General features: G+C 40.0%; 1 protein-coding gene across 1 annotated transcript in view; it reads right to left on the bottom strand.

The window, feature by feature from the left end:
* The window catches only part of FIBIN (fin bud initiation factor homolog), a 2806-nt gene extending 2767 nt beyond the window's left edge, over positions 1–39 (bottom strand). Inside the window, exon 1 of the mRNA XM_081327584.1 lies at positions 1–39. This exon is cut by the window's left edge and continues 2767 nt beyond it. The gene's annotated coding sequence lies outside the window, so the exon portion shown is untranslated.
* Positions 40–72089: the final 72050 nt, after the last annotated feature.

Genomic DNA, 72089 nt, shown 5'->3' with positions numbered 1-72089 from the left:
CTGGTCAGCCTAGTTTTGAAGACCACAGTAGGAGGCTGGTTTTTGAAAATGCAAGTTTAACATGTAATAAATGTAATAAATAAATAGTTCAATAAGCTGAGTAAACTGAGAGTATTATTTTCCTGGAATATCCTTGGGCTTGTGAAAGGGGTGCAGAAAAACCAACTAGAAAGTAACTTTTCTGGAATATTCAGTGAAATCATGAAATGGTCATGAAAACCAGAGTTGTGTGTTGTTTACAAAGTATGGCTTTTTTATTCTCAAAATAGAAATGATAGGAATCTAAATGACATAATAAAATAGTGCATCGTAGAATGGAGATGAATCATCCATACTGTACTAACAAATGTCCTCTACATCTTGTTCTGGCCTGTGTTCCCACTGGTATTCTGTGCTTTTAATCCAGGGGCCCCCAACCCTTGGGCCATGGACCAGTACCAGTCTGTGGCCTGTTAGGTACTGGGACGCCCGGCTGGAGGTGAGCTGCAGGCAAGCGAGCAAAGCTTCATCTGCATTTGCATCCACTCTCCAGCAACTAGCATCAATGCCTCTGCTCCACCTCAGATCATCAAGCATTAGATTCTCGTAGAAGTGTGAACCCTACTGTAAACTGTGCATGGGAGAAATCTAGCTTGCATGCTTGTCCTCCCCCTAGTCTGTGGAAAAATTGTCTTCCACAAAACCAGTCCTTGGGGCCAAAAGGTTGGGGACCTCTGCTGTAACCAACAGAGTGATGTTCAACTGTGTTTGAATTCAGCTGTCATTTCCTTCTCAGTCATCTCAGATCAAAAGACTCTGTCCTTCCACTATATCCCAGCAACAATATTTGTATGTTCCATTTATATCTCACATTTAATTCAAGAGTGCAAGTTGACGTACAGAGATACCCTCTTCACATTTTCCCCCCCACTGCAGTGGCTCCGTGTAGGAGGTTGGGCTGAGAGATTGCTTCCAAGAGACCCACTAGTTTCTGTGACTCAGAGTGCACTTGTCCTGGATTTCCCAAGGGTCTATTCATCACTTAACCCATCACACTGATTTGTGTAGCAAGGTCCTGGATTGCTCATACTAACCATTTATATGTGGTGAGCAGAAAGGTTCACTTACATCTTCCTTCCTTCCTTCCTTCCTTCCTTCCTTCCTTCCTTCCTTCCTTCCTTCCTTCCTTCCTTCCTTCCTTCCTTCCTTCCTTCCTTCCTTCCTTCCTTCCTTCCTTCCTTCCTTCTATCTAAGCACACCTTAGCCAAATGAAGTAAGATTTCATGCTGTAAGTATTGGCACTATCAATAATTTGTTACCTATTTAGAAAATTTGTATGGCTGCCCACTCACTCTCAGTGACTCTGGGTGGCTTACAGACATTATAATTATCCTGGCATTTTCCCTTATATGCATCTTCTCCAAGTACCTAACTCCAAAATGTTAAAGCTGGCAACAGTTAAGTTTTTCAAAATGGGTCCAGGGTAGGAAGATCCAGGAAATGGCAGGCATTATACATTGAACTTAATACATGTATTAGAAGGAGTATAAAATAATAATGTACCATTCAACTAATGGAATCTTTGTTTAAATGGAATTGTATTGTATTGTATTTTATGACCATGGTGATTAAGCGAATCATTGCAGGTAAGCAAATTACGCCGTCATTAAGGGAATCTGCCTTCTCTCATTGACTTTGTCGGAAGCCAGCTGCGAAGGTTGCAAATGATCACATGAGCCCAAGATGCTGCAACCATTGTAAATACATACCGGTTGCTAAGCATCCAAATTTTGATCACAAGACTGGGGATACTACAACAGGTCGTGTACAGGTTGTAAATAACTTTTTCCAGTGCTGTTGTAACTTTGAACAGTCCATTGAATGGTTGTAAGGCAAGGACTACATATCTGGATATATCTGGAAGCTACTAAGATATTGTTACTTCAAATATGAGAGGTGAATGTACTTGGGAAGAATAGTTAAGAATTAGCTGGTATGGTAAGATTATACAGTAAGGGCTCAGGTGTTTATTTGTGCTCCTCATCCATCAGATACTCATTTATGATCCTTTTCAAAGCTCAGAGTGCTAGGCATTTTTCTACCAAAACAGCAAGGTTTTTCTTAAACTTTCTAATCCTTAACAATTATAAAATGAGTAACTACTGCTGTTTCAAAGGTCTATGAAGCCCTTTTGGTCCAAAATAACCCAAAGAGCCAGTTCTTCACTCTATTACAAACATTCATAGAGCTTCCCAGCAGAACTTTAATAAGCAACGAGTGGTTAAAAGCAGTTCTGCTGACTTAATTGGTGTCCCCCCCCACACACACTTGTCTTTCTAGGATTCTTAATTTTCTTGATGGAATTTCTGGAAGGCAAAAAGCAAACCTCACTACTTCAGTCATAAAATTAATGGATTTTCATACAAAGATGCCTTTGCATATTGCCTTGTGGTTGTAGTATACATTACATTTCTATGGGATTAAATTAAAAGAAGATGGTTTAAATAGCTTGTGGAGTGCTAGCTAGTATGGCAACAAAGAAAATCTGTCTCTGATGCTTTCTCAAGCAAGATCAAACTAGGCTGCATTAAAAACAAAGGAAAGAGGAGAAGGAAAAAGCCAGGATCTATCATCTATATATTATTGATTAATTTGATTAATTCAGTGTGTAAGAGCCTTAATTCAGTGTGTAAGATAGAAAAATGTGGGTTAGATAGCATTACCACCAGATGGATTCGTAGCTGGCTGACAGGCCGTACTCAGCGTGTGGTCCTCAATGGAACCGCATCTACATGGAAGGAAGTGTGTAGTGGGGTGCCCCAGGGCTCTGTTCTGGGCCCAGTGCTCTTCAATATCTTCATTAATGATTTGGATGAGGGGATAGATGGGGAACTCATCAAATTTGCAGACGACACCAAGCTGGCAGGAATAGCCAATACTCCAGAAGATAGGCTTAAGATACAGAAGGATCTGGACAGACTCGAACATTGGGCACTATCTAACAAAATGAAATTCAATGGTGAAAAAAGTAAGGTTCTACACTTAGGCAGGAAAAATCAAATGCATAGGTATAGTATAGGTGGTACCATGCTCAATAGTAGTAACTGTGAGAGGGATCTCAGAGTCTTAGTAGACAATCACTTCAATATGAGCCAGCAGTGTGCTGCAGCTGCCAAAAAAGCCAACACAGTGCTAGGCTGCATTAACAGAGGGATAGAATCAAGATCAAGTGAAGTACTAATACCACTCTACAATGCTTTGGTAAGGCCACACCTGGAATACTGCATCCAGTTTTGGTCACCACGATGTAAAAAAGATGTCGAGACTCTAGAAAGGGTACAGAGAAGAGCAACAAAGATGATTAGGGGGCTGGAGGCTAAAACATACAGGGAACGGTTGCTGGAATTGGGTATGTGTAGTTTAATGAAGAGAAGGGTGAGGGGTGACATGATAGCAGTGTTCCAATATCTCAGGGGCTACGACAAAGAAGAGGGAGTCAAGCTATTCTCCAAAGCACCTGAAAGCAGGACAAGAAGCAACGGATGGAAACTAGTCAAGGAGAGAAGCAACCTAGAACTAAGGAGAAACTTCCTGACAGTTAGAACAATTAACCAGTGGAACAACCTGCCTCCAGAGGTGGTGAATGCTCCAACACTGGAGGTTTTTAAGAAGAGACTGGACAGCCATTTGCCTGAAATGGTATAAGGTTTCCTGCCTGAGCAGGGGGTTGGACTAGATGACCTCCAAGGTCCCTTCCAACTTTATTATTATTATTATTATTAGCCCCATCACAAAGCAACCTAGGCAGCATATAAAGGGGGTTAAAATGATAACCAGAGTAAAATAAATAAATAAAAGAATGGCTCTATTGTCTAATGTTGAAGATTTTTTTTTAAAAAAATGTGACACATACACATAGACATCCTACACACATATACATAAACCTACCTACAGAGAATATTTTATTTAACTGACATATGGCAGCTAGCCACTATACAGCTGTTTAAATACGCAATATTACATTATGTATTTAAATTTTTTTTTGGCTTAAATTCCGTAGGACAACGAGAAGTTTGCTCTTGGGGCTGGTTTGTCCTCCAAGTGACACCACAGAAGTCAGTGCCCAGTTTTTTTCATAGCAGAGACTAATATTGCTACTGAAGTTGATGGAAACTGTGCACGCTTTTTCGCCAAGAAAAGTGACCTCATGCTTTTTTTCCCCCTATTTAAAACAGTTCATCTCCAGGACTTGGCCAGAAAAATAATAATAAAAAAAGCTATGTTGTTTTTCTACCCTGCTTCATTTGGTTAGGATTGTGATGGGCAGATAAAGACTTGTTTCGGAACAAGGAGTTTTATTCCAGTGATTGAATTTTACACTTTGTTTTCTTTCCACCTGAATGCCCCCTGAATATAATAGACCGCCACTCCCGTATTGCATCAAACAGCACAATTGCCTTGGTGGAGCAGTGGGCTAATGCCTCCTTAAGTAACACCAGCTGCCTGCAATTAGTGCAGGTTCGCATCCCACCAGGCTCAAGGTTGACTCAGCCTTCCATCCTTCCGAGGTAGGTAAAATGAGGACCCAGATTGTTGGGGGCAATTAAGCTGACTTTGTAAAAATGCCGCTTGGGGTGTGTGTGTGAAAGCCCTAATAAGCAGGCATATACATAGAATGAAGGCTACTGCTAAGCTTGTAAGCCGCCCTGAGTCTTCAGAGAAGGGCGGGATATAAATGGAATTAAAATAAAAAAAATTGCCACCAGTACTAAAATGGAGTATGGTAGAGTTATACAGTATTTGGAAGGGATTCTTTTGTCATTGTTGCCTGATAGATTCCTAAAGGACTCAAAAGGATTTTAAAACAACTCACCCAATATTTTCTCATAAGCCATTGGAACAATATGATTACATACAGAACGTTATATACAGAATATTATATACAGAATGTTAGTGCTGGCCCTCACAAGTCGGGAAGAACAGGTTGTGTAAACTCATAACGATAGATGCTTTGTTCACTTACCTTAATTATGTAGCCATTCTTTATGGTTAGAGCTACATTATATAAAACTGGAGGCATAAATATATGCATACGTATTTCCCCAATAGGCTTTGAGAGCACAGTTTCATAAATAAAAATTCTGCTGGTGGTTTCTTATAGCCAAGAATTTTGTTAAAGGGAGAGGGGATTTTTTTTTGTACTTGTGTATCTGAAATCCAAATAAAGCTTTATTAAATGACTCTGATGAGGCCATAAAATGCTTTCAGCATGGTCTCATAGCCATTTTGTGTTGGTTTCCTGTGACTTTTTTGTTTGCATTCTCATATTTAAAATACAGTATTATTGTCTACTCAATTTGGGTCAGCCACTGGGACCAGAGGTTTCACCTTCCAAGCTTTCAGACTGGTGCTGGAGCCCATCTTCAGGGAATTTCTCTCTAGCAGAGTGTGTCTGGTATTTATAGTGCATGGTGTAAGTGGCTTTTTAGATGTTGATTGGGGTGTATTGATGGCTGGCTTTTAAGTCATTAGCTGTCCTTTGCTTGTGCTGCCCAGCCCTCTTAAGTACTTGATAGGCTGGTGGTAAAACAGCAATCCTGTTGACTGACAAGGAGTCTGTTTCCCAGGCTTCAATCACTTCCCTGGCTGTTTTTGTGCTGCCAAAAGTTACAAATTATGCATTGTAAAGATTGCTTGGAGGTGGGAGATACTTCCAATGTAATCTACAGAATCCCCTGCATGGATTTGCCCCTGTGACTATGTAGGACAGACTGGGAGGAAGCTAACCACCAAACTGCAAGAACACAAGTGAGGGGTCAGACTAGGAGACCCAAACTCATTGGTAGCCTCACACTGCAATGAACAAGGACACACATTCAATTTTGCAGCTAGTAAGATTGTTGGATGAGCAGGCACGAAAACAGCCAGGGAGGTGATTGAAGCCTGGGAAACAGGCCCCCTGTCAGTCAACAGGATTTCTGATTTACCACACGCCTATCAAGTACTTAGAAGGCGAGGGCTGGGCAGCACAAGCAAATGACAGCTAATGACTTAAAAGTCAGCCATCAACAGGCCCCAGTCAACATCTGAAAAGACACTTGCAATATAAATACCACACATAGGACAGCACATACTCTGCTAGAGAGAAATTCCAGCAAGAGTCCAAAAGCTTGGAAGACTAAACCTCTGATCCTGATGACCGACTCAAATTGGATCCTGCAAATTATCCTGGGATACGTATATTCACCTTCATTTGTGATTATTGTCTATGTTTTGGGGGGATTTTAGGGTTTCATCACTAAAACAGAATGCCTAACACAAAACTCAACCCATAGTTGTACTCCAGAGTTCTCAGCACAACAATAAACTTGTACTTTGATCTGCACATTCTCATTATTAAAAACCTCATACACTGGATTCCATATAGCATACCTGGAAGCTTAAAGTTCAAAAACCTTTAAAAGAAACAGGACTATAATGCCCCAGATCTATATGGAAGCCAAAAACTAACTGCTTCTTTGTAGAGTAAAATATTTGCTATAGAGAATATAGCCTCTAATTTGAAGGTCTGTCAGACAGGGTTGTTCAGTCAACATCTGGTTTAAAGGACCATAATAATAGAGAGAATGACATTTCAATAGCTAACTGGGAATGCATACAGAGTATGTGGCCATGGGCTGCCCCATTTTAGTAAGATGTATAATAATCCTTTTTAAATTATAGTACTTCTACATGTGCATCTATATAATTTGGAGATCTCCTTCAAATCTCGAATAAACACAACTAATTTCTGTGAGGAGTCCTATTGTTTTGGCTTCCATGCTCCATCTCATTTTTTTTAAATGCAGCTGTTTTCAGAATAGCATTTGAAAGCACTGTCTTCTCTTTTTACACTTTTTTATACTTGCATAAAAGTCATAAAGAATTAGCTGTGCTAATGAATAACAGTGTGGTATTGCACGCCCAAGATCCAGACCCCTTTTTTCTGAAATAATTTTGAAGTATGAAAGACCCTACAAATTAGTATAAAGATATTTTATGCAAATCTGTTTGCTTTTGGAGGTGCTTGATGACTTCCCTTTCTTTAAAATTGAAACTACAGGTGGATATATCTCTTCCAGAAGATATACAACGAATGCCAGAATCTTTGTAACAATGTATTGTTTGCACTTCTATGATTTTACTAAACCCAGCAAAAACAAAAATAAGTCAGCAAGGAAGTCATTGCAAGAAGTATAAAATCATTAAAGTAGGGCAAGGTGGAGATTGACTTGTTGGCAAATTCAGTGTGAAAAAACTATATGTTATTTAATTAACTGCCCTCACTTATTTCCCTACAACCTCTGAATGCCCACAAATAAATATTATTCTGTATTACTTTGATTCCAGATTGGTTAGTGGGATGCAAAATTGTTTTTAACTACCTTCCACCAAGAACGTCAAATCCAGACTGGTTGTAGAATACTCTATTCGATTTCTATGGAATCTCAGTAGGAATTTAATACTCTGAAGTTAAGTGTTTTGTTTATGAATCAATTCATTTGAGGTTGAATTTCAAGGATGTACAGGCTTAGGAGTGCTTGATTTGTTCCATATGCTTATCAACTTTGGAGTAAGGCATATTTCATGACTCAGTAACAAGGAACAATTGTGTAAATCACCAGGAATTGAAACTCCTGCACTGTAAATATACAACAAAGCACTTTACCAATCAGAAATCTGTTAAACAACTGCTTTTGCCTCTAGAAAGAATGTTTCAAAAACTTCAAAAATGAGATAGTCTTGACATCCCATGGATGCTTTGCTAGCTCTGTATTTACCCAAGTACACCCATTCTGTCATTTTATCTTTGCTTTTTTTGTTTCCATAACAATTTGTTTTAAAATAGCACATACGCCTTTTTTGCAGTCATACAATGCAATATACTGTTTGAAAAAGAGAGGGAGGGAAAGGGAGGGAAGGGGAAAGAGAGAGAGAGAGAGATGGATGCTCTCATTTCTGCAGAAAACCCCCTCCTCTTAATAAATGTGTCACTATACTATGTGCGACAGGTGTAAAAAGCAGGTATGTGAAGGTTTGTTTGCTTGTTTATCAAATTTCTACACCATCCATCTTGCTTCTGTGACTTGGCAGGTTCCAAATAAAACACACAATCATATAAAACAACATTTTATGATCACCAGCAATATTTCTTTTAACACCATTGGCCATTTCATAGTTTTTAATGACTAAACCCAATACTGCTTTCACCAGCAACATCAGCACGGCATTATTCTCTTGTACCCTGAGACTTTAGCAGCAATTATTGTACTTCCTATTAGATGTACTAGTAATATCTGCATAGTTAATTATATGTTTATTGCTTCAATGTTTGTGTTTATGTCATTGTGTATTATATACAAAGCTATTGGAACTGAAGAACTCAATTCAAGCAGTTACAAGATGCCAACAAAACTTTTACAAATTTATGCAGCTTTTTTCCCCCCACCGTAGACTTACAGTAACTGGGCTGATTTTCTGAAAAATTGGAGTAATTTATCTTTTGTAGAAAATTATAATGGGCCTATTCAATTCTGAGCAGGCAAAATGTAAATAATTTATCAGAATGCTCCAGAAAGCAATATTTATCATGTTCAATATTAATTCACATATGAATTAAAGCAGGACAAATTCTTGGTAACAACATAAAGCTATTTGAATTTGAGTAAAATAATAAAGAAAAAAATCCTTTCAGTTCCTTCAAATTGTTAATGTTCAAATAGCTCTGAAGAAACTTTTGTAAATGCCTGGAAAGTTTTAATCCTCCTTTATCAGAGTATAGTTGATATGAAAATTCCATCCAGCAATTGAGCCTTAAGAGTTTTAATATTACTTCTTTGGCATTCTTGTCTACTAGCCTTATTCTGATGCAATTTATAATTAACATTCTTTCTGAAACATTTTCCTGTGTGTTTAACTGGATTATTTTACTTTTTAATGATACATTCCTCATTTATTGTCCCTGTAGTTTCTAGGAAGTTGCCAAACTTTGAAAAGAGGCTTCAATAACATTTCAACTAAATCAGCAATCAAAACAGATTCACCAAGTCATTAATCAACTACATTTACTTTAATTAATGAAATTCAATAAATGTTATGAACCCCGTATACTTAAGAAATTAATTTCACTCTTCTGGCATATTAGAAATTAGTTTTATGGTGTGTGGCCATGCCCTTTGGAGCCAAGGTTTCTCACAATATTAAACAATGGTACCAATTGTGTAGTAGCCATTTTTCATGAGGAAAATTGAGGCATTCATTACCACATCTCCTGATGTGTGAAGTTTAACAATAGACACATGGTTATAATCCAAGGTTTAATTTTTAAGAGAAAGAAAACAAAGGATAAAGAAGATAAATTACTTGGACAACTAGAACAAATGTATCTGCTACATGATATTGAGCATGGTGTGTTTCACTTAAATTATCAAAGATTCTTTCCAATCTGCCCAACTTGGAATTATCACAAACAGGCTCATTTCCCCCTATTTTACATAGGTGGTGCCATTTTAGCTACATATATGTTCAGTTGTTTTATCTATATTTCATATACATTAACTGTGGGTTTTCATCACACTTATAGGCAGTTGGTCTAGCAATTAATGCAGCAGGCTACAAAGCAAGAGACTGTGAGTTTAAGTCCTTCCTTCTCCATGAAAGACAGCTGAATGACCTTGGCCAACCCACCTCACAGGGTTGTTGTAGGGAAAATAGGAGGAGGAAATATGTTAGGTAATATTTTTATGGACATTTATGGATGAATCTGTGAGGTCCTTGGCACTTTCTGAGCATGATGGTTTTCTTGCAGGCATTTGATTATCAAACTAGGTAACATTATCAGTTCTAGAAAGGACCGTGATCTGCTTTTATTTTTATATACTGTGGCTGGTAGTGACTTGCCCTACCAGTATTGATGGGAATGTTCTTGGTTGTTTCTTGATTAAGCTGTTGTTTACAGTTAGTGTGTTTGTCCAGATAGCTAGTTCGTCATTTGGTAATTGTTTACTTGATTGTTGACCTAGTGTTAATCTTGTGGTTAATCTCTGCTCATATGAGTGTTGATTGCTGCTGAGGAGATATTTTGATCTATTTGAATGAATGCCTCTGAAGACAGCACATTTGGAAAGAGTAAAAATGACAATCCTTTTTTGCACCTTCATTTTTTTTTATTTCATGTTTTGTACTAAATTTTATTATAGGAACTGTCCAGTGGTGAGATTCAAATATGTGAATAACCAGTTCTCTGTGTGAATGCTGCTTCCGGAAATTCATTCTGGGCCTGGGCAACAAAAAATTAGCTACCGGTTCTGCTGAAGTGGTGTGAACTGGCTGAGTCCCACCACTGGAATTGTCCTATTTGGCTACTGAAGGGCACTGAAGGTGGAATATGGCATATAACCAGTGGTGGGATTCAGCCAGTTCGCACAACTTTGGCAGAACTGGTGCTAATTTTTTGTTGCCCAGGCCCAGAATTGACTTCCAGAAGTGGCATCCACACAGAGAACCAGTTATTCACATATTTGAATCCCACCACTGCATATACTGGTTGATGGAATCTAATGCAGTGATTGCCAGAAAAAAACATTAGGGAAAGTAATTGGCACCAACATTTGCTCTAGGACTTGATTTCTCGATTCTTTTCCCTCGATAGATAATTATTCCAGTGGACAACTTTCCAAAATTCAGGATATTCATTTTTTAAATGACTAACTAGGTTAGTGAGGTTTTTGTAAAGTTATTATCATATATAATCTACATGAAGCAATGATACACATCAGAAATTAATTTAAAAAGTGGTTTTGGTAAAGGAAGTTTTCCATCTGGTGATTCCAACATTTTTAGAATTCAGAAATGTCTTGCCACATTACAACAAACAATAATTCAGCAATAATGCTAACAATCTGATGGATGTGGAGTTTTTTCTTCCAATGGGTGAATCATATAAGAAGCATATCTTTTGAATAATCTTAAGATCAGACCTAGCTTTTGCAGTAGGATATTATTGTGCTGTGACTGATTTACCAGCTGTTTTATTTTGTCTCGTGTGTTTCATTCATGTACTGTTTCAGACAGTATACCTTATTGTAAGATAAAGGAGTATTTTATATTTTATACTTGTGTTCAGTAAAAAGAGTGCATATCTTTTTACCTAGCAAGAATAGCTATGTGAATCTACCAAGGAATTTTGCTATTTGAATAACAACTAAATGGATTACCCCTTATATTTGAATCACTGAATTACTGAAGCAGATCAAATCAGATTAAAATTTGACTTGTTGGTCTCTCGAGTGTTTTCTAGTTTTGCAAAGTCTGATTGTTACAGCTTTCCTTTCTTCCATGGAGAAAAGTAATGTGAAGCTAAAGATTGTGTATTGTAATGAACTCCTTTACATTGACATGAGAGTCTGGTCATTGAGCCAGGCAAAAAAGCTTGCAAGACCAAAAATAGTCAAGAGGGATGGGCTTTTCTATTTTTAGCAAAAATTTATTTTTGAAAAAAGGTGATGCATATAACATGACATCATTATGCAAATACTATAACTACCGTATATGTTATGAAGTGATGATGCATATGTTGTCATTCTCTTCACTTCTGGAGCTCCCATGGATTTCCCAGTGTAGGTCATTTTCTATATTGGTTCAGTCTAATTCAGTGTTTTTAAAACTTGGCAACTTTAAGATGAATTAACTTTAACTCCAGCTACTGGTTAGGCAATTCTGGGAGTTGAAGTCCACTCATCTTAAAATTGCCAAGTGTGAGAGAGAAAAAAAATGATCTAACTTTTCTGTAGTCAATTTGAAGGCTGCTGTGTTGCAGTTTTGTTTTACCACTGTCTTGTAACAGAGGCCAACATTTTCAGATTTTTATTATAGTAAAATTACTCAAACTTCCCAGAACTGATGTCCTGTAGAGGTTCAACAGTCTCACTATTTTCACTTCATTCCTCTAAAAACTGAAGCAACTGTAAACTTTTGATTTTTCCCAGTTATATGGTTGAAATTGGAAATGAATTTCAAAATGGTTCAGTCTTGTTGCTTTCTAATCTCTAAGTTAAAATTCAACTTGAATCTTGCCACCTTTGATTTGTAAACATTATTACATTTTGGCTGATGAGCATACCCCAAATATTGAAGAAAGCATGGCCAATTTTGTCCTGACATCTCCCCCTGCAAGTCTTAATATCTAATGTAGAGGTACAGGGATTTACATGTATGATATTCGGGATACTCTGAAAACACCAATGTAACTTAGATCAGTGTATGCAGCTAGCTCACCAAGTTCTTTGCATATAGCCCTTACCTGGCTGCAGGTTATGTTTTATAAACTGGGATAAAAAGAAACAGGATTGAATAGTTTCCCCAGTATGCCCTCAAAATGTGTTTGCCAATAACTTTCAGTATTCTTTCTGTAACAACATAAAAAAACTTCTGAAAATGTTTACCAAAGTCAAATATATATGTATATGTATATGTATATGTATATGTATATGTATATGTATATGTATATGTATATATCTTTAATATTCATGGGGGGAAAAAACCCCAAAGATATATCACAAACTACTACTGCCTATCTCTCGCAGTGCACTCTGTACAAACTTTCCCTTTTAATAATATGCTTCTGAAATCCACTTGAAAGTAGAAAATAAACTATAATACGTTAATCTGCTTGAAATCCAGTAGAAAGTAAACTATAATACATTATCCTGCAGATGAATAACCCATTCTGTCAAAATGCATGAAATATAACATAAAATAATAATCCACTGTCAAAAAATGCATGATTTTGGAGAGGATGTCTATTCACAAATACCAAAATAGTCTCCTTAAAAATGCTAAAATTACGACAATGTGTTTATTTATGAAAATGTTTTGAAATAGTTTTGTATTAGTTTTGTAACAGAATAGTAGTGTTGTTTGATCAGAACAGTATATGATCAAATCTAATTTGGGGACCAAACTATAAATCATTTTTTAGATTCTAATAGCTATTCATTTTGTTTTCTTTTTAATGCAAAACATCTGAATCATAACAGATTGCAGGTGAAGGCTACAGAAGGCTAACATATATCAAATCGACGAAATGACGCAACTCAGACATTATAATTGTATTTTAATTTGTTTCATTGCTTAATCATCTGGCAATTACTTTTTTTTACTCCTATGTTGGGCAATGGGTTATAGCAGGAAATAGATATGAAACATTGATCACATTATGACCTAAGTATTGTTCTTGGTTTTTTAAAACTTAATTTAAACCTACAATTTAAGATTTAGAACCTGTTCAATAATTGATACATGATATAATCATTCATGGTCATCATCATCATCATCATCATCATCATCATCATCATCATCATCATCATCATCATCATCATCACATTATTATTACTCCACTGACCTTAAACAAATTTTATGGTGTTTAACATAATGTACCACATTAATATGCTTATTTTCCAAACTGTCTTGCAACTTTGCCCAATTTTTTTATTATTTTAATTCCATTTATATCCCGCCCTTCTCCGAAGACTCAGGGCGGCTTACAAGCTTAGCAGTAGCCTTCATTCTATGTATATGCCTGCTTATTAGGGCTTTCACACAAACCCCAAGCGGCATTATTACAAAGTCAGCTTATTGCCCCCAACAATCTGGGTCCTCATTTTACCTACCTCGGAAGGATGGAAGGCTGAGTCAACCTTGAGCCTGGTGGGACGCGAACCTGCACTAATTGCAGGCAGCTGGTGTTACTTAAGGAGGCATTAGCCCACTGCTCCACCAAGGCTCTTGGAAGGATTTTCTATGGAGAAAATGCCTTTACTCAAGAACTTAAGTGTGCAGTGTTCATTTTTCCTATTGTTCTTCATAACAATAATCCTGAGGGATGACAGAGTGTGACTGACCCAAAGAAACCACATGGGTTTCTATGCTGGAGGATGGATTAGAGGTTTCCCCGTGATTTCAACCATTGCACCTGTTTTACAGTTGAACTGAAGTAACAGAATAACAGAGTTGGAAGGTCTTCTTGTCCAACTGCCTGCTCAAGCAGGAAAACCTATACCATTTCAGACAAATGGTTGTCCAATTTCTTCTTAAAAGCCTTCAGTGTTGGAGCACCGACAACTTCTGGAGGCAAGTCTGATTAATTGTTGTCAGGAAATTTCTCCTTAGTTCTAGGGTTGGTTCTTTCCTTGATTAGTTTCCATCCATTGCTTCTTGTCCTGCCTTCAGGTGCTTTGGAGAATAGCTTGACTCCCTCTTTGTGGCAGCCCCTGAGATATTGGAACACTGCTATCATATCACCCCTAGTCCTTTTTTCCATTAAACTGGACATACCTAATTCCTTCAACTTTCTTCGTATGTTTTAGCCTCCAGCCCCTTAATCATCTTTGTTGCTCTTCTCTGCACTCTGTACTCTTTCTAGAGTCTCAACATGTTTTTTATCTTGTGGTGACTAAAGGTCAAGTGTGATCTTACCAAGGTATTATAAAATGGTATTAACATTTCATTGATTCTCTTCCTCTGTTAATGCAGCCTAGGACTGGGTTGGCTGTTTTGGCAGCTGCAGCACACTGCTGGCTTAGATTTAAACGATTGTCACTAAGATTGCAGTGAAAACTGCAGTCTTGTGAATATTTGTCTGGTGTTAGTTTCCCTGAGATGTAGTTCTTTATTTCTGTGTAAAAACGTGTAAGACTGTGGTAAATTGTATCGAAAAGCAGTCTTTAGTGTTGATGGCTTTAAGCTCATGCAATCAGTTTACAAAACTAGGTGCACATTTGTGTAGACAACAGTAATAATAATTTATTAAATTTACATGCCATCCAACTACCAGTGCCTCTGAAAGATTTACGCATTGTCAAAAACATTTAAAACACATAACTATACAAGGAACAGAAAACAATATAACACAAAATAAAGGAACAAAGATTGCAAAGAAAACAAACCCACAGTGGAACAAGGAAAAAAAAGAAAAGGGGTTCACTCATTCTCACCAAAGGCTTGGGGAAGAGTCACGCCTTCAGGGCCTTTTGAAATATCAGTAGAGTGGAGGCTGTTTGAATCCTGAGAGGAACCTCATTTCAGAGGACAGGTGTTGTTATAGAGAAGGTGTGCTGAAAGATGGAATTGTTTATTTGATGGAATTGGCCGGGCAGACATTATGGGACTAACAGGCCTTTCTTTTTGAGGGGGGGGGGAGGGGGGTCAATTAGGCAGATTGAGTTGTCCCAAAGTTGTCTCTTTTTTCAAAAGACAACAGGGCTTTCTTGTTTTCTCCCCCTTTAAAAGTGTTTTGCTTCTCATCCAAGAAGCCTCTTCAGTTCTAACTGATTGATGGGCCCTATGATTTTAATTTTAGTACCCTATTATTTTAAATCTCCTTTTAATGACTACCATCCAATTTGGTTTTCCATGCTGTGAATCCCTGACATTTTCATGAAAGCTCTATTGGAACCCAAGGCACATCTGGATGCTTTATAACTAGAACTGGAGCTATTCAGCCTTTACCTAACTAATTCATTAATTTCTTTGGTTCATTATTCGGGCCAGTATATAGTTTACTTGGACACATTGCCAGAGGCTATGGAATGCATACTACATTTAAATACAGATGCTCATTTGACTGCTACTGTCATGGGTTGGCTGATACACTTATTTTGGTAGTACTGTAGTGTAAACAGACTCTATTCAGCACAAATTACTATGGAAAAATTAATGAGAAAATTGGGCAAGATGTTTTGGCAAGTTTCAAAGCTAAGTATATATAATCCTGTGTGGAATTATTTATTTTGTGCTAGCCCAGGACAAGTTGAGCTGTGTATGGTTGAGAGCATGAAAAAGCAGGGAGAGGACATCTGGGGTCAAGGTTCAGAGTAGTAAAGAAGGCAGTATAAACAGGGTACTAAAGGGAAGCAGACATGTATGAAAGCTGGAAATGTGGATCTTCTACCACTCTTGTACTGAGTGAAATTAAATAACTACATGTTCATACTAAATTCTTTTTGATAAATAAAACATTATTAAAGCAAATTTCCTTCAGATTGAAATCAGTATTGTTGTTAGTGAGGTAGTAATTATTTTTATTCTAAGAAAATTGTCTTGAGGGCTTGTAACAGGCACAATACTTTCTATATCTCAAATTCAACCATGTGTAGCAGAATAACTTTACTTCCAGATTGTTTTTTCTATTTGTCACATAATTTCCCTAGATACATGTGAGATGTATTTGTTTTTTTCTTCTATTTTATTTAATACAATAAAATAATTTGAGAAAATGCAGTGCAATAATGAAGACAGCTATCATTCAGTGTGTATTAGAATCAATCTCAGGAAAAAAAAATACATGTGTCCATCAGCAGAGACAGCTCAGGCAGTTGAGCAGAACTTTGTTAGGAAATTTTACCCCCTAGAACTGGTTGACAAGCTCACATTCAACACAGTTGCCATGTTTCTCTTAGAATATATAAATGCTGTTTAAATGCTATCAGTTATGAGTGCTTGTTCAGAGAAATAAACAACATCTTTGACAGAACTGTCTTTGAAAATATTTTCTAGATCTGTTTAAACTAGAATGAAATTTACAGAAGAGATTTTGTTGTTGTTGTTAATTGCGAAGTCTTCTCCGACCCATCGCGACCCCATGGACAACGTTCCTCCAGGCCTTCCTGTCCTCTACCAACTTCTGGAGTCCATTTAAGCTCACGCCTACTGCTTCAGTGACTCCATCCAGCCACGTCATTCTCTGTCGTCCCCTTCTTCTATTGCCCTCAACCTTTCCCAGCATTAGGCTCTTCTCCAGTGAGTCCTTCCTTCTCATTAGTTGGCCAAAGTATTTGAGTTTCAACTTCAGGATCTGGCCTTCTAAAGAGCAGTCAGGGTTGATCTCCTCTAGGACTGACTGGTTTGATCGCCTTGCAGTCCAAAGGACTCGCAGGAGTCTTCTCCAGCACCATAGTTCAAAGGCCTCAATTCTTTCATGCTCAGCCTTTCTTATGGTCCAACTTTCACAGCCATACATTGCAACGAGGAAGACCATAGCTTTGACTATACACACTTTTGTTGACAGGGTGATGTCTCTGCTTTTTAGTGTGCTGTCTAGATTTGCCATAGCTTTCCTCCCGAGGAGCAAGCGTCTTTTAATTTCTTGGCTGCAGTCCCCACCTGCAGTGATCTTGGAGCCCAGGAAAATAAAATCTGTCACTACCTCCATTTCTTCCCCATCTATTTGCCAGGAATTGAGAGGGCCGGATGCCATGATCTTGGTTTTCTTAATGTTAAGTTTCAAGCCAACTTTTGCACTCTCCTTCTTCACCCGCAACAAGAGACTCTTTAGTTATTATTAATTTTATTTGTATACCGCCCTTCTCCCGAAGGACATGTTAAAAAGACAGAATACAAAAATTAAAAAAAAGATTAAACAAGTGCCCAGAACTCTTAGATAGATTAAAACGCATTTAAAAGTAATAAAAACCCAACCCCCTCCCATCAGGCCAGGCCAGCTTGTTCAAAAAGATACGTCTTTAGATCGGGCCGGAAGGAGCGAAGGTCGGGCACCATCCAGAGCTCAACCGGAAGATGGTTCCATAAATCCGGCGCGCCCACAGAGAACGCCCTTCCCCTGGGGGCCACCAGTCGGCATTCTTCGACCAGTGGCACCCTGAGGAGACCCTCTCTGTGGGAGCGTATTGGGCGGAGGGAAGTTGATGCCGGCCGCAGGTGCTCCCCAAGGTATTCCGGACCCATGCCATGTAGGGCTTTGTAGGTCAATACCAGCACCTTGAACCTCACCAGCACCTTGAACCTCACCCAGAAGACAACTGGGAGCCAATGCAGCTCGCGGAGCAGAGGTGTAACATGGGAGTATCGGGAGACTCCCAACACAACTCTTGCGGCTGCATTCTGTACCAGTTGGAGCCTCCGAGTGGTCTTCAAGGGCAGCCCCATGTAGAGTTCCTCTTCACTTTCTGCCATTAGAGTGGTATCATCTGCATATCTTAGGTTGTTGATATTTCTCCTGGCAATCTTAATTCCAACTTTTGATTCATCTAGCCCTGCCTTTCTCATGATGTGCTCTGCATATAAGTTAAACAGGCAGGGTGACAGTGTACAGCCTTGCTGGACTCCTTTCCCAATTTTGAACCAATCAGTGGTTCCGTGTCCAGTTCTCACTGTTGCTTCTTGACCCGCATATAGGTTTCTCAAGAGACAAATAAGGTGGTCTGGTACTCCCATCTCTTTAAGAACTTGCCACAGTTTGTTGTTATCCACACAATAAAATGCTTTAGCATAGTCAATGAAGCAGAAGTAGATCTTTTTTCTGGAACTCCCTAGCTTTCTCCATGATCCAGCGTATGTTGGCAATTTGATCTCTAGTTCCTCTGTCTCTTTGAAATCCTGCCTGTACTTCGGGTAGTTCTCGATTCACATACTGCTGGAGTCTAGCTTGTAGGATTTTAAGCATAACTGTACTAGCATGTGAAATGAGTGCAATGGTGCGATAGTTTGAACATTCTTTGGTACTGCATTTTTTTGGAATTGGAATGTAAACTGATCTTTTCCAATCCTGTGGTCACTATTGAGTTTTCCAAATTTGCTGAGTGTAGCACTTTTACTGCATCATCTTTTAAGATTTTGAATAGCTCAGCTGGAATACTGTCACCTCCACTAGCTTTGTTGTTGCTCAGCTTTCCTAAGGCCCACTTCACTTCACATTCCAGGATGTCTGGCTCAAGGTCAGTGACCACCTCATCGTGGTTATCAGGGACGTTAAGCTCATTCTTGTATATTTCTTCTGTGTAATTTTGCCACCTCTTCTTAACCTCTTCTGCCTCTCTTAGGTCCCTGCCATTTTGGTCCTTTATCATGCCCATTTTTGCATGAAACATTCCCTTCATCTCTCCAATTTTCTTGAAGATATCTCTGGTCCTCCCTATTCTATTGTTTTCTTCTATTTCTTTGCACTGTTCATTTAAAAGGCATTCTTATCTCTTCTAGCTATTCTCTGGAATTCTGCATTCAATTGGGTGTTTCTTTCTTTTTCTCCCTTGCCTTTCGCTTCCCTCCTTCCCTCAGCTATTTACAATGCTTCCTCAGACAGCCATTTTGCTTTCTTGCATTTTTTTTCCTTTGGGATGGCTTTAGTTGCTACGTCTTGTACAATGTTACGAACCTCTGTCCATAGTTCTTCAGACACTCTGTCTGTCAGATCTAATTCCTTAAATCTATTTGTCACCTCTACTGTATATTCAACAGGGATATGAGTTAGTTCATACCTGAGTGGCCTAGTGCTTTCCCCTACTTTCTTAAGTTTAAGCCTAAATTTTGCAACAAGAAGCTCATGGTCTGAGCCACAGTCAGCTCCTGGTCTTGTTTTTACTGACTGTATAGAGCTTCTCCATCTTTGGCTGCAGAGCACAAAGTCAATCTGATTTCTGTGTTGACTGTCTGGTGATGTCCATGTGTAGAGCTGTCTCTTGGGTTGTTGGAAAAGAGTGTTTGCTATGATCATCGTATTCTCTTGACAAAATTCTATCACCCTGTGCCCTGCTTCATTTTGTACTCCGAGGCCAAACTTTCCTGTTATTCCGGTTATCTTTTGGCTTCCTACTTTAGCATTCGAATCCCCCATGATGATAAGGACATCATTTTTTGGTGTTAGTTCCATAAGGTGCTGTAGGGCTTCATAGAACCAGTCAATTTCATCCTCTTCAGCACTGATGGTTGGGGCATAGACTTGGACTACTGTGATATTGAATGGTTTGCATTGGATTCAAACTGAGATCATTCTGTCATTTGGGGGATTGTATCCCAGTATTGCCTTTCTTACTCTTTTATTGACTATGAAGGCTACTCCATTTCTTCTGAGGGATTCTTGCCCGCAGTAGTATACCTGATGGTCATCTGAATTAAATTCACCCATTCCTGTCCATTGTAGTTCGCTGATTCCTAAGATGTTGATGTTCAGTCTTGTCATCTCTTGTTTGACCACGTCCAGCTTTCCTTGATTCATGGATCTTACATTCCAGGTTCCTATGGAGAAAAAATCTTTACAGCATTGGACTTTCCTTTCACCACCAGACACGTCCACAGCTGAGCATCCTTTCAGCTTTGGCCCAGTCGCTTCATTTTTTCTGGTGCTACTAGTACTGGCCCTCTGCTCTTCCCCAGTAGCATATTGGACGCCTTCCGACCTGAGGGGCTCATCTTCCAGTGTCATATCTTTTTTCCTTTTGGTACTGTCCATGGGGTTTTCATTGCAAAGATACTGGAGTGGGTTGCTATTTAATAATAATAATAATAGTAAGTTGGAAGGGACCTTGGAGGTCATCTAGTCCAACCCCCTGCTCAGGCAGGAAAACTTATACCATTTCAGACAAATGGCTGGCCACTCTCTTCTTAAAAACTTCCAGTGTTGGAGCATTCACCACTTCTGGAGTCAGGTTGTTCCACTGGTTAATTGTTCTAACTGTCAGGAAGTTTCTCCTTAGTTCTAGGTTGCTTCTCTCCTTGACTAGTTTCCATCCGTTGCTTCTTGTCCTGCTTTCAGGTGCTTTGGAGAATAGCTTGACTCCCTCTTCTTTGTGGCAGCCCCTGAGATATTGGAACACTGCTATCATGTTACCCCTCACCCTTCTCTTCATTAAACTACACATACCTTTCTCCAGTGGATCACGTTTTGTCAGAACTCAGCTATAGTTTCATTGAGTTATGCAAGCCCCTTTGCCATGACAAGGCAGTAATCCATGAAGGGGACAGAAGAGATAGCCTTTCATTAATGGCATCATCATTAAATACACAACAAATGCATATTCTGTTGGCTTCATGCCATGCTACTTCCTTATGCTCTAAAAATGCAATACTTTCTTCTTTTCTAAAACATCTATGGTTAAGAAAATGGTCAGGCTGCCTTTGATACAAAGTTCTAGGCAAATGGGAAATCTTAAGCATTGGGCAAAGAAAGCTAAGTTTTTGTGGCATTACTTTGAACACTGAATGCTGAGGCTTCAGGCTCAGTTTTATCACAGCAATTGTTGTTCTAACATTGTCTCCTTCCTTTATGCCAGGGGTCTTTAAATTTGGCCCTTTTATGACTTGTGGACTTCAACTCCCAGAATTCTTCAGCCAGGCACGCTGGCTGAGGAATTCTGGGAGTTGAAGTCCACAAATCATAAAAGGGCCAAGTTTGAAGACCGCTGCTTTCTGCCATAAAAAGTTGTGCTATCCCAATATAAAAGTGTAGCTGTTTAATTACTAATTAATTACACAATGATTATTTTGAAGAGAAAATGTAATACTTCCAATGACTGGAAGAGAAATCCCTGGTTTGCTCAAAATCCAGTGCAGTAACATTGGACATCTAAGGGAATTTATTATTTTTCAATTTAAAAAATTACTTGTTTTTTCCCCTCTTTGTACCTACAAAGAATAGTGCAGACAATGTATCCCTTTATGGAAGCAGAAGTTAAAATTTTGATAAGCCAGATAGAAAGTGTATTGGAGTTTTTTAACGCATGTACTGTATTAGAGAAGATTCCTGAGAATACTATGGACAATCAAGAAAACAAACAAATAGTTCAACAAAGAAGTAAAAAAAGTTTTCACTTGAGGCATATATGACCAGACACAATTTATCCTATTTCAGATATTAAGTGAAAAACTACCTAGGACAAGTAGAAGGAAAGAGAAGAGAATGACCAGCAGCAAGATGGTTGGACTTAGTGGTGGTAAGTTCACTGTTGGAGGACCTGCAGGACCAGGTTGGGGACAAATTGACATGGAGAAAATCTAAGTGGCTCCTGACTTGATTGCACATAATCAACCAACCAACCAGCCAGCCAATTAATTTTCCTCTCTGACCTTTTTACAAACTTGACAAACAATGGGGTAATTTATTTGATGTTATCTGAAAAAAAATTCAATGTATTTCATAATATTTACATTAAAGTATGCATGCATAATTTTTTCCACTAGAATATGATTTTTGATGTATTAAGCACAATTACTCTGACTTTACTGATCTCAGAAAATTTGTTTTCTTGGCTAGTAATGATGGAAGAGGATAACTGTGACTGCTTATGTGTTCTCTATATTCAGCAGAAACTCATGAATTAATGAAGCAGCAAGGAGTTGTTTCAGCTTAACAAATATGCACATATCAGCAGAAATGTTGAAAGTTTTGGATCCTAAACCTATACTAAGAGATTTTAAAATGCAGGTTTCTTTTTACATGGAATATCCACTAATATAATCAACCATGGGAAAATTTCCTGTACCAGTGCTGTCTCATTTTAATGGCATGTGTTCTTATGAAAACGTTCCATGGAAATGTCTTTAAAGAAAAGTATATAACGAAATTGCTAACAGCATTATCCAGGCTCTGTATGAATGGCTTTGGTGACCTTTTAATATAGAAAACTAGGGTAGTCATAATTCAAATGGCCCATCCGTTGGTTTGGAATTATATGATATCAGTTGCCTTTGAGACCTGAATTTTGTTAGTGCTTTTTGTTTAACAGCTCTGCTGAGAACTTAAAAAAAAACCAGATCAAAGGTTGGTATTTTCTCTGCAACATTTCAGCCTTGCAGAACTCATGAGCAGTCTGTTTTTCCCTTTGGTAGGAATTCTTGAATCCTCCTGACTCCCAGCCTCTCAGCTCTCCACTCATCCGGTATTATATTTTCCTGTCTGCATTGAAGACTTTTCCGATGGTAGATGTGGTAACACCTGGTCACAATACTGTTGATAACCCAACTCATGGGAGACATTTATTCAATATGGAATAACAGTAAGGGGATTTAATAGAATATTTGACATATTCCTTTACTGATCAGCTGGAGAAAGCATTAATTAATTCTTGGTGATCACTACACAAAGATAAATGATAAGGAGCCCTAATGGTGCAGTGGTTAGAATGCGGCATTGCAGAGTGGCCACAGACTGGAGTTTGATCAAGGTTGACTCAGCCTTCCATCCTTCCAAGGTTGGTAAAATGAGGACCCAGATTGTTGGGGGCCAATATGCTGACACTGTAAACTGTCCAGAGAGTGCTGTAAAGCACTCTAGGGCTTTATATAAGTCTAAGAGCTATTGCTAATGCTATAAATGAGAGATGACTACAATGGCTTTGCATGGCTTATGTTTTCCTTTTAAATATCATGTCATCATAATTACCCAGTTAGGCTGAAGTTTAGCTTCCCTAACTTTTCAAGTTGGTTTAGAAAGAACCATGATGCTACCAAGTCATGCCTTTCATGTTTACAAGTCCTGTAAAATAAAAATAAATTGGGAAAAACAGCAGTCTCCCCTCCCTTGTTAAAGGACAGAATACAAGATTGTGGGATCCTGCTAAGACAAAGCTGAGCCACCAAGCTAACTTTATTCTTTTCTGAGCCGTGTTTCCCTGAAAGTTAGACCCAGTCTGATAGTAACTCCTAGCTTGATTTTGGGGGGTGGGCCTAATATAAGCTCTGCTCCAAAACTAAGCCCTATTTTTGGGGTGAGGCGCACCCCTAAAAATCAAGCTAGGGTGGTGGGTAGGGCCCTGCACCCGATTTACCTTATCAGTAGGATCACCACAGCCAGGCCTCCCATACCCCCACACCTATCGCGCCACTACTTGACTTCTGTGGCTGCTTGCCGCCTCTTGTGGCTGGCCACCATTTGGCACATTGCATCATTGCCGCTCCTCCTGGCACAATGTTGCATGGTGCTTCGGGCTGCTTCCACTGCTTGTGCAGTGCTTTGGGCCGCTTCTCTTGCTTGCATGCTTTGGGCTGCTTCTGTTGCTCGCCACAGGAGGCCAGGTGGTGTTTCAGGCCGTTTCCACTGCAGAAACAGCCCAAAGAGCCACACAGCATCCTACCACAAAGCACCATGCAGTATCCTGCCTGGAGGAGTGGCAATGGCGCAATGCACCATATGGCATCTGGACGCAAGCTGGCTGTGGTGGTCCTAAGATAAGACATTCTCCGAAATTAAAACCTAGTGCCTCTTTTGGAGGCAAAATATATATATATAAGACCTGGTCTTAATTTTGGGGAAACAGGGAAGTTCTATCAGTCTCACTTCCTTCTGTTAACCCACCTCCTACAGTTTTCGTCTATCTGTATTCTAATTTAGTTGCATCTGTGTTTTAATTATGGTTCTTATGTACTAATTGAATTGAAATGTTGTGCACTAAGTGAGTTTCCGCTGGTGCCATATGATTCAAAGCCTGAATCATGCGGCATTTCTCAGAATGAGCAATTGTTCCAGTGATTCTTAATTAAGCCTGTCTCTGCTGAAGCACAATAACAATAGCCACAATAACCAGGGATAATTTATGTTCCAGCTAAAAATGCACGCTGACATCTTGTCATGGAAAGAATATAAGTGTTCTAAGAAATAGGAAGTGGTGAATTTGGGCACATGGCTTGGCAAACTGGAAACCAAATCTTACAAATCATGTTTCTGTCTAAACCAACCTGAAAAGTTAGGAGCCTAAATTTCAGCCTAACTAGATAATTATGGTGATATGGTATTTAAAAGGAAAATGTAAGCATTTAAAGCCATTGGAGTCAGCCCTCATTTATCTTCATGTAGTGATCTCTTACAATATGAACAGAAGGTATTGCCTTTCTCAGGAACATCATTTTTCCTAGAGCTAAAGTAGCAAGATCCTACCTCCATGAATTTATTTATAAAATTTATTGATCATCCATCTTATCACAGGGCAGATACCCTTGAGAAACAGAGTCCATTGGTTTTTATAGGGGTATGATAGCTTTAATTCTATGGTGATTCTAAAATCCATTTTGTTTGGGAAAAAATAAAACTAAAATCCAAATGGATTCTGCACTAAGGGAGAAACTCTGATAGTAAAAATGAAAATAGTCGTTCTATTTAGTCTACTTCCTCAAATTATGGTTTAGTGTGGTGCAGGGGTTGGCAAAAGGAAGAACAATTGCAAAGATTAGTAGGCCTCTCTGTTGAGGAAAGGACACTGGTTGAATTTTACCAATGCTTGCTAAATTAAAAAAGCCCTCAGAAACAATAATGTTAAAGGTCTTTTTATTCCTATTTCTTTGGAAAAGTTCTATTTCTGTTGCATTAATTTGCAGTTTACTGAATTATATTTTTAACTGAACTAAAAACCTATTGAGTCACATTTGTCTCCCACTCCTCACCCAAAAATGAAAAATCTGATACAGCTGTAGAACTTCTAAGGAATTATTTTAATTGGTCAATCTGATTATAAATGACTTTCTTTTGCATTTTCCTTTGGAAGAAATGGCCTGCAAAGCAGCTATACTTAGCTTCAAATAAACAAGTTGCCAAATACTCATTGTGAAATAACTTTTCATGCCTGCATTGCATCAAGCATTGCTGGGAAACTTTTTCAAAGCTTAAACTGTCCTTGGCAATAAGTGTACAACAGACAAAAAAAAAATCCTTGGTGTAAAATCTACATTCCACATAGAGACTGTCAATTACAAAATATTAATGAAATGCTTTAGTAGAAAACTAAGACTATAAATTCTCAGAATTCTGCTCAATTCACTGAGAATATCCTCCCCTTCTTCTGCATTTTTGGAACATCAGAGATGACCACAAGGTAGATATATTATCAGGAGATATCCAAATTCTTACTGTACTCTTCTGCTATTCTTTGACCATAATAAAGGTTTGATTGATTGAATACTGGACCTTGGGCTTGTGCACCATAAGCTTCTAGGGGTAATTGTTATAATATGTGCTGCACTATCTCCTTTGCCAATTCAGTCATTGGACATGGAATGAACCTGTCCATCCAAAGCTGCCACTGGATTTTTCTAGACAAAAAGATCCTTAGGAAAGCTTCCTATCCTAATTGAATTGTGTTTGTGGCTTCCTTGGAGTGCTTTGAATTCTTTGGTGCTATATTTGAATTCCTAGCTTGTTCTTCATTATCTGTCCTGACTTGCTCTTTTGTTCTAATCACTAGTTTCACCCCACAGCTCCTGGTTCCCGGCTAATAATAATAATAATAATAATAATAATAATAATAATAATAATAATAATAAATAAATAAACCTTTATTGTCAAAGTACAATATGTGTACATTGAGATTATCTGAGCCTCCCCCCATGCTCTCTCCCCCCAACACACAGTGACAACAAACCCTCCATCCCACCACACTATGTGAACCAACTACACCACACACCGGCCTCCCAAGTCAATTCTGCATAAGATTATGTCCCATTTAAAAGCCTAACAGCCCACGGATAAAAGCTATTTTTCAGCCTGTTGGTACAGCTGGCTATATTCCTATATCTCCTACCGGATGGTAGGAGAGTAAAGAGATACCGTCCAGGGTGTGAGTCATCCCTGAGAATCTTCCTCACTCTTCCAAGGCAACGAGCCCTGGCGATGTCATCCAGTGGTGTCAGGGAACAGCCCACAATGTCTTGTGCTGTGCTCACTACCCTCTGTAATACTTTCCTATCCGCGGCTGTCAGACCAGCATACCAAACCACAATACCATACGAGAGGACGCTCTCTATAGTAGACCGGTAAAAGAGGGTCATTAGCTGTTGTTCTACCCTGTTCTTCCGCAAGACCCTAAGAAAGTGAAGCCTCTGTTGGGCCTTTCTAGCCACCTGAGTTGTGTTAACTTTCCAGGTCAGATCTTCACAGAGGTAGACTCCCAGAAATTTAAAGGAGGAAACTCTCTCTACACTATAGAGACTATTGTCTATCATACAGCCCCAACATCATGCTTTGAAAAAGTTCCTCTTTTCTGTGTAAGATGTCTGAATTCTGAATCATTAATATCCCTATAAAAGCCATCCATATGGGCAGTTCCCAAATTGCATTCCTAAACATACTTACAAGGCCAATGTTTTTATATAACCCATGGAGATTTGAGAATGCCCTTGCAATAAAACATTTAGTACCATACTCTAGGAATACTATTAAGTTATACTATTATGTTTATTTATTCATGTATACATTGTTGGTCGTTATACCAAACTACATTTGAGTTTATGCTCAAAGCTGTCTCATCCCAAAGGATTGCTAGAATATAAAATACTATGAAAATTGAAAAAGGCTGGGGATAAATGATGATTCAGATACTTGACCTACTTGAATCTTGGTCAAAAGGAAAGTTAGAAAAACTAGTAATATTCTTGTGCCCAGTTTCAGAAAAAAAATAATTGTCGTTAGTTTTGTTCCTGGTGAAGTTCATATTTATGATGTCATTTTCTTCTGAATAAGTTTTCAGTTTTAACTGCCTCTTATTTCACAACAATAAATCAGAGACTGTGAGGAGAGATCAGTGATTCCCGGCCTTAGATTACTATTATGTAAACATAAAAGCCAACTGGGTGACTTTGGGCTAGTTACAGTATTCTCTCTCAGCCCAATTCACCTCACAGATTTGTTGTAGGGAAAACAGGAGGATGAAGGTATGTCGGATGTGTTCATCACCTGGAGTTATTTGTAACATAATAAAAGTGAGACACAAATAAATAGTTGTATATATTACACAAAAGCCACTCTGGCCAGAGGACCACCAATTCCAGCCTCAACTCTCACACAGTGGGAGAAATATGTGGCTGGGTTCATATGTTGCACTAAGCTATAATTTATTTAAGATGGTTTTCAATAACCATAATATTGATTTGCAAAACAGGCTAGCCCAAACCAAGCAAATATTACATTATAGCACTTTATGTGAATCCGATTCTAGTCTTAACTAGAAATAATTATATTTCTCAGGGAAGCATCATCCACAGTTTGACAATCAAAAGAACAGGCCAAAGTTAGTAAAAAATCATAGATACTATCAGATGTGTACATTTGATTGCATACATATTCACAAACACCAACAGGTAAAAAAAATCCCATTTAATATTTTGTTGGTCTCAGTTTGTTTGAATGTGGATCTGGCTTCTATCACTGTAGGACTAGGTAGTTGAATCCAAAAAGTCTGAGAATTATGGCACCAAGGGGACATTACAGATTAATAAAAACATAGTTTTTTCTATTTATTCATTGGCAACAAGAGGAAGTATGACTCTTTTATAAGCCCTGCAACTTACAGGGGATGCTTACATCAGCAAGATCACAGAGTTATTCTAATGATTTTTATTTATATCACAGATAAGTGCAACTGATGGAATACAGTATATGTTACATGTAGGATTTAATATAGAACAGAGTTGGTCAATATGAAGACCAATGGCCACATGTGACCTCCATGTCTCCTATTAATAATTCCCGGAGGTGTTTCTGTCCACTGTTATTGAAACATTGGCTCATTGGCTCCCATGCAGTTTGGGACAGGAAATGTGTAAACTATAGCAAAATATCTACCAATGATTTAGAAAAGGACAGCTACAGAGCCTTGGTGGAGCAGTGGGCTAATGCCTCCTTAAGTAACACCAGCTGCCTGCAATTAGTGCAGGTTCGCATCCCACCAGGCTCAAGGTTGACTCAGCCTTCCATCCTTCCGAGGTAGGTAAAATGAGGACCCAGATTGTTGGGGGCAATTAAGCTGACTTTGTAATAATGCCGCTTGGGGTGTGTGTGAAAGCCCTAATAAGCAGGCATATACATAGAATGAAGGCTACTGCTAAGCTTGTAAGCCGCCCTGAGTCTTCGGAGAAGGGCGGGATATAAATGGAATTAAAATAAATAAAATGAAATGATTTGTGTAATAATTTTGATGAATGGATGAGGCTATTACACACTCCATGTTTTCCTTGGTTGACTACTGGCTCCCCATCTTTCACACTTTTCTTTATACCAAATGTTATTATATACCATTTTGTCTCCTTTCAACTCCTAACAATCATTAATTTTTTGGGGTCCTTTAATGTCACTGTAAAACACAAAAAATACTTTAGGTCAAATTTTCCATGACCCAGGAAAGATGAATTTGTCTTGTGATAATTTTTCATACCATTATGCAGTGGTGGGATTTAAATATGTGAACAACCGGTTCTCTGTATGGATTGCACTTCTGGAAGTCCATTCTGGGCCTGGGTAACAAACAATTAGCTACCGGTTCTGCCGAAGTGGTGCGAACTGGCTGAATCCCACCACAGCCATTATAGTAATGGTATAGTAATGAAGGGAGACTCTGCTTGTTACTATTGGAGAAACCATATCATCATTAGAGATGACTAAAAGCAAAAGGGGTTGTAGCCAGTAATTGAAACTGCTGATTGTGCATTAAACCTCAAAAACAATCAAGGATTACTAATTTTTTCTCCAGAGATAACTAATACATTCTGATGACCAGAGCAATAACCCAAAAGGAAATGGAAAGGAAAACAATATGCCAGATGAATGGTTTGTTTGGTCTTTATTGCTCTTGGACAGATATTACCAATACTATAAAAAGGTAAAGGTTCCCCCGCACATGTGTGCTAGTCGTTTCCGACTCTAGGGGCCGGTGCTCATCTCCGTTTCAAAGCCGAAGAGCCAGCGCTTGTCCGAGGACGTCTCCGTGGTCATGTGGCCGGCATGACTAGACGCCTATAGATAATTGCAAATATTTTGGAGGAAATACTTATTGCTTAGAGACAGCTAAATTCTGAGACTACAGAAAATGCACAAAGAAATATTTGTGGTACAACCATATACAATAAGAACTCAATTAGTAACAACAAAGCCCCATATCAAGGAAACTTCAACTTGTTTCAGCCATGTCACTTTGGATTCCTTCTTGGCAAATGATTTGAAGGGTTCGCAGGATTCCTGATTGGAGATTGGATCTTCTCTGTGGTAGTCATCTTGTTAATGAATTCCCTATTAATAAAGTCTTCTGTGTGCTACACTCTCTTTACTGTAATTTTATGGCTATATGATGTTATGAGATGTGGCATTTTTCACTGTGTTCTTCACTACAAAGGTAGGTAGGTAGGTAGGAAGGAAGGAAGGAAGGAAGGAAGGAAGGAAGGAAGGAAGGAAGGAAGGATTGTATGTTTGTATGCTTATAAATAAAACTTGAACAACTAAAATCAGGTATACAGTACTGCTATTACTGGAAATTTCTTATATTACTATGTTATTCACTCATGCTACTTATTCATATATAGATCTAGACAGTGGTGGGATTCAAATATGTGAACAACCGGTTCTCTGTGTGGATGCTGCTTTCGAAAGTCCATTCTGGGCTTGGGCAACAAAAAATTAGCTATTGATTCTGTTGAAGTGGTGTGATCTGACTGAATCCCACCACTGCTTTAGGGAATAATAGAAATAAAAAAGTTTGCATTATGTCAGTGTATATCTAGCTATGTTTTTCTAACAGTATACCCTTGGTACTCAGAATAGTTCCTTCATTCCAATTTTGTAGAGAAACCACATTTTGTGTAGGTAAAATAGAAGCCAGTGTTAAGATTGATTAATTGTGGCTGACAATATTATCAAAATTATTTGTAATGTGTTTCTAATAAGGCAAATCAGTACTGTTACTGCTTTTCAATTAAACATTACATACAAGGCCCTAGAAAAATGAATGAATGAAAAAGTAAGTTTTTTTTGTTTGGAAATGTACCTTTGGCTGCCAACTAATCCACAATTTGGAATGGACTGTAGTTATAGTTTCCAAATGCCATCAAAACAGCAGTATATATTCTGTCTATACTAATATTTGGGGAGTGAGACATCTATGAATTAAACAAATTAAGGTTTGTCTGTTATTTGTCATCTAGTTTCACATGGAAACTTAAGCAAATGTAATGGAATATTAAATATAGGATTTAGCACAAAGGGTCATTTCAAGCCCAATCCTCCTAGCCCAGCCTACATATATTATTCATGATTACTTGTATTTACTTACAAATTTACAAGCATTATTATTTGTATTTCTGGAACCTCAATTAAAGGATACCAGTTAGTTAATATTTGAGCTTAAAAGCCAAGACTTACTATAATGCAATGGGTGGACCAGAGATGTTCAGAATTTCTCTAGCAACTGTTCTTCTCAAGTGTAGACATGCTTTTTTCATTATGATTTCAGAGGTCACCAGAGAAAGGCACCTCCCCCCATGCCTGTAACAGGCTGCATCATTAATCTTCAGTCTAGTCATTAAAAGAGTCCACACCTTTACATTGTGCTGCCAACAGATGCTTCTTATATTTCATGCTTTATAGTGTACATGACCTTAGGAGATACACGTTAGCTTATAAGATTCCTGTATCATGACATAGTTTAACTCTCACAAAGCCTTATGGAGCAGAATGTAACGCCAATATACAATCAGTGATTTTAATGATTTTTTTTCAAGCAATCCACTGTATTCTACCTAATATTTCAGCATTCTCTTTGCTTATAGATTTCCTTTTTAAAGAATATTTAATGTTCACGTTTATCTGAAATATGTTCCATTGTGATATGTGTTTAGCTAAATATGCTAACTAATCAAATTTATTGTATTCCAGTCATTATACCTCCTGTATTTAGCCCTGAACAGTAAATATAGTAACACACTAGATAGAGGATTTCAACATGTTGTTCTACAGCTACCTTTTTAAAATCTTGTATGAATCCACTTAGTTATATAATGATAATAGAATTAGAGATTTAGAATCTAATTTTATAGCCCCTGGAATATTGTAATATCACAGGAAACTCAGAGTGGTCAGATTTTTACTTTCCAAATTGGGGAGATTGCTATAACCCCAGAAGAAGAATGTCTATGGAGATTCTCAATTATCCAGGTCATGGTTGTCCCAAAGATACTTTTCCAAAAGGCAACTGGATTTCCTTTGTTTTTTCCCTTGAAAATGTTTTGCTTCTCATCCAAGAAGCTTCTTCTTGTTCAGAAATGAAGAAGCTTCCTGGATGAGAAGCGAAACATTTTCAAGGAAAAAAACCAAGGAAGTACAGTTGCCTTTTGAAAAAACTCCTTTGGGATGCCCAGAAGAAGAAATGCAACAAAAATTTCATTTGTCCACCATATGGTGAAGATGATGTTAGGAATTCCTAGAAAAGCTTGAGAACAGATACTGAATGGCAGGAACTGTATAAGAGAGGAATTGACGTTTTCAAACATGCTGAATTTTCATAGATTTCTTTCAGCACTTCATGCATGGCAGAAGGAAAAAAAAGGTCTGGCTTTCAGGTTACTCTAGATACACTCCTTCTTCTGTGGTGAAAAGAGTTGAAGAGAAACATAACTTCCCTCACTTTGGTTCTAATGCTCTGCAACTGACAAAAAATAGGAGAACTCAGAGCATTTTCTCCCAAAGGGAATGAGATGATAAATTACTTTTCAAACCAACTTTAAAAAACTAATAATGGAACAATCCTAGTCATTAAGGCAAGTGAATAAGCAATATGGAACAATGCACGCAAAAGGAATGAAGATTCTGAATTAAATATTCAGTATAATATTTAAATTGGAATTAAACAATCTTCTTCTTTCTCTTTCTGGAATGAATAAAGGCATGTAAAGTGATATAAAAAAGAGGAATGAGCAAGACTCATTTGTATGGGTTGCCAAAAAATCCAGACAGGTGAGGTGAAAGCAAAGAGACAGACTGTTCTAGCTTACTGCTGTCATCTAGTGCTCATCTGAATTTCTGCACTCTCAAGAGGGTTGAGAGAACCATCTTTCTGAGTAAAAGAACTTATACACAGAAAGAGCTTTTAGAAATGTTTCCAATATAATCTCTTTTACGACTGTGTAGCTGTGAGCAGATTAAATTATTCTAGCCCATCTTGGAGGACAAGAAATCCCTTGTGAACGGAAGAACTAGAGTCCTGGAGAAGAGAAGTATATAATATCAAAGTATGGTAGAAAAATAATAATTTCAGTGTCAGCAGAGATACGGCAGCATTTGCTGAAGTTACTGACAATATCAAATGTCATTTCCATTTCGGAAAGAATTTCAATATTAAGAATCCATTATAGTTTCTAATGCATCCTTGTGCCCCCAACAAAAATAAAATATTAACAAGTAATCATGGTTTCACCTCATCACCACCTGACCATATAAGTTGTCCTCATTATAATGTAGACTGATAATGTAACAACAACAACAACAATAAAAAGTTGGAAGGGACCTTGGAGGCCATCATCTAGTCCAACCCCCTGCTCAGGCAGGAAACCCTACACCATTTCAGACAAATGGCTGTCCAGTCTCTTCTTAAAAATTTCCAGTGTTGGAGCATTCACAGTTTCTGGAGGCAGGTTGTTCCACTGATTAATTGTTCTAACTGTCAGGAAATTTCTCCTTAGTTCTAGGTTGCTTCTCTCTTTGGTTCTCTATCTACTTTTAATTTCTTCTGTCCAAATAGTAGTACAAAATTAATAAATATAACTACTGGGTTCATATCTATGCCTACATTTCTTCAAAACTTTATCATAATCGTAAAAATAAAATAAAAAAATAAGTTCTCTTGAAATGGCAGCTCTTCCTCTTGATTTTTTTACATGCCCCCCCAAATAATTTCAAATGATGAAATTCAAATTGGCTAGCTTTCCCTAAATAATACTTTAAGTGAGCAGAAACTGAAGCTGGTGCAATGAAATATAAAAGAAAAAAAATGAAGCAAAGAGACACGCTAACCCTCAAGAATACTGTTTGAGTGATTCATATAAATTGTTCAGTATTGTTTGATTTCAATATATATTTTGAAAATCCATTCCAAAAATGTCAGGTGCTAAAGCAAGTCAGGAAATCACATCCATTTGTTCTGCAGTGAAGTCATATTGTTTAAAGTATTTTTTGGGTTAAGGTGAAATATATTTTTATAAATCCTCTTACAGGACTCTTTTTCTCATGCATGGAGAGTTTTGGATCTCACCTCTGCTGAGACTGTTTTTCAATTTTTTGCCAGATCAAATCATACCTAGCAGCCAAAAGAGTCTGGGTTTTTATAATAGGCATATGTAAAATAAAATTGATTATTACCCAACAAGCTAGCTGTGCAACAGAACATTGTTCATCATGAAAATGTTGTTCTTAAGCTCTCTTATGTCAGTCTAAACCAGGGGTAGGCAACCTTGGCCCTTTTATGACTTGTGGACTTCAACTCCCAGAATTCCTGAGTCAGGAATACTGGGAGTTGAAGTCCATGAGTCATAAAAGAGCCAAGGTTGCCTACACCTAGTCTAAACTGATATCATGCTTTTGTTATTCATGGAACAATTCTCATTGTTTATTATGTCTGGCCTTTAGAATGAATGAATATTGAATGGGTGAGTGAATGAATGGTAAATAAAGAAAGTGAGTAAATTAGCACTGCTTTGCTTCATGCTTCTACTCTCCAGCAAGCTGCCTTGGTCTGTAATGAGTCCCCAAAGCTTGCACTATCACTTTTGATAGTATTCTAGGATACTGTATAGGGAAAGTATTTGGGGAAGATTGACTATAGATTCCCATGTGGGCCATTCACCATTGCACCTTTGCAATATGCAGTATGAGGCAATTTAAAAGCTCAGTAATTCCAATAACTCAGTGATTACAGGAAATATAGACTAGCTTTCCTAGCCTGATCACTTCCAGATGTATTTGAGTACAACTGTTGCCACCCAGACAGTGCAGTCATTAATATTCTTATTTCAAGATACTAGGAAATGGAAATCTCCTACAGGTTTTGTATGGCTCATTTTTACCCAGAAGCATACCTAAACATACATCATAGTCTAAACAGAAAAAGATCATACTTCTTCTTCTATCTAGCCCCCTATTTAGGGAACCACTCTCTTTTGTGTTTTATTCAGTGAATACTCTACCCAGTGGTGGGATTCAAATATGTGAACAGCCGGTTCTCTGTGTGGATGCCACTTCTGGAAGTCCATTCTGGGTCTGGGCAACAAAAAATTAGCTACTGGTTCTGCCGAATTGGTGCGAACTGGCTGAATCCCACCCCTGGCTCTACCTCTTTTACATAAGGAATTGAAAGAGAAAAAGCTGCTCTTGAATGACACATCTTTCTAGTTTCTTCCACAATTTCCCTTGAGGTTTTTCATTAGACTCACTAGGCAGATATTTTGCTTCTCTTTTGGAACTTCAAATCTAGCCCATGTTTACACCTCTAAAATTTTGAACTCCAAGTTTTTTTCAAAATACCTCTTTCCTGATGAAGACACCATGGCTGACCATGAACTTGCAGTTTTGAAGCCTTCTTTTTTGGTATTTCCATTTTCGCTAGACTTTGGTCAGCAAAACTTTGCCACAGTCCAAGTGATACCTTTATGTTGAACCTTTTAAAATCTTACCCCGACTTGAAGAACACTTTGCGGTTTCCTCCTGCAACCTGAAGATAAAGGAAAGTCATAACTCTGTCTCAGCCTGACATGTTTTAGATTTCTCTTGCAGTTGTTTCTGCAAGCCAAAGCAATCCACCATCTAGTCTCTTTTGTCTCACTTTGGTTTCTGAGATAGCCTATGTATTCTTAAAAAATCTCCATTTCAAGAAAGGCTGTAATCTTACTTCAGTTGTTCCCCTAAATATCCTAAGAGGACTTTTTGCTATTCAGACTTAGAGTAATGAACTGACTATAAAACAGTTGAAAACTATGTCCTGGAATACTCAATCTGTATTAGTTCAGAGTCATTCATGATCTGAATGACATCATGTACTTCCAAAATAGCAGTGTTTCTGAAGCCATAGGTGGAGATATGTACTTGAGCACGTATAATAATGGGATACTTTGCAAATAGTCTCATTCTATTTTATTATTTAAAAATAAATTTTGAGAGTCAAAATGTAAAAGCCTTATGCTCTTTTTCAATTTTTTATGCAAAAGAGTTATAAAACCTCAGTACCCCTGGGTACTTTTTCACTTGTTCAAGTCGAAAGGTTAGACTTGGAACCCATACTATTTATATTATTGCAAATGTAAGAAGAACTTTGTTGTGACTGGGGATTGTGATGAAGAAGGATCTCCATTTGGATGAAAAATGCTACTTGTGTTCAAGCTTAGCCTAAGCCAGCTTTATATCTTTATTTAGAAACATTACATTGGAAAACTATGGACTTGCTTTTGTAAACAAATGTGCTTGAGATGATGTTTCCATTTTCTTCAATGGAATACTCACAATAGCATCATAGAAGAAACATCCATGTTAGGGAATTAACACTTCTAAATTGAACACTGGTCAGTATGGTGTAGGGGTTAATGTGTTTTAATCACTGAAACCAGGTTCGGTCCACCCTTAACTCATTTTGGGACAAATCACACTCTCCCAACCCAACCAATCACACTGGGTTTATTGATTCATCAAATTTAGAGATCATACATCTCACTTTTAGAGTGACTCTGGTCGCTGTACAATTACAGTATAATTGTTTTGTATAGTTTTTACCTTTCTATCTCAGTAAAAAAAAGCCTGGCAAAACAAGGGCAAAATAAATTAAAAGATAGAAAGGCAGGGGTGCTTCAAGGTGTTAACCAACCACAAGGTGGTTGTGTGGTCCTCTATGAGCCCCCTATGAGTTGGCATACCCAAATCTTCAAACTCTTTCAAAAGGCAAGGAAAGCACGATTACTGTTCTGAACATAAAATTAAGGAAATTCTCCAAGGAGTTCTTGGAGGAAATGCAGGATATAACTCTGATGAATAATAAGGGTAATAATAATAATAATAATAATAATAATAATAATAATAATAATAATAATAATAATAATAATAATAATAATAATAATAGCTGATGCTTCCACAGCACTACCATTTCCTGCCGTGTCATATATATAAGGCCACCTTTACTACCTTGGCCTGCCTACCCTTCTGCCTTGAATACATACATCTACCAACTCTCTGCCTACCCCCCCTCTCCCCTTTGGATTTGGTCGGTTCTGGGTACCAGCCACGGTGGGAGAGTGGCTTGGTTTTACATCTGCAGCCCCATAGAGGTGGGAGCTCTATGGGGTATGCCTACCCAGAGTATATCTTGGACCACCCCCAGGAACAGAGTTGCAACCCGTCGTGAGAGGGCGGGGGGTGGCCTGTTTACCGGGGCACCCAACTGAGTGGCAGTGCAGTTGGGTGTGGATCCAGATATTTATTCCCGGCCTTCGATCCTCCTATGGACATGACCAACTATGGGACTGCCTATCCTGGACTTGTTGGACCCATATGCGACAATACACCAGCACGGACTTGCTCGCCCACAGGGGTGCCCCCCTCTCCTGGGTGCGACCCGCCTCTTTAAATACTCTTAACCTCGATGAAGGGCCCGAGTTCTGGGACCCTGAGAGATGGCTGGGCAGGGGCAGGGGCCGTCAACACAAATTTAATAGGAGGCCCCTGATTACTTTTTTATCGAAATTTTTTATGGGGTTGGGAAGAGGGGTGGGAGATGGGGGTTGTCTGGCTATGGGGGGTGGCCAATCAACCATGGCTCAGGCCAGACTTGGGTCTGACCGCGCGGGGGGAGAACAGGGTGTGGTTGTCTCCGGGGCTCATGAGCGGGTCGTGGGATTACCGATTCCCACAACGGGGAATGGCAGCAGGTGGATAGACAGAGGGCCGTATCGTTACCGGGAGGGCCGTCTCCGCTATTTGCAAGCGGTGAGGCGCTCCGACCCTCTGCTTCTTCCCTGAGTTTCCGGGAGCGAGGATGTGCAGCCTCCTGAGCTCCGGCTGGTGTACCTGAATGCCAGGTCCGTGGTTAACAAAGCTCCCCTCATTAGGGATTTAGTTGAGGGTGAGCATGCGGACCTGGCTTGCATCACGGAGACTTGGTTGGGCCCAGAGGGTGGGGTCCCTTTGGTTGACCTTTGCCCACCAGGCTTCCGGGTGCTACACCGGCCACGAGCTCAAGGTAGGGGTGGGGGTGTAGCGGTGATTATCAGGGAGACCTTATGTCCGCGGGAGACCACCGTTCTTCAGATAGTCGGGTGTGAGTCTCTCTTTGTGAGATTTGGTTCTGGGGCGCAGTTGGGCTTGCTGCTGGTGTACATTTCGCCTAGTCGCGCAGCGGCAGCCCTGCCCGAGCTGCTCGATATCCTCTCGGGGTTGGTGGTTGAGTTCCCCAAACTTATAGTTTTGGGAGACTTCAATCTACCATCCCTGGGAGGCTCATCTGAGCTAGCTCAAGAGTTCATGGCTTCCATGACGGCCATGGACCTGACGCAAGTAATTTCTGAACCAACTCATGAGGGAGGCCACACCCTTGACCTGATTTTCTTATCTGGACGGTGGTTGGATGATCTTGGTGGGGGCTCTCCATTTATTATGCCCCTGTCATGGACCGATCATCACCTCCTGCGGCTGGTCTTCCATCTTGCCACCCCCCGCCGTAGGGGTACGGAGCCAATTAGATGGTACCGCCCCAGACGCTTAATGGATCCTGATAGATTCCAAGCGGAATCTATCCCTGGGAGGCTCATCTGAGCTAGCTCGGGAGTTCATGGCTTCCATGACGGCCATGGACCTGATGCAAGTAATTTCTGAACCAACTCATGAGGGAGGCCACACCCTTGACCTGATTTTCTTATCTGGACGGTGGTTGGATGATCTTGGTGGGGGCTCTCCATTTATTATGCCCCTGTCATGGACCGATCATCACCTCCTGCGGCTGGTCTTCCATCTTGCCACCCCCCGCCGTAGGGGTACGGAGCCAATTAGATGGTACCGCCCCAGATGCTTAATGGATCCTGATAGATTCCAAGCGGCGCTGGGGTCCCCACCTGCCTCCATTGCTCACAACTCGGCGGATGCCTTAGTGGAAGCCTGGGAAAGGGCAGCCACTGAGTCACTTGACTGGGTTGTACCCTTGCGGCCCCTGACCCAGTGCAGATCCCAGCGAGCTCCATGGTTCTCCGTGGAGCTCCGGGAGATGAAGCGTCGGAAACGGGGCCTAGAGAGCTGCTGGAGGTCCAGCCGATCTGAATCCGACTGTTCTGAACCAGCCCTCTTCTCGCAACCCCTAATTAAAAGAAGAGTCTGGAAAGCGTCCAAGGCTAAAAGGCTTCTGCCAAGATTTAATTACGCAGTTAACAAAAACACAAGAGCTTGTCTTCTCAAGCGGAAAAGTTGCTTTCAGCAACCAGCCCCTCCCCAAACACTTCTTTTATAGAGAGCTCAGGGCGTGGTCTCCCTGTGCCTCCTCCCGAGGAGTCCCATAGTCTTTCTTTGTTTGTCCCTGCTCGTCTGCCTCCTGCGTCGGGCGTCCTTGAACAGGGCCAGCTGTGGGTCATCATCCTCCGCACTCTCGGGCTCACACAGCTGAGAAGAGGTCCCCGGCTGAGGACTCTGCAAAGCCTCCAAATCATCATCAGCCGGTTCGTTACCCTCCTCCCCCACATCTGAGTCCTCCGATACATCGGACCCGGCTGTCGGACCCACAGGCTGGCCCTGAGTCACAACACCGACCGGTTGCGGTTAAGAACCTACATTAGGTCTTATCTCGCAGCGATGAGGGCGGCGAGGTGTAATTACTTCTCTACCCTCATCGCGTCCACAGATAATCGCCCGGCCGCCCTGTTTAGGGTGACTCGCTCCCTTCTTAATCAGGAGGTGAGGGAGGATCCCTTGCAGGGTCGTGCCGAGGAATTTAGTCAACATCTGTCAGATAAAATCGCTCGGATTCGGACCGGTTTGGACTCCAGCTGGGCAGAGTCTGGCGATCAGGACACGGGCGGTCTTGTCAATGTTATCTGGGAGGAGTTTGATTCTGTGACCCCTGATGAAGTGGACAGGATTATGGGGAGGCTGAGCTCCACCACATGTTTATTGGATCCGTGCCCTTCTTGGCTGGTTTATGCAGCTAGGGAGAGGACACGAGGCTGGCTCCAGGCGGTTATATCTGCTTCTTTGAGTGAGGGTTATTTCCCCACCGTCTTGAAGGAGGCAGTGGTGAGACCTCTCCTCAAGAAGCCTGCCTTGGACCCAGCTGTATTGAACAACTTTTGTCCAGTCTCCAACCTTCGCTTTCTTGCAAAGGTTGTTGAGAGTGTGGTGGCGCATCAGCTCCCTCTGGTCCTGGATGAAGCGGATTATTTGGACCCTTAGCAATCGGGTTTCAGGCCCGGGTACAGCACGGAGACGGCATTGGTCGCTCTGGTGAATGATCTCTGGAGGGCTCGGGATAGGGGATATTCCTCTGTCCTAGTCCTATTAGACCTCTCGGCGGCTTTCGATACCATCGACCATGGTATCTTGCTGCGGCGTCTCAGGGGATTGGGAGTGGGAGGCACAGTTCTTCAGTGGTTCTCCTCCTATCTCCTGGGACGCTCGCAGTCGGTGTTGGCAGGGGGGCAGAGGTCGATCCCTAGGACTCTCGCTTGTGGAGTTCCTCAGGGGTCGGTCCTCTCGCCTCTCCTGTTCAACATCTACATGAAACCGCTGGGTGAGATCATTCGTGGTTTTGGAGTTGGGTATCATCAATATGCCGATGATACCCAACTTTTCATTTCGACCCCAAACCACCCCAGTGATGCCCTCGCTGTGATGTCCCGTTGCCTGGAGGTGGTTCGGGTCTGGATGGGGAGGAACAGACTTCAACTCAACCCTGACTAGACTGAGTGGCTGTACATTCCGGCATCCCGGGACATTCAAAATGTTCCATCGCTTTCTATGGGGGGTGAGCTCTTACCCCCTGTGGATAAGGCTCGCAACTTGGGAGTCCTCCTAGATTCACGACTTACTCTGGAAGATCATATAGTGGCCGTGACTAGGGGGGCTTTCGCCCAGGTTCGCCTGGTGCGCCAGTTGCGGCCCTATCTGGACCGGGATGCCCTGTGTACGGTCACTCATGCGCTCGTGACCTCTCGCCTAGACTATTGTAATGCTCTCTACATGGGGTTTCCCTTGAAGACTACTCGGAGGCTCCAACTGGTACAGAATGCGGCTGCGAGAGTTGTCTTGGGAGTTTCCCGGTACTCCCATGTTACACCTTTGCTCCACGAGCTACATTGGTTACCAGTTGTCTTCCGGGTGAGGTTCAAGGTCTTGGTTATGATCTTTAAGTCCTTACATGGCATGGGTCCGGGATACCTCGAGGACCACCTGCTGCCGGCGTCAACTCCCCTCCGCCCTGTGCGTGCCCACAGAGAGGGCCTCCTCAGGGTGCCTCCGGTCAGGGAATGTCGACTGGTGGCCCCCAGGGGGAGGGCCTTCTCTGTGGGTGCTCCGGCATTATGGAACCAACTGCCGGTTGAGCTCCGGATGGCATCGGACCTTCGATCCTTCCGTCGCGGGCTGAAGACCCATTTATTTGAATTAGCTGGTCTGGCCTGATAGGGGTATATGGGTTTTTTAATTGGTTTTTATTATTCTATCATTGTTGTATTTTAATTGGGCATTAGTTTAATTTTCTTTTAATTTTTGTACTGTTATTTATATATGCCCTGTGAACCGCCCTGAGTCCCTTGAGGAGAAGGGCGGTATAGAAATCAAATAAATAATAATAATAATAATAATAATAATAATAATAATAATAATAATAATAATAATAATAATAATAATAATAATAATAATAATAATAATAATAATAATAATAATAATAAATAATTTGTAACAACAACAACAACAAAAGAAGTGTTTGACTAAAACTTCACTTTGGAACTTACAGAGGGACATTAGATGACAGTATAATGTTGCTAAATGTTCTTTTGCTAAAACAAGACCGGGATTGTACAAATGTAAAATATTATACATATGTAAAAGAAATAAATGAAACGATGATGTCTAGACTCTTTTTCCCACATGACTCCAGCACAGAAACTTCTGACCAGCACTGTCCGAGCTTGCATAATTTATACATCTGCAGTATATTTTCTCTGTATACAAGCCAAGTTCCTACAGTTGTCTTGCCAAGGAACTTTCCCACTCATTTTTCACTGCATCTGGGTATGTTTGTAGGCTGACTTCCTTTTTGACCAAAACCCAGGAAATAAGAGCTGATTTGTTAGACAGTGTATTTTCCATTAAGAAACCAACATAAAAAATATTTTAACATACACATTATTAGTTGTACCCCCTTATTATAGGAGTTATTCATTTTAATTAACTATCGGTATTTGCTTTCCTTCCAATGATTTGCCTTCCAGTATGGGATGCTAGGAAGATTACAAACCACTGTAGAAATTGGTGTATGACAAAAGAGAAAAAAAACACAGTCCTTGCTCACTAAAGAGCAAGAATCTGACAATCCATCCAGTATTACACATTTCCCCCCTATTTTTTACTGGGGAATGGCACATTTTTTTTTGATAATTGCAATTAGAATAGTTGTTCAACCAACTGGTAGTTCTAATATGATACCAGTTACGTAGCACTTGATAATTCCTTCACTACAGTAACCCTTCTTTTTTAGGATTGTGTTAAAGTCTTTGAAGAAGATCCTGCTGTTTAAGGCCTTGTTTTTAGAAGTGAAACTTTTGAATCTGCAACACTTTCCCAGTTCAGTAATATTTCATTACTGATGTCCTCCTTTCTCAGCTTTTTTACCCAGCTTTCACCTTGGAGTACAGTATATGGAATAGCAAACATAATGTTAATAAGAACAGCAAAAGATAATTTATGTATGCATTTATATATATGCACTATATTCCTCTCTTTGTCTTTTGTATGCTTTGTCTTTTTCTGTTGTTTTTACAATTGAAAGCAGCAAAATAACCAGACAGGCGTCTCAAATTTCATTAATCAATCTGAAATTCTTATTTCCCTAGCTAAAAACAAAAGGCAAGTATTTATATAGATTTATTAGTAGAGGATAGAAACAAATATTAATATTGTGAAGTATGAATAAGTGTGCTTTTTGGGGATCCTATATTCCTGTATTGAAAGATAGCCCTGGGATTTTTTTGGCACTCCATTGCTCAAATACTATAATACAAATACATTTTCAATACTGAAATTGTTTGCCTTAGACTCTCTGAATTTTTTTTGTTAAGGTTTATATGTGGTGAGATTGTGTGAACAGAAGATACTGTAGGTAGGTAAGTAGGTAGATTAGATAGAAGATAAATAGACATACAGACAGATACAGACAGACAAGATGATTCAGCCACTTTTATTACAGGATAATATTGTCAAATGAATGCAAATAATCACAAAAATGAAAATAAGACATTTGAGATGAAAGAAGGCAGGCAAAAAGGATTGTCATAAACCAATCCCCATTCTACTGTTCACAGAGCAGATGTCTTGGCCAAAGAGCTGTTGTAGTCATGGTTTTTATTTATAGATCAATAAAGTAATGCTGCCAAGGAACTGATAAACTTCTATTAAGCTTTTTTCCAGGGAAAAACAAGGTTTCATCAACTGGGGGGAATGATTTACTATCATAAATCATGTTACAAAACCAAGATGGGAGACAGGAGAAAAGAGGAAAATGAACCAAAATGTGCAAATTTACTGCTAGTTCCAGTTTTCCAGGATTTGTGGCACCTGACAACTCTTTCACTTTGAGCCAACGTTGGGCAGAATGACAGCCAAATAATGTATCCCCATCCGATCAAACCATCTGTGAACAATTGCATGAAAATTGGATTGGCAAGTGTTATATCAAGCAGATGTAAATTCCATGGATGTTTGCCAAACCTCTCCTATGATTTAGAGCTTCTGGTTTAAATTCTTCTAAACACTAGGATTGTTTTTGAAACCCAAGGGATTGCAGTACATTTTAAAAACACAAACAAACCACAAACCAGATAGTATTCTTATTACGTAACCATTCCAATGAGCTCTTAGAAACATTTGGTCAACATGGAGCATTTGCAAGTATTATGAATTACCAAAGATGCCAATCAATGTATAGATGATGACATATGGAACCATCATATTACAAGAACAACTACCTTGCCATGTATTGGCACACACCCTATGCACAATAGTTTCTTATTTGAGACACGACTTGGCAATCATTGTTGGATGAAGAGTTGTATTCAGTCTTTTAGAAGGTACCTAAGTGTGTTAGCAAAACTGGATGGGGTTGATAGGGAATTATAAGGGTAAAAAATCTGAAAGATTGTCCAAAGCAAACAAATGAATATTATATTGGAGACTTTATCATCTCTTTATACCTATGAATTTTTTTGAAATTCAGAAAATTTCTGAATTTCTGAGACTTTTTGAAAAAGAAGCTTTGGCAGATGTGGGGGCATGTACACTAAATTCCCTATTACATGTATATGGGAAAGGATTATAATTAGTTTCTTATAAATTTGTAAATGCTTATAAACTCTGTTTTAGGGTTTCCTCAGTCTCAATATTTCCACATTCAGATGATGATTAGTACAGCAGAGTTTCTAAGGCACAGGCTAGCTACTTCGGAGAAATCTCTTACATAAAATCTTTTCTCAATCATGTCCTCTGGTTGTGCTGGACTATGTTTCATTTTCAGCAGATATTAAACAACAGATCTCTACTTGTCCACCCTAGACGAGTTCAAATCACAAAAACCAGATGGATTACACCCCAAGGTTCTGAAGGAACTGGCAGACATGATCTCAGAACCACTGAACTATATCTTTCAAAGATCCTGGAGCACTGGGGAACTACCAGAGGACTGGAAAAGACCTGATGTAGTTCCTATCTTCAAAAAAAGGGGAAAAATGGATCCAGGAAACTACAGACCTATCAGCCTGACCTCAATACCTGGGAAGATTCTGGAAAAGATCATGAATCAACGAATCAGCGAACACCTAGAGGCAAACAAAGTCATTATCAAAAGCCAACCTGGCTGTTATTGTAATTGTTATTCATATACACTTAAGATTGTTCTGCTTGTGAACATGGATTCCAAATTATCCAAAAGATAGAGGTTTAAGTGCAATTGAATCTGTGGAAGACCTTGGGGCAGATTGGGGGGGAATATTGTCTATTTTCCTGGGCTCCAAGATCACTGCAGATGGGGACTGTAGCCAAAAAATTAAAAGATGCTTGCTCCTCGGGAGGAAAGCCATGGCAAATCTAGACAGCACACTAAAAAGCAGAGACATCACCCTGTCAACAAAAGTGCGTATAGTCAAGGCTATGGTCTTCCCAGTTGCAATGTATGGCAGTGAAAGTTGGACCATAAAAAAGGCTGAGCGCCAAAGAATTGAGGCCTTTGAACTCTGGTGCTGGAGAAGACTCCTGCAAGTCCCTTGGACTGCAAGGCGATCAAACTGGTCAGTCCTAGAGGAGATCAACCCTGACTGCTCTTTAGAAGGCCAGATCCTGAAGCTAAAACTTAAATACTTTGGCCACCTAATGAGAAGGAAGGACTCACTGGAGAAGAGCCTAATGCTGGGAAAGATTGAGGGCAATAGAAGAAGGGGACGACAGAGAATGAGGTGGCTGGATGGAGTCACTGAAGCAGTAGGCATGAGCTTAAATGGACTCCAGAAGATGGTAGAGGACAGGAAAGCCTGGAGGAGCATTGTCCATAGGGTCGCGATGGGTTGGACACGACTTCGCAACTAACAACAACAACATTGTCTAGGAAACAATCAGACAAGAGAGGCAGGAGCCCCCAGAGGCTTAATGGTCTGAGAAAGAAACACAAAGGAACTGCCCTAATGGATCAAGCACTTAAAAGTGGCAACAGCAAGCTTGTATTTTCAGACTTGCAACATTCTGTTAAAGCAGCCTTACCATAAAATAGAATTAGTTCATCTAGTACTGCCTCCTGTCTAGTTTACTTGGCAGGACTGACGTCAGGACACTGGAGTTTGCCTTGATACTGTAGATTCTCAACAAGAGAACCATCTATCTAGATGGTTAAATCCATTTTCCTTCCTTCTCTTTCCCTGCACTTTTACCAGGGGCTCAGTCAAGCAGAGTTTCTGACATGTACACACAGGCTAAAATGATTTAATGCTGGAGATGGTTACAGTAAATCATTTTTATTTATATACATGTTAAATATTATTTGACTAAACCCATTTTCAAAAAAAATAAAGAGCACTTCTTTTATTATTTTTAACTCTAGAATTTAAACGAAAGGTGAAATCGCTGCATTTTCTTGTTATTACCCGACTGAAAAGTGTATTTATACAATTCAGTACAGCAGCTCCAAGAAAATAGCCCTTAGCTAATGAACAAATGCTTCAAAGTCTGGCAGCAGCTGTGCTTGCTGGTTACCTGACAGCCAGCCTCCTCTGAATGCAGCTTCTCAGGCAGCAGTTCCTCTGGCAACCCTGGAACTGGCTGCTCATTGTTGATCTCCTTATCTGACCTTGCCATGACACAGGCTGACATTAAATGAGACATCACATGACTGCAACTGCCAATTTTGCTGCTGGCTTCTCCACTGACTCTGTGAAGTGCACAAATGGTGATCATGTGACCACAGGATGCTGAGACTGTCGTAATACCTGTTGACATAGTGTCAACTCAGTGTTAAATAGGCTCAGTCCCAAAAACAAAAACAAACAAACAAACAAACAAAAAACAACCCAAACAAACAAAACATAATAAACACCATCTTGGTTAAAATTAAATTATATCATTTTTTTCAGAATCAAAAGCTTTGGTCAGTTTGAAATACCACCCTCTCCCCCCATTATATTAGTTTCAAACACCTCAAAATAGGAAGCATGTAGCCTTACTCATGGCCGGGAGACCTTTGCACGAATTGCATTTGTTGCTGGACTTTGTTCATGATCATTCAAACCTCAATTAACTCCCATTTGGATTCTACAACATGTTCTACATGGGGTTGCTCTTCAGGATCATTTGGAAGCTGCTGCAGTTCAGAAGGTGGCAGCACCCAGTTTTGGATGCCCTACGATTCACTCAGGTTGCACTGCTGTGTAAACTTCTTCTGGTGGCCAGTGGCAATTCAAGGTGCTGGATAACCTTTGAAAATGTGCATGGCAAAGACTCAAGACTATTTGCATGACCACCTTTCCCTGAGGATATCTGCCTGTCCTAGTAGACCAGATAGGAGAGGCATGCTTCAGGTTCTTCTCTTAAATGTTATCTTCTGGGAACTTGGGAGGTGAATCTTCTGGCTAGCCAACTCTGCCCTTTGGTATAGCTTCTTATTCTGAGGTTCAAGTGATTCCTACTCTTTTAGACTTCCAAACGCTGTGCAGATTTGGCAGTTGAGTTGGGAGCCTGTTTACTTTGGTAACTGGTGGTAAACATGGTTTTGCTTTTATAAATACATTAAGTCTAGTATGTGTCTAAAGTCTTGGTTTTGCTTTTATAAACAAAAACATAAAGTCTTAAAGGTGTGCAAAGTCATAGCAAGAACACTAGTTCTGCTTTATCAGCCTGCACTCTTTATCAGCCTCAACCAGTACGGTTTTGCAGAAATGATATTCCCCCCCCCAAAAAAAAAATGTTACCAGAAAGGCCTGCAGTGAGATGGGTGCAACCGAATTTAATAACTAATAAATAACATCTAGCACAGGGGTCTTCAAACTGGGCGCTTTTGTGACATGTGGACTTCAACTCCCAGAATTCCTCAGCCAGCATGCACAAGTCATAAAAGGGCCAAGTTTGAAGACCCCTGATCTAGCAGTATTGGTTGCAGATTTCAGGAAAGCAGTTTTTTCATTGTTTCATGTTTCATTATTTGGTAAGCAGCAAGGGAAAAGCCATACACTGGCTTTTTGCACTGTTCACAGGAGGTGTTGGGAAATCGGCTTTGGGATCTCACATTAAATGTCTTTAGCAATAAATCCATTATTATATCCAAACATACAAATCCAGCAATTTAGAACAAGCAAAGTCAATTGCATACAGGCAAACATTTGCAAGCAAATAATAGTTCACGTGGAAATATTTTATTTCATCAGCATAAAAGAAAACAAATGTTTGACATGGCTTGATGACATTCAGTATAGTTGAGATAGATCTCTTCCATTTAAGTCCCGCTGCGATTTACTGGATTGTTACCATTTTATTAATCACAAGGTTTTATAAAAGCAGCACTAAAACATTTATTTTAGTCAGCTTGTCCATAGATATCCCCTTTCACACAGTTGGCCCTTTAATAAAGTACAAACTTGATAGCTGATTAGAAAAACACATGTGCACTCAGAAATATATAGGAATTAATTCTTCCATCAGTGGAGAGATCATTGGCAAGGGATAAATAAAAACAACAGTATAAGAGAAACAAATCCTGGAAGAATTGGCTGTACCATAATAGTAAAGCTGCTTAAATATTTTCCAGTTTTGCAACTAGCAATTTTCTTAGTATTAAAAATGTTCCTGAAAAGTGCTTAGCCTGTGTATTTAGTCATTTTTTCTCCAATACTATTCAGCAATCTTCCACTCTGTCTTTTTCTGGTAGTTGCTACTTTGTTACCCTTTTTCCTACAAAGATTGCAGTAATTAGTCACACTCCGATTTGAAAGTGATTGGGATGTCACCACCTAGGAAGGTAATTAGTTGATAAGGACATTTGATTAAGAACAATGGAAAGTGCTCTTGAGTAATTGAAAACCAGAGCACGTGAATGTGGAAAATTACCAAAAAAAGTAGAGAGAAATCATTATTAGGAAATCCATTTTGCTGGAACTGCATGTAAAAAAAAAAGTAATTACCAACTGACTGCCAATGAAAATGCAAAAGAAGTTAATTATACTTAGCTGCCAAAACTTAAATGGAAGTAGATTGCAGGCATGAGTGTGTGTGTGTGTGGGGGGGGGGGAAACCAGTTAATTCAACAAGAAATACTGTAGCTTAACCAGGCTGAGGAGAGTTCAGGCTGGGAAAAGGGGTGTCTGTTAAGTGTAATTAAAGAGCAATTAAAATGGGCAACTTTTGTATCTATTGAAGTGGAACAGTAGGTATATTGGTGGGTGATGGCTTTTTGTCAAAGAGGTTATAGGAAATAGCACTAAGTGAACTTAAAAAGTAAAACTTGAAATAGCAGGACATTTGAAAAATAGACTAAAGATAAAGAAAAAGAAAACAAAAAAGGTGAAATATGAGTTATTCTAATGAGGAAGGAAAGAAAGAAGGAAAGAAGGAAAGGAATATGGATGACCTTTTGTTTTGTTAAACCAAAAAGAGTTAAGTTTGGAATAAGCGAAAAGATAAATTAATTATATATTCAAGCAGCAAGCAAGCCAGAAATATATCAGATAGCCAACTTACTTATTATTTAACTTTTTGTATATCCATTCCTCACCCTTAAGCTGTTCCTGTCCCATGTTGGTGCAGGCTGACATTAAGCTGATTTAAAAACTTTTCTCCAGATTGGAATGTCTTGACAGTGACTTGCCAGGCTCAGTCTGGATAGCCAAACTGCTTCCCCCCTCTTGGATAATTCTCCTGCTGCTACATGGTCTAAACCAGGGGTGTCAAACTGCCGGCCCATGGGCCGGACACATCACGAAGAAACCGCACCCACCCCATTGCTGGCAATGGGGAAGAAGTTCCAATACGTTGCGCGACATCACGTGACGTCGCGAGTTTGACATGTCTGGTCTAAACTTTTGGGGTCAGGAAACCCATTGCTAATCACTTTTCATTCTCTGAGTGAGTCTAATTGGACATATATACTTGTTTAAGTATCTGTACATCTAGAAACTTAAATGCGTTTATGTATATATTGGCAAGGACAGTAGCCACACACACACACACACACACACACACACACACACACACACACACACACACATATATATATATATATATATATATAGAGAGAGAGAGAGAGAGAGAGAGAGAGAGAGAGAGAGAGAGAGAGAGAGAGAAAGAGAGAGAGCTTTGACTATAGGTAGTAGTGGGATTCAGCTGGTTCGCACCAATTCAGTAGAACCAGTAGCTAAATTTTGCTGAGTTCAGAGAAGCGGCTTAATGACAGTGCTTCTGGAAGTCCAGTCTAGGCCTCAGAGGTCTGGAAGAGGCCTTCCAGGCCTAGAACAGCCCACTGGAAGTGTGTGGATGCCTAGGCCTGCATCCAGTAAGAGAAATGGTTGTTCAGGTATTTGAATCCCACTACTGACTATAGGTGAGACAGATTAATGCACAAATGAATTCATATGTAGCATTTAAAGAAAAGTCCCACTGTATGTCACAAAATAACAACATTTGAGATGGCCCATCATGACCAAGCCAAAGCAACTAAATAATAGGGCCATTGCATAATGTATGTATACAGGATTAGCAAGAATCCTTGCTTTTGGAAATGTGGACATGTGCCTTCATTTGTTCTCTGTTATATAATATTCTTCTGTGGCTTTGCAACCATAATAATTAAAGCCACAATGTTGACTAAATGCCCAAGCACATAGTTTTCACTGGAATTTGCTACTGCTAAATTTCTATTATTATCTTTCCATTTAGATTACTATTACTGAATTCTTCAGAAACTGAATTTGTCTAGTGTCAATAGCTAATGCAACACTATTGATATTTATTTGCTTATTTATCATATTTGTGATTTTTTATTTATTTGTCTATCATATCATATCATATCATATCATATCATATCATATCATATCATATCATATCATATCATATCATATCATATCATATCATATCATATCATATCATATTACAGCCAACTGGAAGCCAACAGAAAAAGATATAACCCAAAATCTGATTTTCACTGGAATTTTTTCACCAGAATTGTGATATGAAACCACAGTTAAATTAAATGGTCATAATACTATTAATGAGGACCAACTCAAGATTAATGAAAGAAAAAGCATTCAAGAAAAAAATAAATGCATGTCATTTCTGTTATGTATCCAGGTGCAGGCATCTGCATAGCAGTGGCCACTAGGGGCCGTTGGCCTGGACAGTTTGGCGGGAAACCTAGTTTCGGCGGGAAACCTAGGGCCAACCCCATTGGCTGGCCACCTACCTGGCCACGTATTTAAGGAGGCCAGGTAGCCCTTGTTTGTCAGTACGGACCCCCCACAATAAAGAGCTGAACACATACTCTGGCTGGCGTCTCTTCCTTGCATTGGACCCACTACATTACAGTGGCAATGAAGGTGGGATTCTGCCGACAAAAGAGCTGAAGTCACTAGAGGAACGCACCGCGTGCTGAAGGAAAAGAGGCATCTTTTTCTTTTCCCCAACGTGACTGCCAGCCACCGTCACCGGCCACCACGAGCGACCGTGACCGACTCTGGCCACCGCAACAGCGACTTGAACCCATACACTGCAGCAACTGATGGAAGAGCAATGGCACGAACAGGGCAACCCCGCGAATTCAACACCCGCCACCCGGAGAAATGGGCCCAATACCTGTCGCACGCTGAGCTGTACATGAGATTTAATCAGATCTTGGAGGACGGCTTGAAGGTGGCAGCCCTGCTCTGCATAGGCGGACCCGCACTCCTCGAGGTCACCGTGACCCTGTTTGCCCCGGAGGCCATAGAAACCATCTCTTATCGGGACCTCGTCGCCAAGCTAAATGCAAACTTCCGGCCCCGCATGTCCGCACTGGCTTCGAGGTCGCAGTTTGAAAAAAGGGACCAGCGTCCTGGCGAGTCCGGGGCCGACTACATCGCCGCCCTGTGAGAAGCCGCCATCGCCTGCAAATTTTCGAACCTGGAGGAGCGGCTACGCGACAGGCTGGTTTGCGGTCTACGAGACACGAGGCTGCAGGAGCGCCTGTTCGCGAAAGATGAGATATCACTCCAGGAGGCCCAGGACGCCATCCTGGCCCATGAAGCGGCCTGCGGGGTTGTCCAGGCTGTCCAGGAGTCCAGAACCGGCAAGCAGATGGGCAGCATCCACCAGCAGGTCATCTCGGCTGAGGACGAGGAGGACGAACAAAGCATCGACCTCCTCCAGCGGAAGTCGACCCCCGACCAATGAGACGCCCAGACAAGCCCAAGCCGGCCAACAACTCGCAGAAGTGCGCAGGCTGCGGCAGAAACCACGTGCGCAGCCTCTGCAAGTTCCGGTCGGCCACGTGTCAGGCCTGCAAGAAGACAGGCCACATAGCTGCGGTCTGTTGTAGCCGCCGTCCCCGAGAAGAGATTCGTGAGCTGCACCCGGATGAATCGCCGCTGAGAGGTACTGGGGCCCCGACCCGATTACGAATTGGCTATGTTGAGAGCCGGCTGGCCATCCACCACACTGGTAGCCGCCGGCTGCTCAAGTCAAAAAATAAATTAACAATTCGCTTGCAGGGCGTTCCCTGCAACATGGAGCTTGACTCCGGATTGGCGGTCTCTGTCATTTCTGACGAGACCCTTAACTATATTAACAGCCGGAGGAAGCAGCGGATTCAATTACGGCCCTCAAATTTAGCCCTGACCGACTTCCAGAATACACTGGTCAAGGTAAAGGGGGAGGCCACCCTTTCCGTGAGGTTTAAGAGTTGCAAAGAGCACATGGAGGTAGTAGTAGTAGAGGGCCAGCACAGCCTCTGACAACATCATGAGCAGTGTACACTCATGGGTTTGCACTGGGTGGCAGGACAAGTCCCCGGGGCCCGAATTCCAGGCATACTTCACCAGGTGGCACGAGCTCTCCACGCACCGGGGTTGCCTCCTTTGGGGAAGCAGGGTCATCATTCCCACAGCATTTTGGGGCACAGTGCTGAAATCCCTACACGAGGGACATCTGGGAGTGGTTAGGATGAAGGCACTGGCCAGAAGCTACCTCTGGTGGCCAGGGCTGGACAAGGACATTGAGGAACGGGTAAAGGCCTGTTACACATGCCAGAGATCCAGGCCAGAGATGCCTCACGCCCCCGTGCACAGGTGGGAGGCCACACACACACCCTGGTCCCGCATTCACATTGACTATGCATGGCCCTTCAAGGGCCAACTGTTCTTAGTGGTAGTGGACAGCCATTCTAAGTGGCTGGAGGTAGTCCCTGTCCCCAACACAACCGCAGCTAGGACAATCCAGGTGCTCAGGGCTCTCTTTGCCACACACAGCCTCCCCGATGTAATTGTGTCTGATAATGGGCCTCAGTTTACCGCTAATGATTTCCAGGCATTCTTGAAGGTGAATTGGATTAGACACACCACCTCTGCGCCCTTCCACCCATCGAATAACGGGCAAGCCGAACAGATGGTAAGGACGACCAAGGATGCACTCCGGTGCATCATCAGCGGGGACTGGCATCACAGAGTGGCAAAATTTTTGCTCACACAGCACACCACATCGTGCATTGCCACAGGGAAGAGCCCAGCAGAACTACGTTGGGGACAGTGCCTCATCACCAAGCTTGACCGGCTGCACCCTGACCAAGTGGCAGCAGAGACTGAAAGGCCCTCATCACATAGGGTACTCAACATGGGGGACCTGGTTTGGGTAAGGAACTATGGGGCAGGTCACCCATGGATTCCAGGGATTGTGGTTGAAAAAACGGGGCCTCTATCGTACATCGTGGGGGTGGAGGGGGATCGACACATCAGGCGGCACATTGACCAGCTCAGAGGAAGGGCCCCGTGGCACCAACCACGGCCAACCAGATAGCCACACCCCAGAGGAGGCCAGACCAACTGGAAACGGCACGGTCCCTGAACCAGAGGAGGATGGCCTCCTGCAGCCGGCCCTGCAGCAGTAGCAGGGCATCATCGGAAATGGGAATCCGGTGCCCAGACTCAACCCAGAACAGGAGCACCACGAGCCAGACGTTCAAGGCCTGGGTGACACCGCACCCAGACGGTCCACCAGGCCCCACAGGACACCAGCGTACTTAGCAGACTATGTTTGCAAGTGACCACCAACTCACTGTATATGTATTATCACACATTGTATATAGTTATGTATGTACATAGTTGTAGGATGGTTCTTCTCTAAGGGGGGAGGGGTGTTATGTATCCAGGTGCAGGCATCTGCATAGCAGCGGCCACTAGGGGGCGTTGGCCTGGACGGTTTGGTGGGAAACCTAGTTTCGGCGGGAAACCTAGGGCCACCTATCTGGCCAGGTATTTAAGGAGGCCAGGTAGCCCTTGTTCATCAGTACAGAGCCCCCCACACAATAAAGAGCTGAACATGTACTCCAGCTGGCGTCTCTTCCTTGCGTCGGACCCACTACATTACAATTTCCATAAGAGCACCAGGAAAATTTTCCAGAGTTGACCAAAACTTCAGATCATAGTTCTTTTTATTTATATGACTATACATGCACATTCAAACATGCCCAAATATATTCCTTATCTTATATATGAAGAGATATTTCAATGAGTTAATTGATACTTTATACACTAGCAAACGTCATATACCTAAATAAATTTACTTATCTAAATAAAAATGAATACACCATTTTCTTTTCCTTAGTTCAATCTTCCCGTTGAATGAGCCCAACAAATCTGGAAGACAGTCTGGAAATATTGTCATAAACACTTTTGCAGGATAATTCATTTTATACTATGTTTACAAATCAGATCATGATTTTCACAAACCTTTAACCAAAAGTAAATATTTCTTTTTCTTTGCATAAGAAGCAACCAGAAACAATCATTTGCAAATGTTTATCCAACAGTTTCTATTCTACGATTCCATGTTTATTAGCATACATTTGTTTATACTCACTACAGATCTTACTTCTGTTGTAGAATCATGAGATTGTATCTATTTGTTTATTTTTGAGGAAATAATGTTTCATTTATTTTTTTCCTGGCTGAATCCTAGAGACTAGACAAATCCTAGACAAATCCAAATCCTTGGATTTGTCAGAATTCAAAACATTTATGCAATCTTGTTGCTCAAGTCATATATAGATTTGGATGAATATAATATAAATCCAAGCAAATTCAAACTATAATCTGGCCCCGAGAAACATTCTGTTCCCAGATACTTTCTTGTTGATTTCATTTTATAACAAACCTTTTAGCTTTTATCGGTCTTCCTCTCCTGGTGTCATGTGTGGGAATTGTAGAAGTTGTACTCTTATATAACAACTGGAAGGCAGCAGGTTGGAAATGGCTGGAAAACAATTTGATTTTGGGAAATAATCTTTCAAAATAAAGGAATTACACCATATATTTACCATTGAAACTTACCTATTGAATATACATTAAGAATAAGACAATTAAAATGCTAAGTGCTAAATGTAGATTTGAGGGGAAGTCAACAACATTGATGGCAGAGTCAAATCAGGGAATTCATAAAAACTATCATGAATAATTAAGAAGAAAGAAATTATGTGTTTGAGTTACAGAGTGAATTTAAACCAAACTTAATTAGAAAACCAGTAAGAAAACTAGCCACACATATATAAAGTATGGCTTAGATATGCAGATTCTACTATGCCACAGGTCGGCAACCTGCGGCTCCGGAGCCGCATGCGGCTCTTTAAGCTGTCCCCTGCGGCTCCCAGTCCTCCTCCACCGGCAGAGGTTTGGGGAGCTGCACGCGCAGCTCTCCAAACCTCCACTGCCCCGTTTGCAGAGATGCTGCCTTCATCCATGTTTGACGAAGGCAGCAGCTCTCCAAACAGGCGGCGGCAGTTTGGAGAGCTGCGCACTCACCTCTCCAAACCTCCACCATCCTGTTTGCACAGCTGCCGCGTTCATCCATATTTGACGAACGCGGCAGACCTCCAAACGTGACGGTGGAGGTTTGGAGAGGTGGGCGTGCACTCTCCAAACCACCGCCGTCCCGTTCGCACAGCTGCCGTGTTGACGAACGCGTCAGACCTCCAAACGGGATGGTGGAGGTTTGGAGAGGTGCGCGCGCACTCTCCAAACCGCCACTGTCCCGTTTGCACAGCTGCTGCATTCATCCATGTTTCTTTCAAACGCGGAGGAATGCAGCAGCTCTGCAAACGGGGCAGGGGCGGGTTGGAGAGCTGCACAGCTCTCCAAACTGCTGCCACCCATTTGGAGGTCTGCCGTGTTCGTCAAACATGGACAAACGCAGCAGCTGTGCAAACGGGACAGTGGCGGTTTGGAGAGTGTGCACGCACCTCTCCAAACCTCCACTGTCCCGTTTGGAGATCTGCCACATTCGTTCATGTTTGACGAATGCGGCAGACCTCCAAATGGGTGGCGGCGGTTTGGAGAGTGAACGAACATGAACGAACGCGGCAGCAGTATGATCAGGACGTGCGCACCTCTCCAAACCTCCACCGTCCCATTTGGAGATCTGCCACATTCATTCATGTTTGACGAACGCGGCAGACCTCCAAACGGGTGGCGGCGCACCTCTCCGCACGTTTGGAGGTCTGCCGCATTCATCAAACATGAATGAATGTGGCAGATCTCCAAACGGGACGGTGGAGGTTTGGAGAGGTGTGCATGCACCTCTCCAAACCTCCACCGTCCTGTTCGTACTGCTGCCACGTTCGTTCATGTTTGACGAATGCGGCAGACCTCCAAACGGGCCTAGCACTGTGTTGGCTTTTTTTTGGCAGCTGCAGCACACTGCTGGCACATATTTAAGTGATTGTCCACTAGGACTCCAAGATCCCTCTCACAGTTACTACTATTGAGCAAGGTACAACTTATAAAATGCAGTCAACTAATTTTAGGATTCTCTATGTGCAGACTGATTTTTTTGTGCATGTGATTTTCATATATGTGATTTTCATATATATGAAGTCTCTATGTGCGTTCCAAAAATACAGTGATGTCAGTGCTGGTAATAAAATGCAATGCCATAACTATGATCTGTTTGGTTTGGGTACTAGGTATGAACTTATCTATTGTAGCTTACCATGTAACACTTTGCAAAATTTAACTGCAAAATTCCAAGTGACGAGTAGAAAGTAGCAAAGTACATGCCTCTGCTGTCCTCTAGCTGTCTCCTGGATTCTTACAGCTCAGATATAGCAACCTTGTTTGATAGTTTTTAAAATATAACAATTATACCTACATTTCTGAGAAACCTAAGCACAATCTTACTCTTAGTAAGACAGCACAAAATGAATATTATGGTAAAGCAGCAGATGTAAGTTATTGTATATTTTAAAGTCACCATTACATTTTTATCTGCAGAACTGGGAGAAACTGTTGAAGAATTTTCTGTCTAAGGTGCCAAAATAAACTATCTGGCCATGAACTTTATGCACTATAAACTGAGAAAATGGGAGGAAACACAATTTACTCTTCTATTGCAGGTAAGAAAAAAGAAGGCTTACACTGACCCTGTGTGGCATCTGCAAAACTAATATAAATACTACTATTCTGCAATGAATTTTGTGAACTGGAGTTCACTTAATAATACATGCCAGATGTCAATGCTGCTAACTTCAGATGTTTTTGCATTGACAACAGATGGAGATGCAGCCATTTTCTTCTTTTTGCTTTTAGAGTTAAATGATGCTGGGGAGGGGGGAGGAATGTGCATAAGAGTCTAGCTAGACATAATAACACTGAACCTAGTGTGAGAACCAAGGTTGTTGAAATAAGAGATGATAAAGAATTGGGCTGGAGAGATGGAAGGGAAGCCTGCTTAAAACTAATTGGGGAATGTGATTTATGACTGTTAACTGGAGGAGGGAAGGAGAGAATTGTGCTTTGATACTATGTAGTATTAAAACTTCCTAAGGTTTTAAGAAAAGTTCACCCTGTCTTCCATTGCAGCCTGCAATGGACCTCCCCCTAAGAAGGCACCTGGACCCCTTATGGTGGCGGCTCAGACCCACTATGATTCTAGAATTTTTAAAGGGAAATTGCAGTACTTAGTACAATGGAAGGGATATTCGCTGTCTGAAGCCACTTGGGTGAAGTCTAGCGATGTGAAAGCTGACAGACTCATTAACAGGTTCTATAGGAAATACTGTAATAAATTGAGGGGCAATCCCTAACATGTGCTTTTGTTTATGTTACATGATTTGTCCTTATTATAAGGGGGGCGGATGTCAACGCTGCTAATATTGGATGTTTTTGCATTAACAACAGATGGAGATGCAGCCGTTTTCTTCTTTTTGCTTTTAAAGTTAGATGATGCTGGGAAGGGGGGAGGACTGTGCATAACATTGAACCTAGTGTGATAACCAAGGTTGTTGAAATAAGAGATGATAAAGAATTGGCAGGCTGGAGAGCTGGAGGGAAAGCCTGCACTTCAAACTAATTGGGGAATGTGATTTATGACTGTTAACTGGAGGAGGGAATTGTGCTTTGATACTATGTGCTCAGGGGAGGGGAACTCAGTTTTTGGCTTCAATTATGTTTGTGCCAATGCTATGCTACTCAAATAAAGATTCTTTAAGATAAACAATGCCTCAAAGTTCTTTGAAGAGTTTCATCTGTCGGAACCATGACACCAATACTAAAATGGCATCTATATAAAGAAATAGGCCTATCATAACTCCATGCAGGGCAGGAAGACTTAGTCTATATATTTCAGTGCATGATACATAGAGCAAAAAAATAAGTCATTGGAACCCAAAAAATTGTTAAAGATAAAAATCTTCCTCCTAGACCAATAACTTGAAATCAAATGCAGGCATCCCAAACTGAATAGTGCTACTGTGGGTGTTTGTTCCATATTCTGAACATGACGTATCGTATTATACATCTGAGTAAGCAACATCTTTGAATAGCAATTTTTTTGTGTGTGCTAGAAATTACAGTTTGGGAGTTAAAAAAAGAATGAGGGAGGAGAGACTTCCAGGGTTAGGAATTAGAAGGGCTAGCAGTCAGAATTGTATAAAAAAGTTTGTACTTTGTTTACACAGTTCTGACTGCTAGAAAAAGTTTGCTAGCTTGTTTGAATCGTATTGGTTCCAGACCTCACCTAAAAACACATCTTTAACAAACCATGGAACATTTGTGATAGTCTTCCCAGAGGAGCTTCTGTGAGTCGCAATTTGTTTAACTGAGGTTATCTAAATTTAGGCTTATTTGTCCCTTCATTTTAATAGCATTAAGAGATGATGAATTGAAATGCTCTGTTTAGAAAAAATACAGACTTTTCCAACTGCAAGGATTCCCTTAAGATTGACACTTTTGCAGTTCGACTTCCTACTCACCGACTGGTGGTTGTTTATTGTACATTAATTCAAAGCATGACTTTTTGTCTAAAATATATATAATGGAAATGTCACCTTGAGAAATAAAAGAGAAAATGTACATCATGTTTGATTGTAATATTATCTTTATATGTGAAATACACATAAATAATGAGTGCTGCTGCTGGCATGGGGGTAGGATCGGGGTGGGCTTTTATGGGTTTTTATGTTGCGGGTTTTTAACATTGTAGCCTTCCAGAGTCGCCTGTGTGGGTGTGGGTGTCGCCATATAAATTTGTTAAACAAACAAATAAATACATTAAAAACAAATTTAATTAGAAATAACCACTTCAAGCTCTTCAACTGAAATCAGTCAGAAGTGATTGGTTACCATAGCCCACTCATGAAATACTCAGGGCATGAAGCAATTGCTCTGCAGTTTCAGAAATCAGGAACAGGGGAGCCGTAGTATGGTTCTAACGTAGAAAATGCAACTTTTAAAACAGCCTGTCAATTAATTAATTTGTAGTGAATCATTCTAACAGACTCCGCCTCTCTGACTACTGAAGAAGCTGTTGACAGATAGCCCTGGTGTCAGTTTTCAGGCCAACTTTCTACTCTTCCAGATATTCAGTGACGAATTCAGGAACTAGATAATAATTCCCTAGTTTCAAGAACTTGCTGCTAGTTAGTAGCTTTAATATAGAAAATCTGCATATTGAAGAATATATTAATATATACATAAACACACTTAGACACACATTCAATCATACAGGCCTAGCGTGCATGTACGAAAGAAGGAAACCCTGAATTTAGAAAAAAACCCTCTTTTTCTTATCCTTTTGAGTCAACAGACTATACATTTATTTAAAAGATTCACATAATTGTTCCTCTTGTAGCAGTCGACTCATCTAGCAACAAGAATAAGCACACAAGCAGTAAAAACAATACAAAAAATAGAAAGAAAAGAAATAGAAAACGATCAAGAAAACAACAACCAGGGGAATATATCCTATACGGGTAGTCCACCATTCATTTAGTGACCATTTGAAGGTATGATTCCGGAAAAAATGACTTATGACCGTTTTTCACATTTATGACCATTACAGCACTTCCATGATCTCGTGATCAAAATTCGGGTGCTTGGCAACTGGCATGTATTTAATGACAGTTGCATTGCCTCTGGGGTCATTTGATCATTTGTATCCTTCCTAGCCAACTACTGACAAGCAAAGTCAACAAGGGAAGCCAGATTTGCTTAATGACTCTATGATTCATTTAAAAACGGCAGTGATTCACTTAAAAACTGTGGCCAAAAAGGTCGTAAAATGGAACAAAACTCACTTAACAACTAACTTGCTTAGCAACAAAAAACTATTGGGTTCAGTTGTGGTCGTAAGTTGAGGACTACCTGTATCCATCCAGTGGTGGGATTCGGCAGGTTCGCACCAGTTTGGCAGAACCAGTAGCTATTTTTTTGTTGCCCAGACCCAGAATGGACTTCCGGAAGTGGCAACTACACAGAGAACCGATTGTTCACATATTTGAATCCCACCACTGCCTGTATCCCATTCCTCTCCAGGCTTCAACCTTACTGTTCTAACCTTCTGTCTCTTCAACCTTTCAGTACCTTCCCTCCTGGAAGGCTAACTATGTTCTTGGCAATTCTTTCCCAGCCTTGAGACTGGAATACCTCTATTTCATATGTATACAATAAGTCCCACAGTTATTCTATCCGGATTGACAGAAGAGCAGTATTGTTCCCCGATTTGCCAGCTTGAGCAATTACATTTGAAAACACAGGGGGCTTTAAGTCACAGAAGAGGTAGGTGGCCAGAGGTTTTCTAGGTTTACTGCCCATTGCACTCACTGGGTAACATATAGAGCAAAACAAGCCAAGATGTCCCAATTCTAGTACATTGTGTAATAAAAAAACAGGGGAAAAGTATATACCATGAGGTATAAATTTGGTTCTGAAACTGAAACAACTGAATCGTACAATGATTAATTTTTAATAGTCATAAAATATGAATGGATTGTTTTAATTTGTTGTACACTGCCCAGAGTCACTTTTTCTGTGAGATGGGTGGCTGTATAAATTAGACAAATAATATAAGATATAAGGGAGAAGGTTAAAAGAAAGGAAGAGGAGGGACACCACTAAGAGAAAAGAACAAGAAGAAGGAGACGACATAAATCTTCTCTTTTCATGAAACTAAGGAAACTCAAGCAGGACAAGAAAAGATGAAAGAGGAAGCAAAAAAAAACCCCTCAAAAGAAACTGATGCTAATTTACCAAGATACCAGTTTCTTAAAATATCATCTGTTCAGGAATTGCAAATATTTTCAGAGTTTCTCTCTCTTTCCTTCCTTCCTTCCTTCCTTCCTTCCTTCCTTCCTTCCTTCCTTCCTCCCTCCCTCCCTCCCTCCCTCCCTCCCTCCCTCCCTCCCTCCCTCCGGAATGAACAGGGTGAACAGGGATGCCGTGATATCACTGGAGATTATTTGGAAAGGCTGAGGGGGAATTTACATGCAAAATAAGGGAACTAACCTTTCTGGGAGTTTAACTCAATTGCTTTGCCCTTACCCTTTGCCAAAACAAAAAACAAACAAACAAAAAGCTTCCCTTTTTTTGCAGCTGAAGTTTGGCTGTGCAACCTCAGCTGCTCCAAGATGTGCCAAATCGGGCTGCATTACTTGCTCTGTTTGAGATTCAGTCCAGTTCAAACAGGTTAAAAGAAAGAACATTTTATGCAGTTGCTACAGAAAAAGGTAATAATTGGTATCAATGCTGCAAAAAAAGTGGAATTTATTAGAAAAGCCCACTTCTTTTAAGTTAGTGGTAACTAAACGATTCCTTATTTTCCATGATATAATGCAGTGTCTGTTTTGGACATTTTAGAATGTGAGAGAAACATCCAGGAAAAGAAAATTGGTCCTCACTTCTTTGATGTGCTTTACTTCTTCCATATAAATACGTGGCCAGCATTCATGTCTATGAACTAAATTTTTTCAGTGGATAAAATTGTCACAATCCCTGAACATCTCAGCTTTTATATAGACAGATATGTTGGGGAAGCCAACAGACAGGATGTTGCTAATAGCAGACTCTGCAGTTTGCAGATGTTTTTCCCCATTCTGACTTCTGCCAGTTATGAAAGTAAGTATTCTACTAGATTATAATGATAATGATAATACTGTAATGTTAGCATATTGTTCTACCTTTCTAAAACTTTCCCCAAAGACTGACTCTCTCTCTCTCTCTCCTCCCTCCCCTCCATATTACTGCAGGATAAGTCTGGAGGCTATTGTAAGGCTATTGTAAGTTCTACTAAGGATGATACTTTATTGTCTGCTTGGTTTAAGAATTGATGAATATTTTTTCCCCAAGAGATATTATTAAGAATATTTAGTAGGAGAATGTATATCAAAATTTGTTTCAGGTATGTGGCTTTTGCTTTGCCAAAAGCTGAAATGAAGTAAAGCTGTCAGTATGCCCATATTAGAAAAATGGAAAGTACAAAAGATTTGAATCACTTGTCCTGGATTTCCTTTTTTCCTCCTTTCTCTAATTAATTGCGTAATAACGTACAATATTATCTACATTATTCGCTTGGATTATTATATTTATTTCGAAGTCCTTATCTAGGTCATTTCCTTGGCTTGTCATTTGTGTTACCACTTTATCTTATAATCTCTAGGGGATATTATTGTTGTTGTTGTTGTTGTTATTGTAAAATTTGTATCATATCTGTCTTTTCGTTCATTTTGGAGATGGCCATTCCATAGAAGAGGACATCATTTCTAATATATCTGACATTGTAGCTACTAATTTCTGGCCCCATTCTTCAAAAATATCCTGGAGTATTTCAAACATCTTTTGTAAATTCCCACAGTATCAAAAAACCAAAGACAGGTTTACACTTCTTTTTCCTTTTCCACCTGGAATCTTTTGTCCTCCCTAGCATTAATTAATTAATTAATTAATTAATTAATTAAATTAATTAATCCAGTATCTTTAAAAGGTTCCACTTTAGTTGTAAGTATGATGACTGATCCCTTTATTTTCAGGTACTCAAACCTGTGGGAAACTGCTGTCCAATGGTCCCCTTGCAAGGAGCAGCCACCTGGAGCATATATAAATTTCCCATCCTCTGCTTGTTCGGAAAGGTTTTGAGGAATTGGTCTGCTTGCCGGTTCTTCAGTTTTTGTTGTGGTAATCTTCTCTGCTTTTTTTCTTCTTCTTCAGAGAGAATTTCTCCCCTAGAAGCTTTGGTAAAAGCAGCTGTTTGAGGGTTGTAGCCTCTAAATGTGTTTATGATATAATTTAATTTTCTCTCTCATTAATTGTTCAGATTTACTCAGTGCATCCCATTTTCTCTTCTGAAGCAAAGTATAGAACAAGTGTAAAATAATTTGACATTGCATCCAATCATTTTGGAGTAATAAAGCCAAACTTAGGATTTCACTGTGGGATTTCACTGTATAAACACGCACACATTTACCAATAAAATCTTAAGCTTGGCTTTTGTGTGTGAGTGTTCGTATCTTTAGCCTGTAACATGGAAGAAATAAGATTTCGGTCTATGGTGATACAAGGCTACTTTATGCTTTCTAGTGTGTGATTATTTTAATTTGTACTTTCCTTCAACTGAGTTGATTCATGCGTCCTATATAATATTGCTTAATATTGTATATTAAGGCTAAAACATATATAAAAATGGTTGCTGGAATTGGGTATGTCCAGTTTAATGAAAAAAGGACCAGGGGAGACATGAAGCAATGTTTCAATATCTTGGGGGTTGCCACAAAGAAGAAGGAGTCAAGCTATTCTCCAAAGCACCTGAAGGCATGTCAAGAAGCAATGGATGGAAACTAATCAAGGAGAGAAGCAACCTAGAACTAAGGAGAAATTTCCTGACAGAACAAATAATCAGTGGAACGACTTGCCTCCAGAAGTTGTGGATGCTCTAACACTGCAAGTTTTTTTTAAAAGAGATTGAACAACCATTTGTGTGAAATTGTATACGGTTCCCTGCCTGAATAGGGGGTTGGACTAGAAGACCTCCCTTCCAACTCTATTATTCTGTTATTTTGATAATGTATTACAGAAAGCCACATTTCAAGCTGGATTGCATACTTCTAATAGGGAAAAAAATCATCCTCTTTCTTTCCAAGAAAGGAGAATATTTTTCTTACGATATGGCAAGATATTTGAGATAATGTGCTAAGAGGTTTCTTAATTAAATGCCTTCTGGGATGATAGTCAGGGTCAGCCAGAACCTTTTCTAACTTGCAGTCTCTAGCAAAGCTCAGCTCTTGCTATGGCAATAGAAAAAGCTGCCAGTACAATGTTGATTGTACTGCTCTTTGCTGATGGCTGGTGTACTGGGGTACAAAAAAGGAGCCACAAAAGGGTATATAAATCAAGCCCTGAAGAGGAGGCAGGGCCAGTTTCCAGGGGGGAGGAAGTGAAAATTGAAGTTTCCAGGCCATTCCCATGACTCCATCAATAATGAATCCAGGAAGGCTACTATTGCCCAGACGTGGATCTTCCAGAAAGAATCTTCCAATGAGCAGGATAGGTCAAATCCTTCCAGAGAAATGAGGTGGCTGGGTCAAAAAAAAAAAGAGATTGTTGTCTTTCTCTGTTTCCCTCCTTAACATCTCTTTCTGAATAGCTCGAATGATTGAGTTAACTCAAATTCTTTCTGATAGGTCAGAATGTTGTACTCAGCATAGACTGAAAAAAAGGGAGAGAAAATATCAGAGGTGAGCAAATATGTATGCCCCGCATTCAATGTCACATACAGTCATACTGAATGGTAAGCCCTTAGACATACTGATTGAGAAAAAGAATTAATTGCAGGAATGTAAAACACATCTGGTTTTTGTTCTTCTTTGTATGATGCTATGTAACAAAGTTAGGAAATGCCCAGATAAGGCTATGAGATCCCTAACTATCCTATATGTTAAGAGTTAGAGGAAAGACACCAGATAAAGACCATAATCCTTTCCAGGGCAGATAGGTAGTGACAATGCCACCTACCAGCTAACTGCACTATGCCATGAAAATGGAGCCAAAATGGGGACTATTGAGTAGTGGGTCCGACGCAAGAGAGACGCCAGCCGGTGTGTGAGTTCAGCTCTTTATTGGAAGGGGAAGTGAACTGAGGAATGAGGGCTACCTGGCCTCCTTATATACCTGGCCAGGTAAGCTAACAGCCAATGGGGTTGGCCCTAGGTTTCCCGCCGAAACTGTCCAGGCCAACGCCCCCTGATGGCTGTTGCTATGCAGATGCCTGCATACATAACAGGGACAATTGCAGAAAATCTTTGGGACAGGGAGTTATCCAATCCTTTATCATATGAGAGCTAGCTTGTGTTCTGCCACAGGTTTTTTTTGTAGCAGTGTGGTGAATATGTGTCCAAAGTGCCATAGAACCTAAGAATCAGATTTGCATACAGCTTGGCAAAAGGAAAATAAGTCAACAAAGATTTTGGAAACAAATGAAAGGTCTCTGTCTTGTACAACCAATCCATTCAGTAATTCTATAGTAAACCTGATGTATTTCTTTTTTTCAATGAATGACATAATTCCCATCTTTTGTGTTAATGAACTATGGAGATCTGGAAAAACTCAGTCTGCATTTTTGTGCCAAGATAAATAACAAAAAATGGCTCAGCCTGTAATAGCCCAGGCATTACTTACATTTGTTGGAATTACATGCAAATGGTGTTCTTGTGGGGGTGTATCTGTCTGGAAAAATTGAGAGATTATTGTAAAGAACAGCAGAACATTTTAGGTGTTTTAATTATGGACAAACTTGAGTCCAAGAAATTAAAAGCAATGCAGTTTCCAGTTTTTCATCTGCAAAGGAAAAAATGGTAAATAATAGCCTTCTTTAAAAAGAATAATACACAATGTTTTGATAAACATATAGAGCACATGCAAGTACTTCATAAATGTGAAATATTTGAATCTTTTGAAATACAAATAATTACTAATCAGTTGATACTGAATTGGTTGTAAGACATATTAAAAAGTGATCCAAATAGTAAATAAGTAGGCCTCCTCCTCCTCCTCCTCCTCCTCCTCCTCCTCCTCCTCCTCCTCCTCCTCCTCCTCCTCCTCCTCCTCACTGTTTTGCTAAAAATAATAGCAGGAACTGCATACTGATTGTGGATGTAGCTTAAGTAAGAAGGCGGGGCAGACCCAGATTGTGACTTTTGCATTCTGTGTGGCTCTGAATATGTTCTGAAGGCAGGCAGGGAACCAATGTTAAAATAGGCATATATCAATAACCAAAGGCTTCAAGGTTCACCAAAATGACTTGGCTTGGTTGCAGTACAAAAAAGGAGGGCAGCCATTATGTTGCCTCTTTGCCATGCAAAGAGCAGGTTGCATGGACAAAACTGGGAAACTGGGCAAAGTATCAAAGCCAATTGGTCTGTTACTGTACGGGTTTTCTGTTCTAAGTGAATATTGTGTGTCACTCTGAGGCATTTTCTACATAATCATAATCTAGATCCTAAGACTATGATAAATTTTAATTGTTGATTGATGACAAACTACATTCTAGTCTGCCATTGCACTAAAGCACTGTTTCTTATTTAATATTTACATCTATATTATTAACAATTATAAATTACTTTGCATTTTAAAAACAATGGTTAATTAATGATTTTGTCAGAGACAATTAAACATGATAAACATCAGACAGCCTAATATAATAAAATATAACTGCTTCCAGTGAGAAATGGATTACACTTTTAGTTTATTTTAGACTTGTCGGAAGCAAAGATATAATAAAACAGGAGAAAGTGGAATCAGAAAGAATGTGCCAAGAAAACTATCCCCAACTTCCTATTTATTTCTTCCATTATATTTTCAGAAGGTTAGAAAAAACTTGAATACAGCATCGAAGGCACAAAACCAGATAGCAGTTTACTTTCTTTATGGCCACTTCAGCTTGAATTGCCAGCCTGAAATATGAAGAGAAAAAAGCCAGTATCTTTATTTTCTCAGAAGGTCAGAAAAAAATGTGCTAGTCACAAAGAATCAGGACCACTTGTTAAGCTCCAGTTAAGCTGATTCATTGCTCATGCTTACACACAAGAATCTAGTCAACTAATGGTCTAGCACTAAACTGGTGCTAGATAAGAGTTAACAGAATTCAAGAGGGGCTGAACCTGGATCATTGTGGCAACGTAACGAATCCAAACTGATTCCTCTCTTGACTCCAGCCCTAGACTCTGTCTCTTCTTCTTGTATAGAAGAATAGTCGTGAGTATGGTATCTTCTAGAAAACTAGTGTAGAAAAAGATGAACATTTTCCAATTTATAAAAATATAATGGATATATAGCATTTTTCAGTGGAGGCCTAAGATGAAATTTCTTTTTCATTTGGAACAATTTTCTGTTTCCAATTTTCAATACAATTAGACAGTTATTCTTTTTTCTTTTTTTAAAAAAGGTAACCAAATCCCTGCTTTCCAAATGTATTCATTATAAGCTTATAACAAAGCTTTAAGTCTTTTGATTTAGGGCCATTGTTCTCCTGCTGTTCAAACAAGTTTTACAGAGACTAAAGGATGAAAGGAAACAACAATGCTTTACTCTCAACATTTTGCTGGAAAATTGTTTAGGTTGTTTTCCTGTTCAAATTTCATGTATATATAAACTCAGATGAGGTAGTAATTTAGTTGGCAAAGAGGAAAAGATTTAAAGGTTTACTATAGGAAAAAAAGGCTGTCAGAAAGATTAAAAAATTCATTCCTATGGGTAATAAATCAAAAATTAAAAAGAGCAGTGCATTATGAAAATGTGTAATAACTTTCACATAATATAATGTATCAATTCAGATTATGTGGTCTAGCCCAGAGGTCCCCAACCTTTTGAGCACCAGGGACCGGTACCATGGAGAAAGGTTTTTCCGTGGACCAGAGGGGGTGTGGTTTTGAATACTGCTTGCATCCCAAGGATGGAGCTTTGCTTGTTTGTGTGGACTGCTTGTTGGCATGCTGCAGACTGGTGCCAGTCCATGGACCAGAGGTTGGGGACCCCAGTATAGCCTTTAAGAATGGAATAGATGCCTCTAGCAGGCAAATTTAATGGATTATACTACATCCATTTGTAGATCTGTTGTAGATCTTTTCCTTCCTTCATTCCAATTATTTTTTCCATTTTGGAAATTACAAAAATGTATGGGATAACAAAATTATAATATATTAAATTTAAAAGTATATACAGTTCTACCCAAAATACTATTTAAACGTAAAGCTAAGACAATGGGCATGTTCTTTTACTTGCTCTGACATGACATTTCCAGGGTTTTTATATAAGCTACAGATGTTACATTAATAGCTGGTAGCTTTTTATCCAGACCAGTTTACCTCTTTATTGGAACCATATTTAGAAGCTTCTAAGCCTCACAAAACCTTACATGAACTTGGAATATGCAGCAGTTTTTATGGTGAGTCCTTGTCATATCTTTTGCAAAGGGAAAAGATAATGGTTGTCTACATGACTTATAATTCTACACAGGCATCCCCTTCCACAATTATGTGCAGTGATGTTCTCCCCACTTCATCCATTAGAGGTGGTAGCCACTGTTAGAAAGACGCATCTTCTCAGAGATGAAAAACATATTGGCAGCCACTGCAAAAATTCAGCCTCCTTCACCGTGGTTTCACAGCCTTGTTTTATTTTTGCAGCACTCAAGCATTTAGAACAGCATGTACTCCAGGAACTGTATGAAAAGTCTCCTTAAGTGGATACAGAAAACAACAAAGAGAGTTAAAGCAATGAGCCAGAAGGCTGGGCAAGATATCCATGGTCTGTCTCCACAGATGACAACTTGCTCTGATGGGTTAAGAAATACTGCTTCTTAACCCATCGATTCTGAAGTACATGAGATATTCAATGGCTTTTCAATTATCTATGGAAATCTTGCAGACAATACAAAATGTTATAATTTCAATTCTTCATTTGAAATTCATGGGGGGGGGACAGAGTTGAATGGTTTAATGAAATGTCTGATATTGACTGATATTGGCTAGCTCATTAAACTTGGTTCCCTCAGCTCTGGCAATTCACTTTCTACAAAACAGCAACAGTGGTGCAGTGATTAGAATGCAGCATTGTAGGCAAACTCTGCACACAACCAGGAGTTCAGTCCTGACTGGCTCAAGGTTGACTCAGCTTTCCATCCTTCTGAGGTCAGTAAAATGAGGACCCAGATTGTTAAGGGAAATAGGCTGACTCTGTAAACCACTTAGGACTGTAACAGCACTATGAAGAGGTATGTAACTTTAAGTGCTATTGCTATTGCTACAAAATACACCCGCCCCCCCCCCCTTTTTTTACTCTGTCCAGTCACAAGCCTTAGCTTTGCTCTCCTTTCATTAAAATTCCAAATAGGAATCAAATTCAGTTCCTAGTTGTCTGAATGCAGTATAGGTTCAAGGGTGATAGGTCCACTCCAGTTTATACTCTTGAGTTAATTTTTCATGATTGGAGCACCTTTAAATCTTGATCATAAGTGAATTGGTGCCAAATTATTCTCTAGGATGAGAGTGGTTTGAATATTCAATGTTTTAAGCATATAGAATGACAAAGCTGTGTATAATATGCCACATATTTTATAACAGCTTTTTCTTTGTGGCTTGCTTATTTGAGCAGTAATCAGAAGTAGCAATGCTATGTTGTTGTTGTTAGTCGTGTCTGACCCATTGCGACCCTATGGACAACGTTCCTCCAGGCCTTCCTGTCCTCTATCATCTTCTGGAGTCCATTTAAGCTTCTGTGACTCCATCCAGCCACCTCATTCTCTGTCATCCCCCTCAATCTTTCCCAGCATTAGGCTCTTCTCCAGTGAGTCCTTCCTTCTCACTAGGTGGCCAAAGTATTTAAGTTTTAGCTTCAGAATCTGGCTTTCTAAAGAGCAGTCAGGGTTGATCTCCTCTAGGACTGACTGGTTTGATCACCTTGCAGTCCAAGGGACTCGCAGGAGTCTTCTCCAGCACCATAGTTCAAAGGCCTCAATTCTTTGGCGCTCAGCCTTTTTTATGGTCCAGCTTTCACTGCCATACATTGCAAAGCAATGCTATACCAACACGTAAAAGAAAATCAGTGGTCATTCTTTAGTGATATGCCAAGTCTGGTACTCAAGAAAAACAGGTGGAAAAGTAAATGGTTATTTTTAAAATTGCTTTTTTGAAAATATTTTTAAATTGGAGAAGGATAATTTCTTTATTGGCTCAATAAGCTTGCCTATAGGTTTTTACCTTGATAAGTTAGATTCTGATGTGCTTACTTTTATTTTTTCCTTAGCCCTTCTGCTTCTGCTGGAAAAGAGGTACTGAGATGATATTTCAAAAAAATATTATAATAAAATGTATTAGGAAACATATTTAGTAGGAATGAAGTTCTCTAAAGCAGAGGTCCCCAACCTTTTGGGCACCAGGGACCAGCTCTGTGGAGAAAAGTTTTCCCCCGGACGGAGAGTGCATGGTTTACTGTGCTGCCTGCATCTCGGATGGGGCGTTGCTTGTTTGTGCGGACTGGTTGCTGGCATGCTGCGTCCCAGTACCGGTCCACGGATCAGGGGTTGGGAACCCCTGCTCTAAAGCATCCATCAATTAAAATCTTTTCATCCCTTCTGCAAAAAGAAAAAGAAAAAAAGCAACATAATTATTGCCTATGAACTAATCTTGAATTATTCCAATCTTTGCCCCAAAGGTGCATTTTCAAGAGGCAACTGGAAACTTGAAAATGTACCTTTGGGACAACCATGACCTGGATGATTAAGAATCTCCATAGACATATTCCAATATTTGAATTTCCTTTTCAGTTTGAATAGGATCAGGATTTATTCCTACTGGCCTACTTCCCCCTCCTCCTCAAAAGTTAGTTATAACTGTAACTCGAATAAAAAACAAGCACATATTTAAGACAGCCACTCATGGATTATTTTTAAAATCTCTTAGACTGTGTAAGTAGTCCTTGACTTATGAGAGTTAGGATGACAATACCCATTGCTAAGCAAGGTGGTTGTTAAGTGAGTTACACCAATCTTTTTTGCCATGGTTGTTAAACAAATCACTGCAATTGTGAAGTGAATCATGGGGTGGGGTCCAGCTTCCCTACTCCCTTAACTCTGCCTGTTGGAAGCCAGCCTGGAAGGTTGCAAATGGTGATTACATGACTCCTGGTTGCCAAGCCCCAAATTTTGATGATGTGGCAATGGGAATGGTTGTAAGTCACTTTTTTCAATCCTATGGTAACTTCAAATGGCCATTAAACAAATGACTGTAAGTCAAGAACTATCTGTAGTCAGAAAGTCCAATTGTACCTTAAAGATCTACAAATCCCTTTTCCAACTTTTTTGCCCTCCAGATATACAGGGAATAGAACTCCTAGCACTGATGGAAGTGGAATGTAGTTGCATTTAAAGAAATAAGGATGTTCTTATGATTAACTAGTTAGTCTTTCATTTGCCCGAAGCCTCATTTTCAAGGTATATTCAATCATCTTCTTTGAATAAGATACAAATCACATTTGGTTTCCGTGGCTACTTTTTTCCTTGTAGCTTTCTGCTTGTGGCATTGGATTCATCCAGCACGAACAAACCCTGCCAGTTCTGCGTGCTAGAGCAAATTTTATCCAGATGTCCCACTTGCTATGAATAGAACTGCTGTAGGCATAACAGAAAATAGTGACCACAAATCCATTCATATTTGAATCTAATTCTTAACATCCATCTGCTGATGGAAAGAAATATATAGTCACAGGATCTTCACAGTCACTGTCCCTGCATGCCATGTGTTGCTTACTTACATTACTTGCCAGACAGCAGAATGAGGGCAATTCCCTCTAAGATCCTCCGTGTGTATTGTCAATGTCTACTTCAGACAGAGAAAATCTGCTCATTCAATATAAGATTTCAGCCATATACTGTCCTGCCATGTTTTCAAAGGGATAAATGATGCATTGGAAGACTCGTTGGTCTGTGGAATTCTGAAAATAAATAAATAAACTCTCAAAATAGCTAGATTTAATATTTAAATACAGTATTTCAGTAGTAAGGCGTGAAAATTGGTGGTGTCACTTTGGGCTAGTCCCTATCTCTCAGAACAATCCACTCCACAGGGTTATTATTGGGAGAATAGGAGGAGAAAGGAGTATTAGGTATAACAACAACAACAACAACAACAACAACAACAACAACAACAACAACAACAACAATAAACAACTGCAAACTGTGCTACTTGGAACATCTTACATTTTAAGGAGATACCTGGTTGATAACTAGGATGTTGGCAGCAACCCATGTCAACCATTAGTGCCAGTCAATTTGAGTGTTCATT

The sequence above is a fragment of the Vipera berus genome (genome assembly GCF_964194415.1).
Source record: "Vipera berus genome assembly, chromosome: 1".
Taxonomy (NCBI): Eukaryota; Metazoa; Chordata; class Lepidosauria; order Squamata; family Viperidae; genus Vipera; species Vipera berus.
Note: the sequence above shows the minus strand (reverse complement) of the source record. Positions and strands in the feature narration are given on the sequence as shown.